This window comes from Apus apus, chromosome 1 (genome assembly GCF_020740795.1).
Source record: "Apus apus isolate bApuApu2 chromosome 1, bApuApu2.pri.cur, whole genome shotgun sequence".
In the NCBI taxonomy this organism is placed as follows: domain Eukaryota; kingdom Metazoa; phylum Chordata; class Aves; order Apodiformes; family Apodidae; genus Apus; species Apus apus.
This window is the reverse complement of record NC_067282.1, coordinates 64673218-64745006: the sequence shown is the minus strand read 5'-3', so window position 1 is coordinate 64745006 and position 71789 is coordinate 64673218. Positions and strand designations below refer to the sequence as shown.

Below are 71789 nucleotides of genomic sequence, written 5' to 3'. Positions count from 1 at the left end.
TTGTGTAACTTGCTAAGCTGTATTCCTTCAAAAAGCTCCAAAACCTGATTTTATTTGTTTATTTTTTTTTCCCATAGCAATGGAATACAAAATGTCACAATTCAAAAGTGGACCTTGAATGTACTTGAAAGAAATAGAAGCAGCTGTTTCAATGAAAATCATTTAACTACAGAAATTAAAAATGCTGGAACCGGTTATTCACTGAAATGCAGTGATTTGTCTGTCAATGAAAATGACAGCGTAACATGGTACAAGGTAATTCCTGAAACAGTGTCACTCAAATCAAATGGATAGGGCCATAGGTGGATAAGTTTTCTTCATTAAAGGACCATACCACAGACTGTTGTCTGTTGTGGCTGAGTATACTGATGACTAGTATTTCAATCATAATATGGTATGAGACAGATGAAGCAGCCATTCTTGGGCCTAAATATCCTTTGGCATTTGATTGGGTGAGAATTTTTCAAGCCTTCCTGTCATGCCCTAAGCTGAGATAGATAAAACAGGGATCGTCGCACATGCCTTTTGTATAAGAGCCAGGTAGTAAGCATCTGTATCCAGGAAATATCCATTCCCTGCAGAGTTTCCAACAGTGATAATTTCCCTTCTTGATCTGAGGTAGTTCAGAACAGAACCAAATATTGATGTGTTTTCACAAAATTTTTCACTTAGCTTGTATGATGACTTAAAAACAACCAAAAGCAAACCAGAGTTTGTTTTTTGGGATAGGGAGGGTATATGAATGCGAGCCCGACCTTGTGTCCCTCTGAGATCATCACTTTCTCTACTGTTGAGGCATCTTGCTTTAACCTGAAAGCTCCTTCAAAGTCTTGACAACTTTTGGCCAGGAGCAGGTGACACGTACAGACCCAAGCTAGCATTTTGAAATAAATAGATGAGTGCATTTACATTTCTAATACAGCATTTTTATATTCAGACAATTGGAATTGCAGTGCTGTCAACTTTGAATGAGTTAAATGTTCCAATGCTGCATTGAAGAGACCGTGACTGAAAGCTGCACCCTCACCTATTTGGAGTCAGATAAATGTCATTGAGATAGTGCAAGAACGATGGTGACACTTCATTTCAAAAATTGTTTTTGACTTCTTTAAGGTTTTAAATGTGTTTTTGCTGCAAAATAGTATTTTCTGTCTTTATTGATGCAGGACTGTAAGAGTTATGAAAATGAAACAGAGCGGGAACTAGATTTTAAAACCTTAACAGTACAGCACTCTGGGATCTATACCTGTAAAATTCTAATCAGTCGTGAAGGAAAGACATACCACAGCACAAATACAATTAAGCTGGTAGTAGAAGAAGGTAAGAAAGCTTTCTAAAATTCTGAAGCATACTTTTTAGGTTCTCTTTACTGTGGAGATTTTTAATTACAGTTCTCAGTATATACAAGGAGGATAAGTCTGCTATTCTGAAGTATTCACAATAATTTCAAAAATAAAAAAAGCATCAGAAGTATGTGTAATGTGTAAGCAATTTTGTAAAGTTTAAGTAACATGTTTTCTTTGCAGTTCTATTTTGTTCAAAATTAGCTGCTGTGTCATACAAACTTACTAAGAGTTTCAGGGAAGAAGCTTTCCAACCACTGTAGATCATGCACTGTATATATATGCCTGTGAAAAAAATTCAACAGGATATACTCTGTTTTAAACTACTGAACAGTGCAAGAGTCCAGATACTGCTTTTTAAAATTAAATAGAATGCATGTGATTAGTTTTGGAGATAAAACAAATGTGTAATTTTTACTGTGGATGTAAGTAAGCTATTCCTTCAATAGCAATACTTCTTTCTATTTTAGATGCACCAGAGGCTGTAACTTTGGAGATAGTTGGACGTGATGAAGAAATTGAAACAGAAATAGGTATCAAACCAGTACAAGAATCTTTGTGGTAGCTACTGCATATATGTGGTTTTATTCTGGTCTCTTTATGGTTGATGTACTGGTTAAGTGTAATCAAACTAAGAATTGTCTGTGCATCCTTCTGGGTCTGATGTATTCGCACATCTGGTTATGTTTTGCTTAGAGTATTCCATGACTGATATGCAAGTTCACAGACTGTACCCTTTTACAGAGGCTGGAGCTGATGCTATGACCAGAAAAAGGTGGTGATGATAAACCATCTCTCCATGGCTTTCTTTTGTAGATAGCAAACCCCACAGAGCAATGTGTGAACGACATCCAGTTTGTGCAGAGAAGAGTGGTAATAAGCAATCCCCATAATACCTGGTGCAGTTGATGATGTCATTCTGCAGGGAAATGAGAAGTGTGAGGTCTGACAGTCCTGGCAGTGCAAGCATGCAGATCTGTTGTCCAACTCCCTTTAGTTTTCTAAAGCCTGAGATTCACTGACCTATGTAAACTCTTCTGTCTGTGATAGTTTATCTGAGACAGAGCAGTGGATGACTGTCACTCTGCAACAAGGTGCAACAGAGCGCTGTGCATGTCTGCTGAAGCCACCACCAGTGCAGGTGAAACACATGAAATATTGTGCAGGGTCTACAATGTCCAGAAAAAGGAGCACATGGAATATGTTGCTTAGAAAGCTGACATTTTACTGCACTGTGAGCATGAATGCTACTTCTAACTAGATCTTGTCATGTTATGCTTTGTTTAGGTAAAGACGAGATACTCAATTGCACAAGTTTCTTGGGTTATTATATGAGAGAAGATGCCTACCTCTACTGGATAATTAATCAAATGTTTCCAGAAAAATGCACAGGTGTCCCTGAGAATGAACCTTCAATATGTGAAGAAGAGTTAAAAAAAATACAGTAGGTTTCCTGAAAATACTGTACGTTTGTTTGCGTGTGATAATGTTCTGCACTTTGTGGAACTGCAAATCCAGTAAAACCTCAGTCTGAGGTTGTTTTAGATCCTTTTCCTCAGCTGGTTGTACGTTTCTGTACAGATAGTGTTGCTAAGACCATTCCTTGTTGCAGGTTGGAAAACAAGTTCTATGTCACAAGGCTACTAAGGATTAAAAAAGTAACAGATGACGACATGCATCAGAATTTCACCTGCATGTTGCAAGCTGATGAAAGAACACAAATAAAAATAGTGAAACTGAAGAAAGGTATGGTATATTCTATAAATCATACTCCTTGTACGTAATAATAAATCATGCCAGCCTTCCCAATCCTGAGAGTGGCATACTGATCTCAGAGCATCTCTCCAAATATGCCTGTGTGCTTATGGAGGCCCTGGTCTATCTGCTGCTGGATGTAACAAGCCCCTGGGTAATTCCTCCTGCTCTGAGACAGAGTTTGCTGCCGTTGTGTCTAGAGCAGTTGTGTGAAGGCTCCAGAGTTCAACCACTGCTGCCATGGACACATCTGGGGAAGGCTGAGCTATGCTCTGCTGACAGATCCGTGGGTGGCACTTTGTTAGATCCCATAACAGAGCTTGATCTGTGTTCTTCTACTCATCAGATTTCTGGGATCTTGGGGGTTAGCTACCCAAAGTTTGGTGCAGCCCAGAGTCTGCTCTTTGGATCACTTTATTTATTAGGCAGCTCTTCTAAAATTAAAATACGAGGTTTTGGTTGTTTTTTGTGTTTTGGTTTTGTTTATTTTGCAGTTCATTGTTCCCCCACCCCACACCCCCACCCCGAAAAGGTCAATATTTTATATTCCTGATAATGCCTGGAGTGCTCCAGTTGGTGGTTTTTCTCTTATCAGGGACTCTATCCTGCTAGCCATGGAAAGCTGATCTCTACCATATAGTAGTACTTAATATTTATACTCCTGACAGCCTGGAGATTCATGACAAATGGACATTCCCTTCTAATTTGCCATCCCTCTCTGACCTTTCCAAGCTTAAGTGGGAGGAAATCTGTGAAAATAGACTAGTCAAAAGAGGATGACCATAATAAAGCAAATAAAATACAGACTACAATTAGCATGGCTTGACAGTGCCTTCATAAAGACTTCACAAAGGTTTAAGAGTTAAAAATCTGTATTTGGAACTGAAAAGAAAAAATAATAATTAAGAGAGAAAAAAATAAAAAAGAAAGAGTGGAAGGGACTAGAGACAGAAGGAGAAAATGTATCTCAGCCGAAGAGATTAAAGGGGACATTAAGAACTGTTATGGATGGACTGAGAGAAGGGTGAAAGTTAGAGAATAACAGAAAGTTAGAGAATAAAATAATAAAGAACAAAAAAACCCCTAATCCTAAAAGTGGATGACTATCAGCTGGGGATGCTGTACATCTATGAGGACCAGTAGTGTCAGCTTTGAACCCACATACAGTTTATTTATGTGAATGGAGGGTGTACAAATGTGTGCAAGATTGTGTCTCCAGCTTTTAGAGTAATCGATGTTCTGTAGTTGTTCTTCATCTTAGGACAAATGGCATGCATATATGCTTGAAGCAGGGAAGGATTCACATCAATACTGTAATTTTTTGGGGTGATTTTAAGATGCCATCATTACTGAATAGAGTGATCTTGTCACATAATACTCTCTGTTAAGGCTATAATTTCCTGGGTTTCTGTTTTACAGGGAACACCCAAGATCTGCCTGTGCACATATTTACAACTGGAATGGTCCTGGCTGTACTATTTCCATGTGTTGCTGTGGCTGCACTGTTTGTCTGTGTGATGTTTAGAGTTGACTTAGTTCTATTTTACAGGAACATATGCAGAAAAGATGATACTGCTGAAGGTATGACCTGACTATTGCTGATGCTGAAATAAGAGTAATGTTTAAGAAATAGTTTCTGGTAGGTTCTGTAAAACAATAATCTTTGAGGAAGATGCAAAATAAAAACCAGGCATTCTGTGGGTAGAATATGTAAAAGAGAACTTGATGGTCAGGTGCTAAAAAGAATTTGTTATACACTTGGGGCAGTAACAACAGATTAACACAGTGAAGAAGTTGCCTCTGGAGCAGGTAGTGGAAGAGCCATGTCTAGGTGGTGTTCAGATGCACTCTGCTCTGCCATACTATTAATCACAAAAGTTGATGAAGGTGGAAAAGTTTACAATTATCTATCTGCAAATAGGATGAGCACTATGGACTTGTCAGGCAAATTTTCATAAATTTATTTTCACTTCACTTATATCCTTCAGTGAGCTGAATGTTAAAATACTTCCTTGATTTTGGAGACCATTGCAATATTTATAAGTTTGTCACTAAATCCACTAGAAGACAGCAGGAGAGCACACTGCCAGTATCTTAGTAGGTAGCATCACTGTGACCTTTATTTAAGGAGCAAGTCTGACAGTTACCCAGTTCTGGGTATAATTTTTCTGAAAATTATGGTGAAAAAAATTGCTGTATATAAGTACCTTATTTTCTTAGCCCTCCTTAGGCTCCAAATCAGCTTGAATTGCGCTTGAATAAAAGGCAGTGGTTGGAGATTTCTCAGTGATGAGTGGATCTAAGTCATGCCTGCCAGCATCGTTTATCTACCTGTTGATGTTAGCTATCAGAGGTGCCCCTGCTCATAGCAGGGAGGTTGAAACCTAATGGTCTTTAAGGTTCCTTCCAATCTTAACCATTCTATGATTCTATGATCACTGTGTACACTGGCTTACAGGTAAGATCTCCAAGAACCTGGACTAGGCCACCCTGGAGGAACTGTCTGATATGAGGCAATGGATTTCCTACTCCTAGAGCTCTTGAATGTGTAGGGTTTCATGGGCTTTAGTTTTTGCTCACTTTTTATGATCTACATGTAGTAAAACATATAGAAAGGGAAGCAAAAAACCACAGTTTAAGATGCAAAGCTCTGTGTGCCACTGTATCAATCCAGACAGTTGTTCTGTAGCAAGGTTCAGTTCCATATTGCTCAGTGTTGCTGAGTTGGCCTCTAAATTTGTCTAAATTTTGTGTTTCTAAATTACTGCCCAAAGCATGACCAGACATAGTATAATCTTGTAATGAAAATAATAATTTGGTTTATTCTCCTTTGCCACTACTCATTCTACAGGACCACTTTATATTCTTAGACAAAGACTAAAATAAACGTAGAAATCTGGGTTATCACTTGAATAGCATTCTCAACAGCTTACAGACATATTTTTTGCTTCCCTTAATTTTCTTGATTATCACAGATGTGACTAACTGATTAAATTAATCTGATTTTATTTAAAAACAGCTCAGTGTACAAAGGTTATGTTATTTTCAGACACTTTCTGCATGCAATCAGAAACTTTTGTTTCAAATTTAAATATTTTTTTTTTCTTTGAAGACTGTTTGGGTACTAAAGGAAAGAGCAGCAGTTTCTTGATGCTTTGCTACAGAGACAGTAACTTTGAAAACCAGAATGGTAAATCAGATTGTATATTTCTAATGATTGCTAACAAGGCGACAATTGGTGATTTCTTTCCAGATGGAAAAGAATATGATGCATTTGTGTCTTACCTGAAAGACTGCATTTCTCCTACTGAAGAAGAGAGAGAATTTGCCTTGAAGATATTGCCCTCGATATTAGAAGAAAACTTTGGGTACAAGTTATGTATATTTGAGAGGGATGTGTCCCCTGGCGGTGGTAAGTGCATTGAATATTCTTGTCATTAAATAGGCACCTCATTTTCACACAAAGCTAAAAGTCCGTCATTAGAAAGAATTCTATCAATTGTGTAGTGCAATGAAATGCTACATTTGTCATTTAACCTAGACCATATATTCAAAGTTCACATGCACACGTTTTACATATTTTATAGCTATATTTATGAATTCATATACACCCACACATGCACACACATACGTATCTTTAATTACACAGGACCAAGATGAAGAGATGAAAAAGCTAGCATAGAAAAAGTAAAGTTGAGAACACAGATATTTCACAGTAATAAAGCTCTTGCTCTGCTTTTGCTGAGATCAGGTGCCTAAGAATGAACTCATATTTGCTGCACAGAGCAGGTGGTGTCTCTGGTACTAGTTATTCTCAGGTAAATTTTACATTTGCTGTACCTTCAGTGTGGTGGTTGAAGCCATTTAGTGAATGTAATGGGTGCCATAACAAAATAGAAATGAAAACATGGAATTTTGTTTCTCTAAATGATCTATGGATAGATGGCCTTTTGCAGATCCTTGGAAAAAAGATACTGGGGGGGTTACAGTTAGTCCGAAGATCTAGCTGACAAATGAGATTTCATTGTTAAAAGCACAGAACAATAAGGTCAATCAGCCTCCTTCACAAGGCAAGATCTTGTCTCTTTGTATTCATACTTAACATTTTTCTAATCTGAGAGATGCCACAGCTCTCCCAAGCCACTTCCCCCCAGTTGTTCTCTTTCCTTAAGTATTAAGAAAAGTCTTTCTGAAGTGTTCAGTCTTATTCTTTTAATAGTTTTAGGTTGTTTCCTGCTCTCTGGTCTGATCCAGTGTGAATATGGAAAATTGAGTATTTCCTTCTAATTTACAGGAGCCTTTCGTGTATTGTAATACCCTTGTTAGCCTCCTGCTCTCAGTTTTCTCTTCTTTGTGTTACTCCTGCAGTTTGGCTTGACTTTCCCTACAAGGCATGTTTTTTAGATCTTTGGTCTCTCTAGATCTTGTTCTGTGGTGCTGAAGCAAGCACAGGGAGTTGTGCATAAGAATTCAATTTGTTGCATGGGTGTTTGAAACGTATCAGTTTGATTTCCTTCATTGCTTCTCATGACAAAAGTTACGGATCTAAACCAGCTGAATCTCATTCTAGTGTCGCATGCTAGTCTTCTCAACCTTGGGTTACTGGCAATAGATGTGGGTATTTGGTGATATAAAGGAAGAAGTAGTCTGAGGGTTACTCAGCATTTGGAGAGAGGTTGCTGTTGGTGACTTTCTATGGAGTTACTCCGATGTATCTATTATAAAAGAGCAACAAGATGTCTGGTTGGAGGAAAAATTAATGTTGCTGTCACCTTCTAACTGTGTGACTACTGACAAATGTCTAGGGTAGCTGGAGATTGTATGTTGGCTTTTGTGTGCTACAGAGAAAAACTTTGGGCGCACCTGAGCTCATTTTCACAGACTTTCAATCTGTAATGCAAACTAACATCCTCATAGGGACAGAATACTTACATACTGTCATTTTATAAGGGGAACATTTTTGGTACATTTGATTGTTAAAGGATAAGTTGATTCCATATCCTTTCAATTTAGTTTAATAACACTTTTATCTTTAATTTGCAGCAGTTGTTGATGATATCCATTCATTCATTGACAAAAGCCGAAGATTAATCATTATACTGAGCCAAAACTACATTTCTGACAGAGCCATATATGAACTTGAGAGTGGACTGCATAAAGTCCTCGTTGAAAAAAAAACTAAGATCATATTAATTGAATATATGCCTATTAGTGACTACAATTTCTTGCCAGAATCACTGTCTCTTTTGACACCAAAGAAGGTTGTAAAGTGGAAAAAGGATAAATCTCTCCCTGTGAATTCCAGATTTTGGAAGAACCTTCGGTACCTGATGCCAGCAAAGCCTAATAAGATAAAGACCAAAGGGCACTATCATAATCTTGAGCCCTCAGAAGGGGCTCAACCACGGACTGAGGGCAGTGACTTCAATGCCATGATATAACAACTCTGGAGACAGAAGATGCTGTAGAAAGCTGCATTTTTGCTAACTACTAGAAAACACAAACTGCACACTTCTTTGGGAAGACAGAGTTCATGAGAGGCCAAGTCTTGGATCTGAGCAGGATGGTTAAATTGTTACTGTGGCTAGGATGACGTTAACCCTAATGCTGAATCCCAGAGAGTGTTTCCTCAGCGATCTGCACAAGGACCAGAAATTTGTTTCTGCTTAGGACTTACCACATGGCACGAAGCACAATGCAAAACCTTTTAATCTCACATTTCCCTGTAATGTAGAACATGCATACTTTTTGAAGCCTCTCCATAAATATATCAGGATTTGCAAAGTATTGTTAGTTAGATGCTCTTGGGTTTGTATTTTGGTATTTCCTAAGGATCCTGCCTGGGAGTAGACCCAAATAGCTCCTGCCCTAGAGAGCTTGGCATGCAGCCTTTGGGCAATGTCAAGCAGAAAAATAAAGCGGAAACAGAGAAAAGGGAAGTTGGAGAGAGCAGAGCAGATTTGGACTAAATGTATTCATTACTGACTTGTACATGGTCTAGACAAGCTGAGTGGGAGTGATTTGGAGGAATGCTGAAGACTGTTACCATCCTCCTATTTCACTTAGAATATAATAAATTATAATTTTGGCAGAGAAAGGGCAGGATGGAATAATAATAATAGTGTTTTGTTCATTGACACCAATATCTACTTTACTCCCTGACCTGCCTTCAGGGATGTGGGGGAATTATGTGAAAATGTACATATATTCCTAACCTTTTGGAACATTTGTATCTAGTATTATTTTTTAAAAACAAACTTAGTAACACCATTCAAAATCATAGCAATCTTCTTTTATTATTAGCTGCCTGGCAGAAGATACCTATCTGACATAAATTCCTGGATAAAATGGAACCATATTTCCTCCTAGTACCAATGGAGATAAATCAATGTAGAATCATTCTGGAAGACCTTTTTGTCAGTTTGCTAGGAGACCATCAAGTCCATTCTCACCATTGTCTTGCATTCAATAAATGCTAGTTCTGAGGAGACATCTCTTTGACAGTGACAATTCATGCTGCTGCAGTGGAAGAGCTCTGTTACCTTCTCATATCGCTTGGTAACAAGTGAATTGGAATGTTGTAATGTTCCAAGTGAATTGGAACAATTGGAATGCTTGATGACATGGTAATACATCAAGATTCGTGAGGATGGAATACCTTGTTATTCATCAAATATCCTGTAATTAAGCATAGTTCCTGACAGAAGTTCAGATAAAAGTAAAGGCTAAATGTGGATTCACAAAAAGAAGAGGACGCAGTTGCTAGGTTAACATGCAGACGTAAAGGAACAATGGAATAAAGCACACATCTGTTGTGTCCTTCAGATCAGCTGCAAGAGGTCTCCCTCTTTCTGTCAGGCAACTAAAGAACTATTGAAATGTGGTGCTTAGGCAAAATCAGTTCTCTGGTTGAAGCTTTTGCTGAAGAGGACTTCTGCTTTATATATATGTGTTTCTTTACATTTCCAAATCTTTTTCAAGGTTCAGTTCTTCTGTACTGATGTTTCCTGTGACTTGTAATCACAGATCAGTTTTAACATTATCTTGCAGAACTAATGATTGCCCCTACTTCAGAAATGTCGTCAGACATACTAGGCACATCCATTTCTTGGCCAAACAGCTGACAGAAAAGTTAGTAACTTTCCTGATACTTAACTGAGGTGTTAAACTTGCTCCTCAGCCACATGTTATTTCATATGCTGTCATCAATGTGTTGCCTAACATAATAAACTGTCAAATGTGTTATGTGACGTGTGAATACAGATAGTGTACATGGTCTGTTAAAAGCTCTGGACTGAGCCTACGCTCTGTGAGAATCATCTACTATAAACTGAGATTGAATTTGCCATGAATGCCCCCTCATCTCAGCTTGGAGAGATGCTGTGACTGCATATACCTGCTACACCTTATGAAACTGTACTCTGAAGGTTGTGAGACCACACAGAGTTTGACTGAACTGAGGTTTTGTATAGAGGCCTATACACAGGGAAGACTAAAAGCTAAAGGGCATTAACTCCGAAGTTGTTTAAGTGCCAGCCAAGCAGACATTCAAATGTAGTACAGTGAACTACTCTGTATCTGTAAAAGAATGCACAGAATGGTATAATGGCACTATCAATTACCCTCTATCACTGATCATCACTGCCTATGCTGTGATAAAGGGAGACATGGGAAATGAAGGATATGCATCCTCATATTAACACCAGATATTGTTGTTATTGATATTATATACTGAATTACTGGCTTTAATTGGGGTTTAATAATGCCTGCTGTCTGTTTACCAGTCCCTAGAGAAAAGGAACTGCTAATATGACTTTTATAGATTATATTTTTGTTGATTTGCCTGATCATGTATAGGTCAATTTATAAGTGAATTCACATGATGGTTGGTTTGAGGTAATGAGTCATTTCAGTGTTATATATTAGATTTTTTTATTCCACTTCTTCACTTAATAAAACTTTATTTCCCCCTCTCCACACCTGTTCCTTCCATTTTTGCTGCAGTTAGACAGCAGTGTCAGTGTCAACAATCAAACTTCCAGTAAGAAGAAAAAATGCAAGAAAAAGCAAGAGTGTGGTTTCACTTGCTCTTCACAAGCAATAAATATCTCGTTTGTACTGTAGAACAATTTGAACAAAACCAAATCCAAACAAGCAATTGGAATATGTAGTTTCCAAGAGGAGGATGCAGATAGGATCAGTGAGGAGACAGCTGTTTTAAGTCACCAGTCTTGAAGATTTTTGTGTGACTTTCATGTACTACACCATAGTACTGACTGTGAGAGCACAGCCTGTGTCTGTGTTTTTTAGTGTTCTTGGTCAACTGCTTCTACCACACTCGGTGCAGGCTGGAAGAAAAAGAGTATTAAAGAGGAGTTCTCATCTATTGATAATTTGAACATAAATGTTGGGAAGAGTTGGGACTATTATATATAGTATCAGTACTATAGTGTAGTACTGTATAAGGGCCTGAAGAGGTAGAAGGTTTGTGAATTATAGTTGTCCATATGCCCTGTCCCATGTGTCCACCTTCAGTATCTGCACCAATTCTGAAGAGGGTCTTTGAGTGAAGGGGCCCCTGAAAAAGGACACCATGCCTAGTTCCATATCCATAATTCTTACTGTAAGAACTTCATTTCCTTTATTACCATCTGCATTTTTTGCAGAAATTTGAGGAGAAGTAGAACTTGTTAAACAGAAGTTAGTGCCCACCTCCCCCACCCTGAGCAGCTGTGTCACTCTATATCCAAGCTTAAGATCAAATGCTACCTCTCACCAAGCTCCAGATTGTAAAGAAAGCAGGAGGGCTGGACAAGGGAGAGAACTGCAAGAGTTGCTGGTTATGTTGCAGAGCAACTGAAGATGTGTGGAGAAGCAAGTTGTTGGTAGCATTTTGACTGGACAGGAATTTAAACATAATTGTTGCAGTCAGCCCAAAAAGGAGCACTCCGATAGGGATGGCACCTTGGGCACATATCTACTGAGTGTGCAGAGCAAGGTTAGTGCATGCTGGATATATCAGACCTAAAGGAATTATGTAGTTCAATTGTGCAAGATGGTCCAGAATTCTGTGTGTCACATTCAGAAATCACTCGATTGATGCCTCAGAGCATTAAAGGATGATAAAAATGGTAAGAGAAGGAAGATTAGCAGTTATAAAGATAGATTTGTGAGTCTGGCTTGAAAGGTTACTCTAGAACTGTGGTTTAACGTTGTCCTTTTCAATCTTGATTTCTCAGAGAAAGAAAAAAAAAAAAGGAAAAAAAGCTTTCTGTTTAGAGATGACTGGTCTGGCTTGCACGGAACTGTCAGCTTTTATATTGTTAAATCCTATATGTAGTTAATAAAATGTTTGATACGTCACCTTTCCTAATGAGATGCTTGAGATGTAGTTCAAAAGTATTCAGTGTCTGGAAAGTGTGACTGCATTTTTGAGAAATAGTTTTCTGCTTTAGTAGCTGTAATTAGATAAAGTGCCCCAGAGAAACAGTAGTTGCCAAGCTTCCAGTAACAGCCACAAGTTATGTAAAATAGAGAATGGAAAACAGGCTCCACAAGAATCTATTCCAGTTTTGATCAACTCATGAAAGCTTCCCGTGGTTCAACAATCTGTATTTCCTGAACTTCCTTGAAAGCAGCTCTGGGTAGACCACAAGAATTTCATTTTTTATTTTTGCTGTCAGCTAAGTATATAAACAATTAATCACAGGGATTTGTCTCTTATATTGCATAGTTTGATCTTCCATCTGGCCTTTATTGGGGAGATACAGTATGCACATCTATACCACAGTCAAGTGTAATATGTTTATTGCTTATTACCTATGAAATAAGAAAATAATAGAGCTCAGTACAGTGGTAGCTTCAGGTATTTCTGAAATAGATTTGAAGCTTATTGCTCTAGTTCTGGAGCCCCCAACATAAGAAGGACACAGACCATCTGGATAGAGTCCAGAGGAAGGCCATGAAGATGATCAGGGGGCTGGAGCACCCCTGCTATGAAGACAGCCTAAGAGAGTTGGGGTTGTTCAGCCTGGAGAAGAGAAGGCTCCAGGGACACCTCATAGCTGCCTTCCAGTACCTGAAGGGGCTACAGGAAAGCTGGGGAGGACTTTTTACAAGGGCTTGTAGTGATAGGTCAAGGGATAATGGATTAAAACTGGAGGAGGGGAGATTTAGGTTAGATGTTAGAAGAAAATTCTTTAGTGTGAGGGTCATGAAACACTGGCACAGATTGCCCCAGGAAGTTATGGATGCCCCATCCCTGGAAGTGTGGAAGTGCAGTTTGGATGGGTCTTTGAGCAATATGATCTAGAGGGAGGTGTCCCTGCTCATGCAGGGGGATTGAAACTATTTGATCTTTCATTCAAGGTCAGGCTTGATGGGGCTGTTGAGCAATCTGTTCTAGTTGGAGATGTCCCTGCATATTGCAGGGAGGTTGCACTAGATGACATTTAGAGGTCCCTTCCAACCCAGGAATTTCTATGGTTCTATGATCTTTAAGGTCTCTTCCAACTCAGACCATTCAATGATTCTATGATCCATAGTTAAGCCAATTTCAGTCATATGCTGGAGACTTCATGTTGACAAAACCATTTAATACGCATTGCAGGAAAATCGTAGCTGTAGTTTTTTTGACAGTGGTGGAGGAATGCTGTTCCATTAGAGGTTCCAAAATTATCTGGAATGCTGTAGGCATCTGATATTTTAGAAACAATTGGGCAAATTCAGAAGTGACTGTGTCTGTTTGTGAAGAGCTGTCAGTATATACTAGGAATAATCTGAATATCCTTAGCAAAGAGATCTCTTGAGAGACTTCATGATGGGATACACCTCATTTCTGAATGTAAGCATTCAGCTGGAGACTCAAGCCTAAGCTCAGCTGTGATAGCAATGTTTCTATCTGTGTATAGTGGCTTAATATGTAATATAATAAGCATATTTATGTAGTACTTAAGGAAGATACTGCCTTTGGAGTCTAGCAGCAAAAATTCAGCTACAAGGAAGGAACTCATACTTTGGAAATAAAAACTTGTGAGAACCTCAGGATTGTTGCCAGCTGCCAGCATGCTGAAGGGAAGTCAAACCATACAGTGCAAATACCAGTGAAGTGCTGTCAGTGAAGTGAGACCTTGGGACCTTCAAGGCAGAGTCATGAGGATCACCTGGGGTGATCCTAGAAGAGTTTAAACTATTTAGGCTGATAACATGAACAGGTAAAAAAAAAAAAAAACAAAGGTGCACTGTCAACAAATGCATACAGGAAAAGAAAAAAAATAAAAACACAGGAAAGAAGAGCTGTGTAAGGTAAGGAGTAATATTCACACAAGGGCACATGGCCAGGAACAGATTTACAATGGGCATTGGAGCCATTAGAACAGAATGCTCTTCTATGGGAGTAATGGAGAAACTATTCTGATGTAGTTTTGTGCTCAAGCACAGTATGTTTCCAAAAGAAAACCCGTAATACAACAATGACCATCCTTGTCAATTTTATGTTTCTTGGCTTGCAGTAAGCAGGGTGGACAATCAAGGAAGGCAAGAAGGGATAGCCATGGAATTTTAAGGTGCTAGATATTCTTTTCTAGTTCACCACCAAAGATTGTGAGACTGAAAAGATTTTAAGGGGCCTGGGTCATGAGTATTTGCTTTGCTCTTTCTCTGTTGACAAGTGAACTTTTCAGTTATTAGCACATCCAAAGAACTTCTAGGGCACTGGCCATATCACCTCCTGATGCCCAAGGCAGAATGTACTGTAGTGCAACAAATTTGTATTTAATAAAACCACCTTCCTTTATTTCACAGAAGAGTAATAGATGTGTTACCCCACTGCTCCATAAGCTGCCCTTGACTATATGCCATTTCAGTGACTGTATAACCTAGTACAAAATGTACAGAGTTTTGTGTTTAGATCTTGTTCAGACACCTCCTGTGACAGCAGAACCAACACCACTGACTCAGTGTAGAAGATAGTCGGAGTGGAAAATTTCTTACCCACTCAGTGTTAACCATAGCTGGGCAGAGGAAGGAGTGATGTGTGAATGTGTCAAGCCAGAACAGCATCAGAATACTAAAGAGATGTAATTGTCCCAGCACTGTAAGACTACACTACATAAGCACTGAGACAGTGGATTTCCCCCCGTGCTTCTGGCTGGCAAAATGCTTGAGCGTAAGTGGGAAAGACAAGGTAAGATATTGACCCTTACCTTGACTTTCCACAGAAGTGGGGTATTTCCTGGAGCAATAGCATAAAATATGCTAAATGGGAGAGTGGGAGGGTGAGTGAGTGAGAAGAGAGGGAGGGAAGAGGGAGGAAGCAGGGAGGATATTCTGGAGAGGTTCTTTACTCTCCCCTTTATAAGCTTGCTGTAGCAGCAAAGGACAAACGTGAATCTGGGAAGTATTGGTGTGTGAGGCTGCTTTTTTAGGATATCCATTACTTTTACAAAAGAGGAAGGGGTGACTTGGAACAGAGGCTCAGCTGAATATTTGGTACTGTTGGACAAGATTTTAATCCAGTGTAGTAGCCACCATGACACTCTACTCAGCCTCCCAGCAATGTGGCTTTCAAAACAATATATGAATACTGCTTCTATTCTGTTTATAGGCTCTGTTCTTAACAGCTGGTCTCCTCTACTTACTTTTTAAATGTAATAAATCTGCTACTTGAAGAATACAATAATAAGTACCTAAAATGAATGAGGTATGAAAAAAACATCTTCTCTTTCTGATAGTCTGAGTAATGGCTTGAAAGCAGCATGGGCTTAACTTGATCTGTGTTGCACTCTATAGTTCCTTCAAGGGCAGAGGAAAGTAAAATGCTTTTTTTTTCAAGTCAGAAAGGACACCTTCAAAAAGCATCACATTTTTTGTATTGAAATCCACAGAGACACATTGGAGCTTTTTGTAACTTATAAACCAGTCATCTATTTTTTACTGGGGCAAAATACTGAAAATATTTTGGGAGACAATCACCAAGACTGAATGTCAGTGGGATCCATTCTGAAAAAAAGCAGAGAGCTAAACATGTGATGAAGGCTGAAAACACAAATCCTGTATCTCTAAATGATTAGAACCCAACAGAATCAAGCATTAATACTGGTCATTGCATAAATAACTGTGTGTATATATGCAGAGGCAACACTGAAATCCCCTGTTATACAAAAAAAACCCCCTTTTTTAGCCTCTTGTTGTGGAAATAGAGTAATTGACCTAATCCACTGTAAAAAGCATGAACTTCTCACAAGAAAAGAAGATACAAGTCGTACCACTCTTGAAATAAATCGGGTACAAACTGATGGGCCTATATATTTACATAACCTCTGTAGTGAGATAGCGAGATACCAGGGTCTGAATTGATGGCAAGGTGCTCTCAGATGCTTTTGTGTCATTTGAGTCATGGTGCAGCCTGTCTTTATTGGTTTCACATCCATACTGGAAGCCTGGAAAAGGAGCTGGACCATGAGGGACTGTATAGCTGGAGCACAGGAGGTTCAAGCTAAACATAAGGAAAAACTTATTTACCATGAGGGTAACAAAGCACTGGAACAGGCTGCCCTGAGAGGCTGTGGAATCTCCTTCTCTGGAGACATTCAAAACCCATGTGTTCCTGTGTGATGGATATACTGCAGGTGATCTTGCTCTAAAAGGGTGTTGGACTAGATGATCTTCTGAGGTCACTTCCAGCCATGACCCCTCTATGACTCTGTGATTCTGTGTTTCTGAGTATATGCTGAAGTGCTCTGCCTGCCCAGCAGGTCCAAGGGGCAAGTCACAGATAGCACAGATTCATCAAGGCTTTTCTTCTGCCAAAGCTGTGTTTGGGTAACCAAGAAGGCTTAACTGGGAGGATACAAGATAGAAAGTAATAGTGTGTCATTGTCTCATTATAGTTCCCACTTGCAGTGGGTGTGGGGGGTAGCTGAGGAGGCTAAGAGTAAGGGGAACTCAGCTTTAGAGTGAATATTTTTCAGTTTTGGGAAGAAGTGTGGTTCACTTGTAAGTTTCAGGTATAACACACGCTTTTGAATGATCTAGTAGCAGCATTTGGGCAGAAAAGAAATGAACTTCTACCCTTACTCCTCTTAAATTAAGCAAACTAAAAAGCCCAAGGCATTTTAGCACACAATGCAAATAGAAGATTTTAGAATCCAAAAGGCTTCGATCTTCTACTAGGGACAAAGTTTTTCCCCTGTTCTTTTTACAAGAAAATTACCCATAAATTTTGAACCTAATGCAACTAAACTGAGAAAGGAAGGGATGATGACAGTGAGGTAGAGGAAATTCCTGTAAAGGAAACAGAACAGATAGTACGGCTAGAGCTAACCACAATTCTTATCATGTAATGTAGGAAGTGCAGGTAAGATTTTAAGACATTTTTTTTAATTATAGCTTTCAGCTTCAGATTTTAGCCCTCCCTATCCCATCTGCTTTACAGGTGAGTTGATTTTATTGTCTTTAAATGTGCATTTTAGAGCAAATTTGTTTTAATTGGTTGGTCAGACAAAACAGTAATCTCATAGTTAGTAGCTTAACTAGATTATTTTTTCTTTATAGTTATAGTGAAACTTTTTTCTTCTCCTTTGAGTTTATTACTAATCTTACTCCTAGAACCAGATTATGTTTGCCTTTCTATTGCTGTAGGTCTAATACAAGATGCAGGAACTGATAGCTCTGATGCTGAAGTGATTTAATCAGAATCAGAACACTGGATTGTAAAATTGTGGCATGCCATTCTACTAGACTTCAGAGATATAATGAAACTTGGTGCAGCTCTCAAGAAGCTGTCCTTTCTTTTGCTTATATTTTATGTAAATGCACACAAAATGCTATGAAATATATGTTTAGTGTTTTCTTGTGAGAGTCCTTTTGGAGCTGAAACATAGGCAAAATAATACAGTTCTTATTCTTCTCTATATTGCTGCCACATGAGTTTCCTTGGTATATAAATGACTTTCTAACTAAACATCATCCTAAGTCCCTAGATTAAAGATATGATAATATGAATGTGTACATGGCAGGAGAAGGCATAAAAACTCATGCTAGTATGTTCCCCCAAATAGAATACTTCCTTTTTCTGGCAGATACTGACAAAATAAAATGTGTCAATGGAAATACCAACTCACTGAATCACCTTGAGTTCCCCTGCAGTGCAAATACACCGGAATGATCAGTTTAAGATTATCCTGTTTCAGGTACCCATCTCCATTCATAATTGCTGATTGCTTCCGCTCTAAATTTCTCCCTTCCTGTCAATCACACTTGCAAGGCAACACTTCTTAATTTCTCACCATAACTTTTAGGCTGAATAAAAATGGAAAGTTTCTGAAGTTCTCTAATGAAAGTGTTATCAATTAGAAAAAAAAAATAATAAAAAATGTAGTGATGTATTTTTCCCACAGCTAGCAAAAGACAACAGAATATTAATCAAATTTCTAACCATAGATATATAGCATCCATTATTAACCCTCCCCTCGCTTCTTCTCCATTTGTGTTGACTTTCTGAGCTTGAAGAGGATGTTGTTAGCATGGCAGTAAACTGGAGAGCAGGGATATTTACACATCACTAGCATTAATAAATGCTATGCAAATGGTTACTTGATGTGGTTGCACTACATGTAGCCTCAGTGTCCCCGATTACAAACTGGCAGCTGGGAAGGAAATGCTTGTGCTCCTTCTCTTGTGCCAGGTCAGGCACCCCTCAGGGAGCTTCTGATGCCTTAACAGATTTAATGAGTTCCAGAAAGGAATAGAGGTGTCACAGGAGAGGGGCTGAAGCCTTTGCCTGGGCACAAGGGAGAGGAAAATACATCCACAGGTGCTGAGGGAACTGGTGGAGGTCATTGCTAGGCCACTCTCCATCATCTTTGGTAAGTCGTGGGCAACAGGAGAGGTGCCTAAGGACTGGAGGATAGCAAATTTCACTCCAATCTACAAGAAGGGCAAGAAGGAGGACCCGGATAACTATAGACTCACCTCCATCCCTGGAAAGGTGATGGAACAATTTTGTTCTTGACACTATCTCTAGGCATATCAAGGATGAGGGGGTCATTAAGAGCAGTCAACATGGTTTTACCAAGGGAAAGTCATGTTTAACCAACATTATAGCCTTCTATGAGGAAGCAACTAGGTGGATAGATGATGGTAGGGCAGTGGATGTGTTTTATCTTGATTTCAGTAAAGCATTTGACACTGTCTTCCACAACATCCTAGTAGATATACTGAAGAAGTGTGGTCTCTATGGTCAGGTAGTGAGGTGGATTATGAACTGGTTGAAAGGAAGAAGTCAGAGAGTTGTGATCAATAGGACAGAATTTAGTTGGAGGTCTGTGACTAGTGGAGTCCCTCAGGGGTCAGTACTGGGACTGGTACTGTTCAATATTTTCATCAACAACCTGGATGAGGGAACAGAGTGTGCCCTCAGCAAGTTTGCTGATGACACTAAACTGGGAGGAGTGGCTGACACACCAGAAGGCTGTGCTGCCATTCAGAGAGACCTGGACAGGCTGGAGAATTGGGTGGGGAGAATCTTGATGAAATTCAACAAGGGCAAGTGTAGAGTCTTGTATCTGGGGAAGAACAACCCCATGTACCAGTACAGGTTGGGGGCTGACCTGCTGGAGAGCAGTGTAGGAGAAAGGGACCTGGGGGTCCTGGTGGACAGGAGGATGACCATGAGCCAGCAATGTGCCCTTGTAGCCAAGAAGGCCAAATGCATCCTGGGGTGCATTAGAAAGGGTGTGGTTAGTAGGTCAAGAGAGGTTCTCCTCCCCCTCTATTCTGCCTTGGTGAGGCCGCATCTGGAGTATTGTGTCCAGTTCTGGGCAAGAAGGACAGGAAACAGCTTGAAAGAGTCCAGCACAGAGCCACAAAGATGATGAAGGGAGTGGAACATCTCCCTGATGAGGAAAGGCTGAGGGAGCTGGGTCTCTTTAGCTTGGAGAAGAGGAGACTGAGGGGTGACCTCATTAAAGTTTACAAATATGTTAAGGGTGAGTGTCAGGAGGATTGAGGCAGGCTTTTTTCAGTGATATCCAGTGATAGAATAAGGGGCAATGGGTGCAAACTGGAACATAGGAGGTTCCACGGAAACATCAGAAAAAACTTCTTTACTGTGAGAGTGACAGAGCACTGGGACAGGCTGCCCAGAGAGGTTGTGGAGTCTCCCTCTCTGGAGACATTCAAAACCTGCCTGGACACGTTCCTCTGTGATGTGCTCTAGGTGATCCTGCTCTGGCAAGGGGGTTGGACTAAATGATCTTTTGAGGTCACGCCCAGCCCCTAAGATTCTGTGATTCTGTGAAATGGGGAGGACAGAGAAGTAGATGAGACCTTTTGACAACAGTGACCCATTACATCAGCTCTGACTTCAGCACTGAATCACACACAAGGCCCTTGAGTCCTGCTTGCTGATGGCACCAGCATGGTTTTTCCACATGAGCTGTTTGGTAACATAACTCAAAGCATCATCCTTTGTTTTACATAGTACTAGTAGGGCTAGAGAGGTAGCCTGAATGAATGCCGTGGGAGAGGTCTTCATGACTGACATAAATCCAAATTCAAGAGTCAGGATCCTTTTTGCAGTGGATAAGAAGTTGAGGAGGGTTTTTGCTCAGTGCTGGTAGGAAATTGTCTTTTGATTCAGACATACCTGGCTCAGAGTTTCAGGATGATTTTTAAAGATGTATGGGGCCATGACAGCTGGCAGTAGCCAGTCTGCAACATAGCACCGTAAGAGGTTAAGACAAATGAGTTAACCTATTCCATGCAACCTCAGAGCATAAAAATACATCATTCTGTTCACTTGCAAGGAAAAGAGACACGTTGAGAAGAATAATGACTAAAGTGCTCCTCTCTACACAGAATAGCTGCCTGTAAAAGTGAAGAGTAGGAGTTCTCTTCAGCTCTCTTGCTATCTTGGTGTGCACTGGATTCTCTCTTGCTGCCTGCCTGTATGAGTCGCATCTGATTTGCATGAGGTGCCTAAAGACAAGGAATTAGCCTTTGCCTGACCTTTATTTGCCTTGGGCTGACTCAGTGTCTCTCTGGCAGCTGTGCAAATGCAGAGTCACTTTGTGGCCAAACCAGCAAACAGAAAGGCTTCTTGAACTCTCAGTTGCACAGTGGGAACATTGACAAAGCACACGGCCTTTACTCACTGACTCCATACCTGTCAATCATAGGCATTGGGTGTGTTCTTACTAAATACACAAATCAAGCCATGGGTGTTGAATATGCATGATTGACAGCTTGCCTTCCCTCCAGCTCTGTGGCTGTGGGACACAGGTCAAACACCTTAGTAGGAGAGGAAAAACACTCCATACAATAGGGTTTGGGACTTCACCTTGGACAGGATGCTGTAATACAGGGGTCTAGGTGCAGCTGAGTGCTTTGTAGACCTGCTCCCAAATGCTCTGGGTTTTTCTGGTCTCAGCTCCCAGATGGCACACCACAGAGCTGATACTTCATGATGGTGTGTATGTTACCGTCCACAGCAGGTCTCTGGTAGGGTCATTCAAGCAGGGCAGCACAGCACTGTGGTGCTCAAGTGAGGCCTGATGCTGCACATACAGGCAATTCATGGAGGAGAAGAAGAAGGCTCTTTAGTTCCTCTTTTTAGGCTATGTCTGGTTTAGCTGGTGAAAAAGCATGGTAAGAGCATGTATTTTGGGTGAAAGAATTAGAACTGAAGACTTGGTGTTCACAGAGTGCATGCTTTGAGAGTTTAACTTCAGCATAGTTCTGGTCCAGTCCCATAGACTTAATACCATTTGAGGTTTAATTTAATACCAAAGAAATCCAGTTTACACACTCTGGGCCTGTTGGCCATCAAGGTACAACAGAGCTCCATGATTTTTGATACTAGCTATGTCTTTCTCAATCTGTTGCTGATACTTGTCATTACCTAAAGGCTGATTTTGTTATTTGATATTTCTCATATCAGAGGACATGTTCTTCTTTTAACAACAGTCACTGAAAGACCTGCATTTCCACTCCAGATGTGGAGTTCTGTATGTCTAGAGGTATAACTTGGAAATCCACATATAAGAAACTGTATGCAAGTTGTATTTGGGATGTTGCATATTCTTGAATATCATATATCCTGCATTTGTGTGCACTAGTATGAGCAGGTAGAGTGCTGCAAACCACATTTTTAAAAAGCACAATGTCTAGGAAATATTGTCTGCTAAGTTCTATAGAGCTACATAATAAAATACATCATTACCTGTCTAATTAGAGTATTATTTAAAAAAAAAATAAATATCTTCTCCTTTTTTACAGAAAGCAAGATGATTCTTGAAGAAAACATCTCAGAATATCAAACCAAATTTATACCAAAAATCATGCTCAGTTTGTGCTGGATCCTAGCAGTGTTTGTCAGTGGGGCAGAAGTAAGAGAGATTAACTTGCCAGGTAAGAGCCATCTTTGGTGAGATTTGGGGTTAGTGGTGCTTTCTGACAGCTGAAGAAAGTGGATCTGTATTTTGCCATGCCTTAATGAGTTTTTCCTACCTCTGTTCATGTTTGTGTCAGTCAACCAGCGGTTTCTAAGCCTTTTTTGCAAGTTTTTAAAATATTGGTAATACATATGATATGTATATATATGATTCAAAATACAGACTCCTAATGAAAATAAAAGGGAAAATGCAAAGGAGAATTTCTGAGAACAGAATGGGGCAAATTAATTGCTTCTACGAGTCCTTAAAGTCTGCAGCAGCTGGTCCAAGCCTGTCAGGAGGCAGAAAGAAAATAAAGGCAGGGTGAGACTGATATATCAAAATCTACCACCTGCACAATCTACCCAGAAGAGCTCTCTTAGCGGAGAGAAAATGAAACTGTGAAGAGTTTCCCAGGTGGGCAGGCAAGGAACTGAAGATTTCAGGCCCTCCCTTCTGCTGAAATGACATCTTGGCCTACTTTCAAGGGTTACCACATCCTGAGTGGCAGGAGGGGTTATACAGCTAGATTGGTTGGCCTTTTGAGAGTTCAGGGTTAGGATGGGTGGCTACAGCTCACAGACTCCAAAAATGTGTCTAATTTTAATTTTAGTAACTGAAAAACAAGAGGGGAAAGGTGTGAAAACAGTGAGACAACAATTCTTATCATATCCTGAATAGGGAGTGTGGTGGGCAGGCTCTGCTTCTTCAGGTTCATGTCAGTCCCTTCTCCATTTATATGAAGCAAGCTAGAAGAGCTTTTCTGTGGAGTTAAGGTCTAACAGGTTAGCACCCATCTGAAAAGCTTCAGCTCACTAAAACTTTTAAGCTATTTTCACATTAGGCTTTTGAAAACAGTATAACAAACCTTTGAATAAACTTTTGAGAGCAATAGCAAATTCTGTGTTTAAGGAAATCAATTCCCTATTAGCCGAGCACCTGATCACATTAAAAAATTACTTAACACAAAGAAAAGTTGTATTTTTGTAGTATTCTTTTTTTTTTTTTTTTTTTTTCCTAAACTATTATGACTGTGTTCTTTCAGGTGGTACTGATATCTTATTGTCCTGCTTTTCAGGATGTTCCTATGTTGACCCTCAAATATGGTATCATGCAATTAGTGATGAGGACTTTGTTTTACAATGTGCTTTACCAGATAGAATTGATACTCATATTTATGACAACTCAGTTCTAAAACAACATCAGGTGAAATGGTTCTGGCTCGAGAAAGACAAAGAGTCACCAAAGGCTATCAAGAAAAACTCTAACCCTGCTCTCCAAGGAAATGAACTTTGGTTTAAACCAGTAAGGGACAGTGCTTCTGGAATGTACATCTGTATGATAGGGTATGTAATAGAGCAAAAGTTTTATATTTCTATATATGAATTAATTGTTTTTGTTTGTGTATTAAATGTGTAATTATTTTTTTTTTCTGCATCACTCAGGGAAAAAATCCAGTGTCTCAAAATTTTTCTGGAGGTTCAAACAAAGAAGGCAGCCAAATGTTCAGGTTATGACTCAAATGTGCTTTATCTTCTTGCTGACAATGGGAATTCAATAACTTGTCCTGGGACAAAATGCTACAGCCATATGAAAAAGTCAGATGTAAAATGGTACAAGGTAAGAGTCACTCTCTTGAGCAGTTGAAAAAGCTCAGTAGAGGTACAGCTTTAGGTCCCTTTAATGTGCACATGCCACAGGTTTTTCAATGCTTCTTTCTCAGACAATGCAGCCTAAGAAATTCATCCCAAAAGTAGAATCGTGAATTGTGATCTATCGAGCTTGTAAGTAAGAGTTTTGATGAAGTTTTCCACACCCAAAATATTATTCCATGTAGTATAAGCCTGGAAATGCTTCTTCTCCAGCTAAGAAATTGAAGTAATTGAGAATAAAGAGAGATTCTTTAAAAAATTGACATATGTTTGAAATTTAAAATATTAAGTTTTATTTTGACATTTTAAGTTCTGAAAATATCAAATATGCCAGATAAATGTGGCTTTGTTAAAAGCAAAATTATTTTAAGTTTAATGTTTCAAATTGTTCTTTGCAAGACTCTTGTTTTTAATGAAACACTAGTCCACTGAAACATAATTTATTTACTCTTTCAAATGACTGCTGAAATACTTGCAAGCTGAAATTTTTTGCTATTGTGTTTGTAAGGACTGGAATATACTGCCTAAGTCTCTATAAATGAGCAAAGGAAAATGACCGAAATTTCAATTTTGCATTCTAATACCTGGTCTTATTTATGCTATTTATCCTAACAAGTAGAATTATTATCTAGTCAAAGTTTCTTTTCGTTTACTTTCTAACATCTACCTACTTCTTGATCAGAAACCCACTGAATTTAAGGAGATTCTTTCCATTTTTGTTAGTAGAATTTTTTCAGGAATTTGATTTATTGAAAATTTGTAGTGGTCTTTGAGGATATGAAATCACTAAACTGAAAACCAGGGGTGCTTTTCAAAAAATAGTCAGTTTTCATCCTTTTAAAAATAACAAAAATGTCATTTTCAGACAACCCAAACCCATTATTCTCATAAAAGAACATGAAAAAGTTTTCAAAATAATTTATTTACAAAATAAAAAATACTCAGTCCTTTTTATCGCTCTTTAGTAATAGGAGTTTAATATACACTAGATTCATGACTCCAAATTTCTTTTAGACACTATACATTTTAAATACTCTTTTAAAAAGACAATGGTATTCACATATTATAGACCACACATTTTTTATGTAACTGACAAACGTAGTCAGACCACTAGTAAATAGTTGGGGTATTTTTTAGCTTTTGTGTTAGGAGTTTAGGTTAGGCCTTATTGCCATGATAATCCTATCCAAATAGCTTAAAATATAACTTAATAGCAGCAACAACAGCAAAAAAGGACTTGTAATTCCTTGAGATTTTTTCTTTTCATTAGGATGGTCGTCAGATAAAGCGTAGAAAAACAAGACTAGGCCTAAAGCTTAGGCATAATGAAATCTACTTGAATCCAACCTATGGTGAAGATGCTGGAATATATGTGTGTGATTACACTTTCTATGACAACACCACCGAGTGGACAATGAGAACAGCAGTAACCGTAGAAGTCATTGGTGAGTAATACAAGAACTCAGAATAAAATAGTTGGTCCCTTTTTTGCAGGTGTTTTATGCATCTGGCACTAAGAAGTCGTGGGAAAAAAATACACAGCCCCATCAGGACAGGGGTTAGAAACCTTGTCTTACCAGCTTTTGAGACTTCTGTACACTGAGTTACAATGTCAGGTGCTCTTTCACTCTTCTCTCTAGCTATATTACCACAATATTTTCCAAGCAGGCATGGACTAGCTCTGCTTTTATTCTGGTCTGCCTGGACCTGAGATAATGCACTGTACTTCACAGTTATTTTCCCACACTTCACAACAGAGTCAGAAAAACACTTCAATGGTGTCATGTACAAATATAGTCCCTCTGAATTTTGCATACATTTCTCTGCTGTGACTTGCTAAAACAAAACAAAACAAAACAAAACTTGTGTGGCTTCATTTCCTGCAGTATGGGACTTTCCTAGAATATCAGAGCTGTGGGTTTTAGTCTCTTCAGGCTGGAGCTTGGTTGATTGTTTAGTAGATTGTACAAACTGTGGTTGTTATTATCTGTGCCCTTTAGCAGCCCTTGTTTTGAAAAAAAATATTAAAAATTGCTATTTTAATGCAAGTACCTGTGCTTGTGAATGGGGTGACTGTCCTGCACATGGGCTTACTGGGCATGGAACAGGTATTGCAGGGAGCTGGTGTGAGGGCTGCATTCTTTTGGGGGGTTTTGCAAAGGCGGGGGGCAGGGGGAGTTGGCTAATTTCTGAATCCTAAATAACCTGAAATGCAGGTTGGATGCTGAGCTCCTCAGCTCATGTAAGATGGCAATTCCTCAGAGTAACTGAGATAGCAGGTCTTTAAATAGCAACATAAGTTTTGTGGTCAAAACTCCCTTATCTGTACATTCTCAGATACCTCCACAACTGTAAACAATCCATTTGGACTAAGGTGTCTAAATCCCACCTGACCTTTTTAAAAAGAAAATTCTCAGAGATATTTTCTCTGCTCTTCTGCATTGATTATAGCATTATTGTTATTAACTGTATTCCTGTTGATTGCAGCAAAAAACACTATCCACCCACCAAACTTCTTGTATCCCAAAGGTGTTGTGATCCTCGAAGCAGAGCTCGGTAAGTTTCAATTCCAATCTGAATGTGAAAGAAAATGTTAAAATGAGATGCTGATAGTGATAATCTTAATAAAGCAAAACAGCTTTGCTCTCTAGGAGTATGAGAATTTTGTGTAAAATGCAGGGGTTTTTTATTGATATATATTTGAGGCTATTAAAGGAAGCATCATGTGTTATACAGATCCCAGGCTACTTAAAAGAAAAATATTCTGGTTGCCTTCATGCATGGTTTTCATGTGCTGATTTGTTCCAGGAAAGCCACTTGAATTGGAATGCCATGTACAGTTTGGGTATGAAAGAGGTTCTCCAAGGAGGGTAACATGGAAAAGAAACAACAAAGAAAGTATAAATGAGAACATGAACGAGGAAACACGGTAAGAAAAAGTGCAGTAGTCTGAAAAAGCCCAGACTACAGTCAACAACTGTAAAAATCTTTCTACAACAGCTTTACTGAATGCAATTTATTGAAAGAAGCTCAGAAGGCTCTGTCCTTCAACATATGAATGCATATGACCATGAGCATGTGACAGGCAAGTGCACTCCACATGCAAAAGCACAGATTGATGGCCCAAAAGTCAAGAATTCCGACTTTCTGCACAGCCTTAACTCTTCTTCCTAAAGCTTTAGGTCATGGACAGGTCCAACACAAATAGTGCTTGGCTGTCTGTGCCTGCATCAGCTCAAGTTTTCCCTCTGTTGTGCCTTGCTAGCAGCTCACACAATCTGTCATTGGAAGCTGTCTCCAAGTGGGAAATAAACCAGATCACTACAACAGTACTGCATACATTGCCAGGAGTTTGGGTGCCTCAGATGTTGGGGTGTGTTTATTGAGTCAGTCTGAGGACTTGCAGCACTGAATTTCAGAACACTGAATTTCAGGACTCTTCCCTGGCAAGAATTAACCAGTTACTGGCAGAGAAGCAAGATGTGGGGGAAAAGTTTCCTCAGACTTGGGGACAATCCAAATAGTGATCATGCTTTCCTTTCTTTCCTGAACTTCCCTGTCTCATTCACTTACGCAGTTTCCAACTTGGGCAAGAAACATAGTGGAGGCAACATGGGCAAGTGAGTCTTTCATTATTCAGTCTTTAGTCACCTTATTGGAAAGTACTTCTGTACATGTGGGGAAGCAAAAGCCCTGCTGTCACTGCTAAAATCAAGTTCTTAATAGGAGTCATATGGGAAAAAAATAACAAATGAGGATATCACATACATGCATTGACTCATGAGGTAGATTGGAAATTGGATTTTCCTAACTTTTGAATGTTTCGCTTTGTGATGTTTTTCTTGCCAAGTTTTTAGCTTTTTGTGGGCATGCTATTTCTGTTTGTTTATTTTTGAAAAACCCAAATGAATAAAACATTCCAAATAGATTTTCAGTCCAGGTTGAAGCGCAGCCCATGCTCAAGCCTATGTTTAGTTAGCAGGGACAGGGCCATGGTAGGCTCTCATTTTGCAGTGGCACGATGTGAGGTAGCTTTGGAACCACCCAGAGATGCCTGTACATGTGGCTTCCAAAGAGAAAGTCTGAGACTCAGAAACCCTGAGTGGTTGCAGAAGTCCTGAATGGTTGCACACACAGATCTGTTTCTCGCAACCCTCACTCAGCCCCAAAGGGATTCCTCGGTTTCCTCTTGATTTCCTATACTTCTGTCCCTTATATCCGTCTTACTCTGTTTGCCTAATCTGTCCTTTTATCTCTGTGCAAGTGGATGTGCTGCTCAGTCTTTTTGCCCAGCTAATTCTCTCTTCGGGTTCCTTTTGGAAGTTTCATTTCCCTGCAGTTCTGCTGAGAGAATTTGTTACTTCTTAGAAAAAACACAATCTTATAGAAGTCAAAAGGAGCTATATATTTAAAACTAGGCGACTAAGTAAGTATTTTGCTGAGCTGATGAATTAAGAAGAAACCTTTCAGTCTTCAGACTGTTAGCATTTTCTTTCAATGTAAAAAACAAACAAACGTTCTGAACCAGAATATTGCATCGCTGGTAAAAGTTCAGTCTGAATGTTAAGAAGTTGCAAGCTCTTCTTTCTTTGTATTTAAGATAATTAAGGATTGTGTGAATGAACAGCAAAGGCATCATGCAAACACTTTTTTTTTTTTTAATTTTTTTTTAGTGATTATCCAAAAGGTTTAAAGGGGCACACAGTTCTTTGTGTTGCAAAACTGGAAGAAGTCACTGAAAGGGACCTCAGAAGCAACTTCACATGCTTTGCTGAGAATTTGGTGGGGAATGCCACCTCTGTGATCCAGCTCAAAAGAAAGCAGAGAGGTAAAACTATCAATGGGTGACTATTTGCCCTTGAAGGCCCATTTTTATTTACTCACTGCTACCGATGCATTCCCAGTTGACACTGGCTTTTTAACCAGCTGCAGAAATAACTGGAAAAATTTGATTCGTCACATGTCTAGAAGGGCACACTATTCTGAAGGCTGCTCAGAAGGATGGGGATATATGGAGACTTGCTGCAGGCAGGTGGGCCAAGTGGAGGCTGGAGAGTAATTGGGAGGAAGTAGAGAAGAATAGCATCTCTGAACATTAATAGATAATCTACTAAACTGAAGCAGAGCGGCTGCTGAAAGCAATAGTATTCCTTAATTTTCATAGGACGTTTTTGTTTGTTTCCACAGTCACAGAATACTAGAATGTTAGGGGTTGGAAGGGACCTCTGCAGATTATTGAGTCCAACCCTCTTGCCAGAGCAGGACCCCCATCACAGCCCTTAGCATGCATAGTTCTGAGATGTTACCATAACTGATATGACTGTGGTAACATTTTCAGCAAAGGCCAAAATCCAAATCAGTGTGGAAACTTAACTGTTGAACTGTGGTTCACAGTGGAGATGCATCATTGGAGTAGCACAGGAAGTCTCCAGCAGGGCACTGTGTACAGCTATGCATGTTCTGATGTGACTTTTCCATCTCAAACAATGACAATTTTCAGCCCTGCTGAGTGTACTCCAGACTGTTTCACTGTGCCTTCCATCACAGTTTGGCTTTTCAGACCATCAAGGAGTTACCATTCAAAAAAAGTCCCTGATGGTGGATTGAAATTGTATCTCAAGGCTTGCAGATAAATGAATTCCTGACTTCCCTATAGTTTGCCAGTGGGCAAGAATGAAGGTTGTGAGATGGTTTGCCCTCTTTTCTGGACTGAGATTTTAAACTAAGTGTCAACATTATTTTGGAAACTTGAGTTCTGATAGACCCTTTTCTTTCTACAGGGTTTCTCTTATACGTACTATGCAGTGCTGTTTCTATTCTATTTGCATTCCTTTTGTGCACTGCTTTTATTTACCAGCACTGGATTGAAATAGTGCTGATGTACCGAAGTTATCTAGTCCAGAATGAAACTACAGGAGGTAAGAAACATTGTATAATACTAATTTCCTCTGGTTTTTCTATTGTCTTTTGCCATGTGGGTTAATGCAGTGCCAATTAACCATTTAATTAAATTCTCTTAAATACCCTGTAAAGCACCTGTAAAGACTGTCAAAGCTAGCAAGGTGCTCAGTGGATTCAGATGGATAAAAAGGCAGGCAGTGTGGAAAACTTGTCCCACCTGGCCTTTACGAAATCCCTAATTTACCCATGGAAGATTATAGTAGCATGTTTGATTTTAGCAGTCCCTTTGCAGGGAGTAATAGAGTATCTCCATCATTTTAACTTCATTCCTCTAAAGTGTTCAACAGAACCTGTGGACAAGAATCAAATGTCCTTGCAGAACTAAGTGAAGGACTCCAGATTTGATTGTATTTTTCACTTGAAGCCAAATAATTTATCAGAAGAATAAACAAAGGAGAGAAAAAAGATTATATAGGGCACCAACTGAGAAGTGTACATTTGGAGAATACTCATAATCCCTTTCTGAAGTTTATGTTGACCACCTTGACACTTACACCAGAGTGATCAGCTTTTGCGATTTCAGATCTCTGCAGCTGCATCCTCCCATCATCTCAGCTAAAATGGGCCTCCAGCATAGGAGGCAGTATAAAAATGTACCAGAAATGACAGTGTCTGCTTCAAAGAACTTAGCATATAACTTTCCTACATGGGTTGAAAGAAATCTGATAGTAAGTGGCCAAGGACATTTTTCTAAAAATTCTTGAATCTTATGCAGCCTGCGATACAGATGTCTGAGTCTGCTTTTGCATTTGCTTGTGTGTATGTAGATTATACATGAGTGCAAAATAAATGCATCTAGGTATCTATAAATATATATGCAATGAGAAAATTAACTGCCCTTTTGGAAAATATTTTTGTGAACCCTAAGGCAGCTGGCAAAACCAATTCGGGAAATCACTCAAAATTTCCCCTGTATTTGGTAACAAATCAATTTAAGAACCCCTGGGAAGTCCCCTTAGAGCTCACCCTGTATGTCAGTAGGACAGAAACAGACCTGCAAAGATTTTTGCATTGAAGTTGAAGACACCACTAGGTTCTGCAATGGCAGCTTCTGTCCCCCTCCTCAACTTGCCTGTACCTCTTTCACACAGCACCTTTTACAGCATGAGGGATGGAGCGCGCAGCCCAGTGTCTTCTTCTTTTAGTCCATCCCTCTTAGCCCAGAATCAGAGAATTGCAGAGTCCCAGAGTTGGAAGGGACCCCTGGGAGTTGTCTGATCACACACCCCGCTCAATGCAAAGCCAGACTAGGCCAGGTTGCTCAGGAAAGCAACTTTCCTTGTGGAAAGAGGATCCACAACCTCTATTGACAATGTACTCCAGTGTTTGACCCCTCTCACAGTGCAACCTTTTCACTAGCATCTTGTATTGCAACTTGTGTCTGTTGCCCCCTCTTCTATCACTGTATACATCACAGAAGAGACTTTCTCCATCATCTCTGTACCCTCCCATTTGGTAGTTGAGGACAGCACTAAGGTCACCTCTTTTCTAATTCTCCTCTTACCCCTCAGCTTCATCCTTAGCCTCTTCAGACATACCTTGCTTTCTTTCACTAGGAGAAAGACACAATACAGAAGCTGTGATACTAACATTTATAGACGATGTATGCAGTCACTTTGCTTAACTTGGATATTCCTAATTTCCTACAGTTTGGGTGTCTTAAATGTTTGTGCCAGAAGTTCCTCAGGTTGTAACTGTCCTTCTGTACAACCCTAGAAAAAAAAAAACAAAACAAAAAACCCAGTGGTGCTTAATGTCTATTTGTTTTTAACTTGCTATTGTAATATTAATATTATAAAGGAAAACGGTGATGTATTTATTAATTGTCATTGTCTAATATGATTACAGTGACCTCTGTGGGTGGAATGAGGAATATCTGGCTTGTAGTCAAGTTTATTGTAACTTAAAAACTATTTTCAAAGGAGCTTCAGTTCAAGATGTAGCTGAATTGAAATTCAGCTAAACCAATCTAGTGACCCCCTGCCTCACCTTCAATTTCCACGCTAGTCTTGAGTGCCTGCTGTTGGTGATTCACTCTTATAGGCCTAAATTGGCTTGACTTGACAGAAAAATAACTCAGAAAAAGACAGTGAGTAGCTAGCAAAGTGAATCAGCTTCCTCTGTTACCACACAAGCTTCAGCACCACTAGAAGGAAGTGGTGGAAATGTGTGGCCAGGAGCAGAGGGAAGGAGCGTAGAGGCAACATGCTGTCTAGTCACACCCTGGGCCTTCAAACCTAATCTGCATAACTGTGTTTTGTTTTGATGACATACTTTCTGCTACATGCTGGTTCTGAATGTACATGTTCAACCTCAGCTTGTGCATGTCATTAATTTTCCATGTGTATTCCCTTTGCTCCCTGGAATCCATATGGGCTCTTTTAGGTCCTGTGGGAACCTAATGGCTCTAGCTCAAGTTTATGATCTTAATCTGACATGTAGAGATAGAAATCAGGAAATTAACACTGAGGCATGGGGTGATACTCAACACCACTACTTAGGTGTCTCAGTTGCCATGCAATGAAGATGTAGTCAGTTTGGTGAAATCCAGAGAGCTTCTCAGCTTGCTCTGGACCAGCACCCTGCAGTATGACCCTGCACTAAATGGTTGAATTTCTTTCTGGTTTCTATTAACTGTATTGGCATACAATACAACTCAGCTGATTTAACATATGTGTCTGATGTCATCTGGGATGCATGAGAGTGTCCTGTTATTTCAAAAGATTTGAGTCTTCAGTAATTCCCTTGTCTAATTTGGCAGTCCCTTCAACACCTTAAATGGCACCAAGCCATAATAATAATGGAACTGAGTCCATTGTGCCTTTTGCTTTCGTCAGAAATTCTTTTTGTTTCCCTTCCTCCTCCCTCAAGTGTAGTTCAAATTTTATTAAGCAAGTAGGTTCAGGGCCAGGTTGGATGGGGCTTTGAGCAACTTGAGTTAGTGGGAGGTGTTCCTGCCCATGGCAGGGGAGGGTTGGAACTAGAATATCTTTAAGGTCCCTTCCAACCCACACTATTATGTGGTCCGTGATCCGTCAATAAAAAAAAAAGATTTGCTTTTGCCTTGTAGTTAAAAATAGGCCTAACTCAGGTCATAGGTACCAGGGTGTTTTAAAGCTCAGAAAAGTTCTTCACGTATTTTTCATCTGCACCTCACAAACATACTATTTCAATGAGAATGAAACAGAGTTCAGGAACTGGTGAGCACTTGATGTCTGAGCTGATACTTTTATCAGACTTAGGCTTTGCCACTTCCACAAATCTCTTGGATTAGAAACATCACAGTGTATGAAAATGTACTTTGCAAGCAGCTAATATTTAAGAACATTGTTCCTTTAAAAGTCACTATATTTTCAAAGTAGGCTTGGCACTGACAAATAGTTTTGGAATCAGTGTTTCAGTAAATGAGAGAAAAGATTGGGAAACATGGATTTTGCCTGGAAGGGGTCAGATCTTCCACTGCTGAAAACTAGACCATGCTTGTGTAAAAGCAGAAAACGGCCTGGTTTAATCTTTCTTGCACCAGTCATCTGTAACTTCCTCATTTGCTTAGGTAGTGTATGTCTACAAAATTTGCAATATGGTGATGAATAAGGGTTGGCTTTGGGTAACTGGAAGGCTGTATTTCATGAACAGGTGAAAATTTTATGTTTGTGTTGTGCCTACTTAAATAGATATAAAGGAAAACAGCCCTAAGAAGAAAGCTGAATACTTCAGACAGACTTAATGTATACAGTGTTACTTATTTATTATTTCAGATGGCAAAGAATTTGATGCATTTGTGTCCTATGCAAAACTAGATTCTTCTGAAAGTGACTCTACTTTAATTAGTGAGGAGCAATTTGCCCTGGAGCTTCTTCCAGATATACTGGAAAATAAATGTGGATACAAGTTATGCATTCTTGAAAGAGATATTCTTCCAGGAGGAGGTAAGATCCTTATGGTTGATAGTAAATCTTCAGTTCTTTGTAAAACTGTTTTTCACTTTCCAAAAAACCTTATGCATCAGATCAGCAAATGGTATATTTTGATACTGGAGTTTCTACTTAAATCTCAGCAAGTTTTGATTTTCATATCTGGCCCCTACACCTGAAGCATACTTACATTTAAGTGTGGTCACTGGGAGCTACTAGACTGAGACAAAGCTTCTTATCCAAGAATTTCCTTGCAAGCAGACTCCATTTCCTGGAAAGAAGACCCCAAATATTTCAGTAGTTACTTTTTGAGCAACTTTATTCAGTACTACCTGCAGTATTTAGAAAGGCCTCAGTACCTGTCCCTGGGAGAGACAAAGATAAGTCCAAGTGTCCCTCGAGGCCCTGTTTGTGTAGCAACAAAGTGTATTGAGGCCTCAGCTGAGTCCTCCACCTAAGCAGCAAGCTGTGCTCTGCTACTTAAGAATAGCTGTAATACCCTCTGGTAGCAAACACATTTGTAGGGGCTAAGTTATTTCTAGGGCCACAAAAATAATCAAAAGGATGGAACACCTCTCCTACAAGAAAAGACTGAGAGAGCTGAGATTGTTCAGCCTGGAAAAGAGAAGACTCTGGGGACACCTGATAGTGGTCTCCCAGTACCTGAAGGAGGCCTATGAAAAAGATGGGGAAAAACTTTTAGGCAGGGCCTCTAGTGATAGGACAAGGAATAATGGTTTAGAAGAGGATAAGCTCAGACTAGATATAAAGAAGACATTTTTTTAATATTGAGGATGGTGAAACAGGTGTCCCAGAGAAGTGCTAGAAGCACCATCCCTGGGAAACTTCAAGATCAGCTTGTACGGGGCTCTGATCAACATGATCTAGTTGTCCCTGCTAATTGCAGGGAGAGTTGGACTAGGTGATCTTTAAAGACCCCTTCCAACCCAAATCATTTTATGATTCTATGTTTGCTTGGCATCCCTATTTTTTGGTTTTCTTATTTCTGGGTTTTACCTGTTGGTAAAGGAACTGATAAGACAAAAAATCCATTATAGAATGGAGTAATGGCCTCTATTTCTTCTTCAGCTTACACAGATGAAGTTGTTACAGCTATTAAACGAAGCAGACGAGCAATAATTATTTTGAGCCCAGCCTATGTCAGTGGACCAAGCATCTTTGAACTGCAGGCAGCAGTGAACTGTGCATTGGAAGACAAAAAGATCAAACTGGTATTAATAAAGTTCCAGGCTTTCCAAGAGCCAGACACTTTGCCTCTAGTAGTGAAGAAAGCTCTTCGGATTTTACCAGTCATTACCTGGAAGTCTTCTATTTCTGCTCCTCCAAACAAGAAGTTCTGGAAATATATGCATTATCACATGCCAGTGAAGACTACTAAGATGTTGGGAAATTGCAGCCTAAAGGAATTTTTCCATAGGTTATTCAGCCTAGTATATCGGTAGCAGAAATTTCACAGAGGAACGATAGCAGGTTTAGGAATGGTGATGTGATTGTAAAAGACCTCATCTCCTTTGGCTGACCACTGCGGACTGTTGCTGCAGTCAGCAATAGCTCACTCTGAATCAGTGAGAAGGGCTGCCAGCATGACAGTGTTGCAGCCCCACAGTAAAACTCAGTGGCACTACACACAGCTGTAAATGGGAGCTATCTTTCATAAATTATTATTATTTTCTGATATTTATTATAAACTTTTGCTGTGATGTTCAGGCATACATGTCAATGTTTTGTACTTTGCACTATATTTCTTATGGATTACTTTTGTACTTTTTTTCTAGAAAAATATTAAAAGAGGGAACTCCAGAGGAAGCTTGCAGTTTAATTTTCCTGTGCAGTCCAGTAAGACAAACCCAAACTCATTTAAAACAAGTTACTTCCTCCTGTGGAAGCACTGAGAAAGTATCACGGGAGGGTGCTACAATAGGGTGTTGCTAAAGGGGTTGAAAAAAGGAGGAGCATTGTGTCAGAGCTGATCCCAGGCATGTCCATCCTTCCTGCCATGGGCAGAAGCACTCCTATCAGTCATGAAACATTTCACACTTGGAGACATCTGCACATTGCTGATTCTGTTTGGTGGTGGTTGCTCATGGGTCTCACTGAATCTGTTGGTATTATGGGTGTGTTGCAGTTGTAAATCAAAATCCTGGTTGTCAGATCTTCCAGGGACTCTGAATTTTTCCCTTGCAGTCCTCTGGCTGCTAACTTTCTGGGGTTCAGATATCAAGGCATCATGCATTCAGTGTGTGTATGGCTGTAGCTAAGTGAAATGCAAAGAATGGTTAATGTAAAGAAAATCTGAGTAGGAGAGCCATTAATGTGGTGTTTTGCTGACTTAATTTGGCCTTCAAATAACAAATTAAGTTAATTATGGAAAGGAATGTCAAGAAATACTGCTGTTAACAAGACAACTATACTGAAAAAAGAACAACTCTCTGGCAAGCAGGCTGAGCATTATGTATCTAATTTCGTACGGGTTTCAAAGCCTTCAGTGGGAGGTCTGGTGGTGGTGCTGTGGGGCAGAAACAGAAGATTATGCCTTATGTTTAAAAAGAACATTGTACCTGTCCATGCAGAGGGTTTGAACTAGATGATCTTTAAGGTCCCTTCCAACCCAAACCATTCTATGATTCTATGATTACAGGCTGTACCACAGAAAACTTAGATGCTGCAACTGCACCTGTACTGGGGATACAGTTCAGATCATTATAAGCTTTTGAAGCAAATTTCCCAGTTGTCACCACTTGCTGCCTTTTGCTTTGCACTACGGAGCATCACAGTTGCTCATACTGGATCCCTTTTTCACAGAAATTTGAGTGGAAGCTCTTCTCCATCCATGAAAGGACCGTCAGTGTCTCTGGGACCACCTGGCTTGAAGGAGTCCCCTCCCAAACATATTCAGTTGCGATGTGCAGTCTTCAGCACTAGCTGTTTTGGGATATATCTTTGTTCTCATTTGTCTGCACTGTTTTCCAACATAACCAAATCAGTGGACAATTTGAACAATTTGTCAGTAAACTAAATTTACTCGCTTTAAATGTATGTAACATGGGCTTTAGCAGCTTCTAAGCAACATTACTATATTTGTACACTATGTTATACTAGCAATAGTTTACTAGTTTTTAAGGAGGAGAGGAGAGGCTGGCCTTTAAAAAAAAACCTTCCATAAAGATGAATGTCATGTTGGAAGAGGATAACGTGGTTGTAAACACCTTGCTAGCATGAGTAAAACGAATGTTAAATGCAGGACAACTCAAAATTCAGTTCCAGGCATGTCATGTGACTCAGACCTTCCTCTTTCTGTTGTTATAATATACTAAGTTACATACATGAATTTAAGAGAACACATTTCTAAACGAGAAGGTAATTGGCGTGGTCCTCCACCAGGTGTCCCTACTGTAAACCCTGCAGAGTCTATTTATTTACACACCAAGTAGTTTTGTTACCAGGCGAGGCAGGACTAGTGAGCAGTGCCAAGTGTGGTACCTGAGGTGCCAGTGCGCTGGGCAGGCAGACGGGGAGTGAGGGCAGGAGAGGAAGGTATGGAGCAGGTTCCCCTGCCTGCCCCAGGTGCCATCGTCTTTCCCACCTGATGCTATTTACCTGTGCTGCGCTTGCTGCCAGAATGGTGTGCGTTGCACCCCTGTTTTTTAAACTTAATTTTATTTTTTGATAATGGGAAAGAAATCAGAGCATCTGGATAAATAATGTAGTTTGAAAGGGCTTTTTATTCCTTAGCAGGGTGATGCTGTGGCCAAGGTTTATCTGGGTTGGAGAAACCTGCAGAACCGGTATCTTCATACATCTCTGGGTTTGTCTGTAACACAAGGAAGAGGACAGGCACATTAAGGCTTTTAAAATGACCTCTAGTAGGCAAACGAAGCAGCCCTGAGCAAGAAGTGGCTGTGGCTACAAGCAGCGCAAGCCGACAGGAGCAAGAGTTGCATACCTTCACGCACCCACTATATGCTATATCTGTAATAAAACAGTCACAGCCCCAGACATGGGCTCTGTGGCTCTTGCACATGCAAAGATTTTGAAGCGGTTGCTGTTGCTGTCAAGTCTGGTCTGCTGTTCTGCTGCTGCTTACGTGGAGGAGCCGAACCTGGGCAAGAGTTTCCATGACCCTGACCATGGAGGTGCTGATGCCTCTTCTGAAGATACGAGGCTACATGTTTTCACAGTGGACTATGACTCTGTGAAAATTCCCTATGAAGTTACTCTTTGGATACTCCTTGCCTCTTTTGCAAAAATAGGTAAGTAGAAAATGGGATCTTGGGTCCTTCTGCCTCAGTTAGAAGTTAAAAATGTGCCATGTTACCAAGTATCTTCCATGCACTTTTGTAGCTGGGATTGTTTTTACAGCTTCTGTCCTCAGAAGAACAGATTTATTCCTTACCATGACTTGAAAAAATTCCACCTCTTAATGCTTCCTGCTTACTTAACCAAGTATATGACCTCTAAGCATCATATCTCTTGGGTTGTCCATACCAGTAAGTAGCAATGGAGCTCCCCTACGTAGTGTTGTCCATCCCTTTTTCTACTCTTTAAAAATTACAAGATACCTGAATTTACAAATTGCCACAGCTGTGGAAATCAGTTACACTAGACTGAGACTTCAAGAGTATTGAATCTGGGGGAGAAAAATGGGAAGAATTTTTTAATTGTGCAAATAATAGGAAACATTTCCCTATGAGCCTTTACGTGTTTGCTGTTTAAAGTAGTAGGGACTGAGAGTCTAAGAGAGTGTAGGTCATCAGATATGTTGGATGAATGCCTTTTGAATACATACCAACACATCTAGAGCTCCATGTAGGTATCTGAATGAAGACAACTCATACAGAAGTAGGGACTGCAATTAAAATAGCAAAAATGGCTCACCATGTTTCTTATGCATTTGCATGGCTGGGCTCAAATTATTTTGGCCATTTATAATGAATACAGTGATATCAAATAAATAAAGAAGATGGTAATAATGTGAAGTGCCGCCCACATGCGATGTCCCTCTTCTTTTGATCTTTACATGCGATTTTAAAGCATTACTATGAAGCAGGCTGGTAGGAGGGATTGGTGGTTCTATGGAGGTGGCCTGAACATAAATATTTTTCATACAATAGTCACACAATTGAAAAAATCATAACCATTGACCATGATTTTCCAGTTTCAAATAGCTGATGATCTCAATTGAATCCCTAAGAACAAATGTCTCATTGTTAAAATAATACTAAAAAATTTCACAAATCAAATTTGTTGTTGTGACATCAGCAGAGTATGACAGCAGTGAGCATATTGATCCATTTCTTTATTCATCACCCATAAAAAGCACAGGACTTGCCATATGGCACATCTACTCAATATTCTTGTTTTCAGCAAGAAACAGATACTTTAAAAAAACTTTGTCATGTCTCCCAGGCAGACCATTTTCTTAGCTGGGGATTTTCCAGTAACATTATTTTTGATGAAAAGTGTTAGCCTGAATAATCCAGTTACCCAGGGAAGATTTCCAAACTGTCAACAATTTTCAGTGCTTTATCCAGTTATTATCTTATTCTGGTTTTCATGATAACAGTGTGGGAAATATTTCTAGATGGCAAAACAATCCCCTTATTCTGTAAAGCTGAAGGAAGACTTGAACATGATATCTTGAATTTAAAAAAGAGATGAGTATAGTTACGAGCTTAATATACATTTGGTAAAAACAATCTCCTAAATAAATTATTGAAAATTTCATAAAAATATTTTTTCCTTTAGTTTTGAACATTGATAACTCAAGAGTCAAAGAAATGTAGTTATGTTTCTCTCATTAGCTGCTAGAATTATGAGATGAAGGTTGACCAGCTTCAGGAGTCACAGCCATTGGATTTATCGGATTCTTTGTCTGTCTCATTCTTGTAATACAGGTCCTGGTATAGCGACTAGATGAACCGCTGCGAGACAGGATTTTGGTGTTGGTATCGGTAGTCGTGTCAAATGGAAAGAGTTAAGTGAATACAGCAGTACTACCAAAGGCTGGGTAGGAGGAGATTCACACTCACAACATTTATATGTAAGCGTAGCCCTGTCTCTATAAAAGAAGCTTGGCTACAACTATCTTGTAAACTAACTCACTTCCCTGTAAGGAAGCTGTGTGTGACTGTCCATATCATGTCAATGCTGGTATGCTCCTCCTCAGCTCTGGCCTGTGTTGACAAGCTTCTTTCCAGGTGGTGCCCAGCCAGACTGTGGGCCAGGGTCTGTTGCCACAGGCAGTTTGGACTTGACAGCTTCGTGCTGGGGCAGGGAAGACAATTTAACTGTATGGACACAAGCTTTATTGTAGTGAGAAGGGAAAAAAACAACCCTCAGGATGCATTAGTTTCTCAGATATTTGATGGCTGCTGGTAGTTCTTTCAGCTCTGCTGGAATGACTGGTTTTGTTTCAGTAAACTAACTCATAAGGTTCCTTAAAAGGTGCTGTTTGCCTTAGGTAGGAACAGTAGTTTTCCCAGAAAAGCACAGTTAATCAGCTTGTACAAAGCCTTATCGTACTGTGGCTTGGTTCGTGCTGGTACCTGAGATGCTTTGGACATTTTGGTGTTTGTGAGTACTCAGTCCCTCAGCCTGTGGATGACCTGGAGTCCGTGCAGTGCTTCAGGGGAGCGCTGGAAGTGAAGGGAGCTGAGCAGACTGTGGCATCTGAGCTGCTCCCCTAACCCTTGGGCTTCTCCAGGTTCCTGGTCAGCCCAAGTCTAGCAGGAGTTCTGCAGCCAGGGACCTCAGCATTGTGGGGAGCTGCCTCAAACCCACAGCCACTAAGGGATCTCTTTGAGGCAGAGGGACACAGCTGTGCCTAAGTGGTTTGGCAGCAGCATTTGGACAGCAAGGGTTCTTGAAGAATGTGTTCTTTACAAATTGCGGAATACCTTTTCAAAGAGATTTCTGCATTCCTATAAGTGGAACTTAGACTCAGGCACACTTGCTCAGAAATTGAGAGCTGAGGAACAGGAAGAGAAGAGGCTCATGGCCAAACACTTTCCCTGCTGTAGTGATACAAGTCTGGGAATATTTCATTTTGAAGGGAATAGTACTGCTTGTATATTTATTTTCATAAACCTAAAAGCAAAACCTGGCTGCCTGAAGACAAATTATTCAAAGGCAGGCAAAACCTCTGTCTGACATCAGTTAATTTCAGTTAGATTAATACTGCAATGTTTTATTCAAGCTTTCCATCTCTATCACCGATTACCAAGACTCATGCCTGAAAGCTGCATCCTGATTGCCATTGGAGCCCTAGTAGGAGCGATCATCTTTGCTTCAGATTACAAATCTCCACCAGTGATGACTACAAGCATTTATTTCTTGTATCTCCTTCCACCTATTGTCCTGGAGGAGGGTTATTTCATGCCAACTCGCCCATTTTTTGAAAACTTTGGGTCCATCCTGTGGTGGTCTGTGCTGGGATCTCTGCTAAACTCATTTGGGATTGGCCTCTCCCTCTATGGAGTCTGCCAGATTGAAGCCTTTGGCCTGACTGACTTGAACCTGCTGCAGAACCTGCTCTTTGGCAGCATGGTTTCAGCTGTGGATCCTGTGGCAGCTCTGGTTGTTTTTGAAGAAGCTTCTGTTAATGAGCAGCTTTACATGATGATCTTTGGAGAGTCATTGCTAAATGATGGCATAACTGTGGTGAGTTTCCACTCCTTGTCTTCCTCTCCTTAGGCTCTTGTGGCTTGTTGGGTTACTGGGCACAGGGCAAGAGCAGCTGTAAGGAGATCCTAGACACATGATTAATATTATGGAAGCTCCATTACATGTAAGTAATTTTAATGCATCTAAAGATCACATCTTACATTAAATCTTTTAAAAACACATTGTTTTAGAGCTGCTGGAAGAGGGAAGCATAAACACACATACACATAGACATTCCATCTTGCTCTTGCATTCACTGAAGTGAACGGATAAGCTACAGCTGATTTAGGATCAGTGTAAGACATAGGAATGCTCTTGACATGAAAAAAAATAAATAGAAAATTGTGCTCATGTAGACTGAAGGCAGCAGGGGTAGCAATACAGGAGACCCTGCTTTATCATGTGCTTTAGAGAGCCCCCTGCAAAAAAAGAAAAAAACCTGCCAGATTTGGACAACCTCTGGAGGCTGCACTCCTTCCTCCAGTCCCACCTAGGAAGTTTGTCAGAGGCCTTAGACAGGAATTCCAAAAGCTATTAATAACTTTGCATAACTCTGCTTCTATCAGTACAAAAAATGACATCTGATAAAAGTTCAGCCTTTTTGGCTGTCCTACCTCAAGTATCCAGAAACAATGCTTCTGTAATAAGAGACATTGTGGGGTTTTGGTGGTTTTTTGTTTGTTTGTTTGTTTTGTAGTTTTGCTTGTTTGTTTCTTTATTTATTTTATTTTACTCCTTTTTAAATAGGAAAAGAGTGTTTTTAAAGAGCTACTAATACTTTTCTCCTTTTCTCATTAGTTCAACTAAAACTTGGAGCAACCTGGAATTTTAGTTTACAGTTGACAAAAACTGTTAGAATATATATAACTTTCAAGGAAGACATTTTAAGCAGGAAATTCATTGCTCAGAAACCAACATGACTACTCATGAGCTGAAAGTTAACTGCAGGTTAAGGAGCTTTGATAGATAAGATCTTTACTGAATTTAGATCACAGGAATCTAAAATACATAAAAACTATTCTGATACCATTGTATGTGGGTACAGCACAACTTGGACGTGTAAAATCTGTACAGAGTTCGTTGCTGAAAGGCTTCATGGGAGAAGCACATTTTATGAGCAAAGTGAAAAGGAAAACGAATTAAGTAATTTCTTGCAGCCACAGCCCATGGATCATAAATCCTTCCTCTTGGTGAATCAGAGATGTAGAACTAAGGGACAAGAATTACTTAATTTTACATGCAAACTGCTAATTTGTTATAGCTGTAACAAAAAAAAAAAACACAACAGTGCATCTATAATTTCCACTTGTCCTTTTGGTTCCTTCAAGTGCAGACCTCAAAAAGTAACACCCATGCCTCGCTCTGGAAGTTTTGTCCTTTTTTTGACTGGCTCTCTACCCTGCCTTCCCTCTGCTCTCACCTGTATTTATGATGTGTGTCCAACATTGTATGACAGTATTTACATGAGCTTTCAGTCAAGATCCTCTTGCAGCATAAATGTATATTGACAGAAAGCTTTTAAAAACAGTTGTATTTACACATTCCTCAGCAGCACTAGGTGTGTTAGCAAAAGAGATGTTAGGGCTGTACATGGGCAGTGACAACTGCAGCACTGTCAGTTCCCCTTGCAGCACATGCCCTCATTTTTGGGGCTCTTCTCACAGCAGCTGTGTTACAATCCATTTGTCAGCTCCTGCTGATGAATCTCTGCATCACCCACCTCTCACCCATTTTCTGGGCATTCAGATCTATATGTGGCTTCATATTTGAGAAGACGGAACTACTTGCTGCCTGGATTGAGCCCAATGGGTGGCTTTCTCTTCTATGGTACCCCATTTGCTTTTTAAATGCCTTTAAAACTGTTTACCTCAGGTGTCTTATCTTACAGTTTCCTCCTCATTTCTCTCTTAACAGTTTCCTTGGAGTTAACTCTATGTATGTAAAAAGATAATATCACCAAGACATATTAAGCATAGATATTTTTCTATTGTTGAAATACAAATATCCCCCAGTTCTCTCCAGCCTGCTTATCAGCTTGAACATTTTTTTCTCCAGCAGGAAAAACTGGTATGAATTCTGCTGAACTTGTACATTATATTTGAGGCAACAATAGCTCCCTCTCCTGTATTTAGTTCAATACTGTGGTATAAAACATTTGCAAAATAACAGACTGTGAAATTAGAAAGGTAATTTAGGAGTTATGCCGTTGCATCAAGAGACTGGGGCAAAAGTGGATGATTTACCCTTTTTACCCATTTATACCTTTTCCCATTCTCCTCAGTAAAGGGGCCCTGCTCAGGCCCTGTTAATTGCTTCTTCTCCCAGTTGTTTCTGAGCAGCCTGTTAGAATCGGAAAAGCACAGAAAACAACAGGACTGGTCCTAGCATTTGTCATATGTTAGTGGAGCTTCACAGCCCTGTTTGAAACAATGATGTTGGTCAATCCTGTGCAGATTTCATTAAAAGCTGAACACAGGTGGAGGACCCTGATTTTGCTGCAAAGTGTTTCAGGTATCAGAAGCTCAGCTCTTGTATATACACACCATTTCTGTCTCAACAAGACCTGAGCATCTGTGAACATCTGGAAACAGAATGCTTCCCCTGCCTACTTCATCTCTGAGGCTTGATTTTTAGAAGCACTGAGAACACTTATACATCATGCTGTACTCAAAATGAAGCACCAGTGACAGTTTTCTATAATGGTGCCCTCTCTTTGCATGCAGTAGCAAAGCAGTTAAAAAAATCTATGGCATGATGGAGACCCAAGCAAAATTAATTTCTTTATTTGAAGGAATTTAAATTTATGTCTCTGATGTTGCTGAGGAAGGCTTTGACCAGTGGGATGGATGGGAGCGAGGAAGGAGGATGGAGATATTTTCTGCTTCTGCTGTTGAAGTTGACCCACTGTGTTTAGAATAAAATTAAATGTGTGTGGTCAGAAAGAGTTATCAGGGTGGAAAGAAAGAATAACAAAGCTGCCCATGTTGGTGGTTAAGGCAATCACTCAAAAATCTTTTTTCCAGTGCTTCTGATGTGGATGGTATGTGCAAGGTTTGTATCACATAAACAGCTAGAGCAGGGACTTGTCCCTGGGGAGGTCCCCTGTGGGTAAGTGTCAAGCTCTCTCTTCCTCTCCCTGGCTCTGACAGCCACCCAGTGGTACACCACTACATGGTAACGTCCCCTCCAAAAAACCCAAAGCACGATATACTCAGAGTTGTTAAATGAGGGCAACTATCAACCCATCCATTATTTTTAATTGAACAAAGACATCCTAAACTGATTCAGACACATAAAGCAGAACACTACTCCATTTACTGGCATAAACAGTGCAATGTGACTTTGCCAAGCAGCAGCTACACGGATCCTTGCTTGTATGACACAGTGCAGGATGTTGTACAGAATGGTTTACTCTCACAAAGCCTGTGACTAAAAAAAAGGAAATTATATCACATTTCCATAATTTCAATTTTACTTCCAATTCAGTTATATCCTGAAGACACTTTGGGAACTAGAAAAAGAGAATAATTTAGTCACTTGCTGAGGATAATCTGCATTGTTCATAACTCAGCATAGATTCATTCCTTGGTATCATTATGAAGAATCACAAACCTTGGGAAGAGGTTGAAGTCTGCAAGAAAGGGGACAGAGACAAAACCGACTTTATAATTAAAAGCTATATGGTGAGTACAGTAAGGTTTACTTACTGTGGAGTCATGAACCCTCTTTTCCTTATCTGTACTGACGAGCTTAATTTCATACCTAGTAATGAGCTAAAAAGCAGCTGTGGGTATTTTCTCACATGAAACATTTTGTTTTGCTTTGTCGCCCGGAAATACTAGCAATGAGTCTTCTGGAGAACAGGCTGTGTGACAGCTCAAGGTTATATGTTTCCAGCAGCAATTTAAGATTATAAAGTAGCTGGGGAAAAATTATTATCCTAATGAGCTTGACTCTTCTACCTGCAAATTTCTGCTTTAATCTTCTTAATAGCCTTCTGGAATTTACTATATGAAGAAGAAAGACCAAAGAAAACCATAGAAGACAATTTATTTTGGTCCAATTTGTGTTTTTGAACTAATGCTTTGGTGCAACAGCTTCAGAGGCCTGGTGTTTTTAGATGTTCTCCAAAATCTCTTGAAAACTGAAAGGTGACTTTCATGTGCTATATACACTTCTGTAAGCAGATCTGATAGGACTTAATGTTAACCACCTGTCACCAACCACTAAGTCCTTTTTATTACTGCACCACTCATGACTGTGGAAACTTTCTATTAGTTTCTAAAAGATGGATCAGAAGTGGAATATATTGATTTTTCACCATGAATTTCTACAGAAAAGAAACTCTTGATAATAGAAGTATGGTAAACTTATCTGCTCTAAACTACATGAAATAATATTTACAGACCAAATTATATAATGTATCAAATTCAATCTTCTACGCTGACACTGTTTTCTTTTTATTTTTGTAATTTCAAGCTTTATAGTCAAATTATATGGGTGAAGCATCTTTAGGTGGTTTGAATGTCACAGCTTTTGGTTCGCACTTCGAGGTTAAATGAAGAGAAGGTTAAATGGCATGAAACCCAAAACGTGAGGATAGAGAGGCTGTATTTATCTACCTAGAGACAACATGAAACTGAGGATACCATTTCCCTCCCCTCCTTCCTTTCCCTTTCCCAGTGATGTTTAATGATTCGTATACATCAAGTACTACTGAAAAGCATTTAACACTCCAGAGTCCGTCTATTGATTGTACAGACAACCTAAGCGGGATTTAAATCAAAAGTGTGGTTCTTAGTTGCTCCCCTGCCCCATCCTGAGTCAGCAAGAGAAGGTGGAGGGGAGAGCCTGGGTTGGTAAGGTACTTAACTGGGCTTTTAACATCTGCTGCAATAAGAGCAATAATTTAGTTTATCTCCAGAAAACAAACAAAAAAAAGAGTAGTTTTTTGTTACTTAAATTGAATTTGACCCCCTAGAGTTTTACTCTTATTGCATAATTACATTCCTCTCTGTTTTGTTGTTTTTGTTTTTGATTTTTTTTTTTTTTTTGGATACTGGACAGACCCTTAATTCTGGGATTTGCTAAGAACCAGCTGAAATTTCAACTGTTACTTTGCTGAGCTGTCTAAAGCAAGGCATACACACACCCACCCACACACACACCCCCCTATTAAATGAGTAAACTTGCTATGTTCAGAAAGATGCCTGACTGCTGTCTTCTTATTTTCACATGTAGGTTTTATACAACATCTTCATTGCCTTCACCCAGATGCACAAGTACGAAGAAATTGAATCCATTGATGTTTTTGCTGGCTTTGCTCGCTTCTTTGTAGTGGGGCTGGGTGGAGTGGTGTTTGGCGTCGCCTTTGGATTTGTTTCAGCTCTCATGACTCGTTTCACCCACAATGTTTCTGCTATTGAACCCCTGCTGGTCTTCATGTTTAGCTACCTGTCATATTTGTCTGCTGAAACCCTTTACATCTCGGGGATTTTGGCGTGAGTATCCCTTACAGCTTTTGGGAAGGTCTTTTAAGGGAAGAGGCATTGTTTCAAGGAGGTGATTCACTCAAGGCTGGTACAATATGGGTATTTTCAGTCTCTGACCTGGAGATCTGCAATGAATGGTTTCTAGAGGGTCTGTAAAATGTGGTATTAACTAGGAAAACAAAACCCAAAGCTATTGTAGGCATAGATACTGAGGAGTGAATATCTGCTCTGAAATTTTTTTGGGTATTGCCCATTGGAAAAAAAATATTGCAGTGGGTAAAATGGCAAGTGCTGCCACCATCTGGTTACTGCCTCTGGTAATATCAGCAGGATGAGAGAATTATTTGATAGTAGACCATAAGTCTGTATTTATAAGCTGTATTTATCTATTATTTATAAGCAGCATCCTCATGAGATTGCGAGAGATGAAAAGCAGAAAAAATAAGATAAGAATGTCCATGTTCTTGCTTTTGCATACAGCGATGAACATCAGCTTTAAGGTGGTTTAGTGAAATGACATTGAGTGTGAACAGCATTGCTGGAACTGAAACTGAGCAAAACCCAACATCAAGCATATATGCACATATAATGCACGTACTTATATACAACATAGACCCATGTACATAAATATAGAAGATAATATTTGGATGTGATCAAGACAGCTTGTCACTGTTTTCTGAAAGCACTGTGGTGGTGTGTGTGCCTGCTGAAGAGAGGAAGCTGGCATATCTATCAAAGACAGCAAAAGTGGAGAGGGTGAGTAAGGGAGTATTGTGGGAAGGAGAAAGAACAGCAGCAGAAAAGGAGTCAGAAGAGTAAGGAAGGAATAGGGGTGAAAGTGAGACTTTATGATAAAGCTGCTGGTAGGTAAATTTGAAATATACCACACAAAAAAACAACCCATGCTGTGAGGCAGCAGGGTCTTGAGGGCCCTGGTGCTGCAGAAATGAGTTCCCTTTATTGAGGACAAACTGATTTAAACCTAGCAAATATAAATGTGTGGTTGTTGATATCCAGACAAGTGCATTTACCCACCTCTACTTGTCAAACCCTGATTTGTTTAGCTTTAGAGCAGAATTAGCTTTGTAAAAGCAACCTTTGCAGGACTGCCCTGGGAAGTAATATTTGAATATTTTACCATATTAAATAAGTACTTAGACAGCACATATATATATATTTCTGAGCAATCAGACAAAGGAGACAAATCTTGCACTGTTTTACATATCCAAGATATTTGATCTGATTAAGGAGACTAGCAATTTTAGTTGAGCATGGTTTAGTTGAGCACAGAGACCTACTATGTAGTTTGCATTAATACCATATCAACTCTTCCCTAACTGCACTGCCCAAAATTTCTTTAGCATCTTATTTTCATTAGAGTGTTGAAATGATTAGTAATAAAAGAATGATAATATAATTGCGATTTATTATTCTTATTGCTTCATTAAGGAAATTATTGCTTGTTTTAGGGATAGGAACTTATTGTCACCCTTCTGAATTATTGAGGAATTCATTCATTTTTCACTTGAATCATGAAAATCTATTATGCATGTGTCTCTGAAAGTCAACAGTATTAAACATTAATGCCTAATGGCTTTGTCTAAGTGTCCTTGGACTCACTAAATGTCTCAGCTCCACTGGAATGCCCTTGAGATTTCTTCAGCAGAAATTAAACAAGCAGAAACTAGATGAAGGGTTATTTAATGAACATTAAGCATTATCTGAATTCACAAATTTGCAAAAACATCATTACAAGATACCCCCCAAGGTTAAAATAATAGTAGTAGAAACTAGATAGATGATGGAACGTGTTACTAGTGTAGCACTTTATTCATCTATAACTGTTGGAAATGAAGGTGGAGAGGGGAAACCCCCTCTGTAAGGGGGTAGCTCGAAGACTACTGCTACATGTGACTTGTCAGCATCTGTGCTGGGTGGCTGGTGATGCCTCTGAAGCCTGCTTTATTAAGTCTTCATTAACAGTAAGGAGAAGGAAAACATCCTTTTGCTTCCTTAGGCACATTCCCCACACCCTGGCTAACTAAAAGAGGGTAAGGAGATTTCTGTAGGATAATACAGTTTCCCTCTGCTGTAGAGCAATGGGCTGCTGTAGGTGGACAGTCACTGAAGCTTACCCTGGCCCTGCCAATTTGCCAGCCAGCTGGCAGGGAGCCACTGGGAGCTTTGGCCCTGGCACTGGACTGCCTCCATGTTCCTCTACAACCACTTCAAATAAGATCACTGAGAGTCAGGTTGTGTCCCTCTAACCAGTCTGGCCATGGGCTGGTACAAAATTGACTTGCTCTCTGTTTGAGGCTCAAATATTTGGTGCTTGGTGGCTGTGTTAGGCATTCAGAATAAAATGGACTTTGAGCTGGAATATGATACCCTCACTTCCTCATCAGGAACACTGACTGGTTTACATCCTTTTTTTGTGTATGCAAAATGGCTTTGTAAAGGTGAATGAAGATGCTCTTTTAGCTAATGAAATAGCTAATGTTATTAAAGAAATAAAATGCTTCTTGGTATTAGGGAGGTCAGAGGCTGATGGAGAGTTCAGGTAATGAGGGCTGAGGTTGTTTTTAGATTAAAAGAAAGACAGGTTGTGGCTGATCTCTGCTGTTTTGCCTGGTACAGGATGACAGCATGTGCAGTGACAATGAAAAAATATGTTGAGGAGAATGTTTCCCAGAATTCCTATACCACAATAAAATATTTCATGAAGATGCTGAGCAGCGTCAGTGAGACCCTGATTTTCGTGTTCATGGGAGTGTCTACAGTGGGGAAAAACCATGAGTGGAACTGGGCCTTCATTTGCTTCACTCTGCTCTTCTGCCTCATTTGGCGGACACTGAGTAAGTCATCTTTTGCAGGCAACATTCTCTGCAACTCTGAGAGAAACTCTTTGGTGAAAAGGTATGTTAGAAGCATCTGTACAGACTGGCATAACCGGTTTACTAAAGAATTTATTAGACTTATGTCACTGACAAGCTAATTTCACAAATTTACACATGAAGAAAAAAGGAGGGAAATCCCCCCCAAAATCTGAATGCCAGTCTCCAAGCACAGACTATGATTAGGTGAGAATAGAATATTGTAAAAAAAATTAAAATCTTGTGCCTATATAGATGCTTATATCTTACTTAAGTATATGTTGTTGGGTAAGTGGGCTCCACAATGGTTTCATCACACACTGTAATTAACTTACTAGTCAGAAAATGTACATCACCACACTTGTGGTGCTATAACACTGCAGGTCTTGGGCCAGAAGAGCCAGAGGCATTAAAAAAGAGGGAAGATGAAAATTAACACTAATGGATAACAGAACAGGGACTCTTCCTTCCTTCGTTTTACCACATAGAGGCCAGCCATACTATGCTATTGCTCCTCAGAAGTAAATTCTGAAGTTTTAAACTGCTAGAAAAAAGTGCCTGTTTGAAATTACTCAACTACACACAGTATCTCCAATTCCTGCAAAAGTCTCTTAGTCCCAGATCTGTGAGACTGAGATCATGGGCAAGGCAGTTCATAGATTATGTATTTCTCATTTTCTCCTAATGTCAGGATGGGTTGACAGTAATGTTGAAAAAGGAGAAGCAATAAGAAGGCTGGTGGTGGTCTGATGGTGGCAGCAGTCCTGTAGACTTCTTGTACAAGCTGCTCTTGTGCCTGTTAGCCAATTGACTGGAACTGTGGAAGCAAAGAGGCAACACATTGACATCTTCTCCCTCATCTTCTAGTACCATCCAGCCAAACACTCAAGGTGACATAAGAAGGAACGACCTACTGGTTCAGACCAACCATCCAGTGATGTCAACAGAGCCTTCAGGAGGTGCTATTTAGGAAAGGCTTGCAAGCCTTACCAATTTCTGAGCTCTGTTCATCTCCTACTTCCTCAGCATCCAGCAGTCTTTGTGTTAGGGAAACAAAAGGGTACACTTCTTGCCTATGCTACACAACGGTCTGTTTTGGACCTGTTGCCCATGTGATCCTTTTTTTGAAACTGAATATTCTGTTCTGCACCAGATTGAGTTACAACTGCTGCAACAGAAAGCAAATGCATTTACTCCTGCAGGGATGATGAATTATGGAACACACCCTACTCAGCCACTGTAATTTATCACTTAAATTCAGTTAAAAATATGAGTGAACAATGCTTTTGTAATAAAAGATGTTTTAGAAGTAGCACACATGAGAGGGCTAAAAATACAATTTTACTAACAACCTTATTTCTGACTTTTTTTAAACTTCTGAGTTTCTGAATCGGCCATCTGAATAGCTTTCTTTTTTAAAATCAGTAGGATTTTTCAGAGTAATTTGTGATTTTATGATAAATCCAAATGTTCCATCAGGTGGGCTTTAAGGAGATATTCTGAGCACTGAAATTTAGGCACCTACTTTGGTTAACTAAGTTAGTAGCTTAGTTCCCCCTGCTTCGTTTATAATCACAGGAGGCCCCTCTGAAGCATCTACACCAGGCACCTGTCACCACCTCCTCCAGTCTTCATCCCTGGTCTATATTCCCTTTACATACAGGGCCCAGGCTTGAGCTCTGGGCATCGATCCTGCATCATCTGCTACGGTATTGAGGAGGAAGAAGATTTGTTGAGTGATTCATCAGGGCTAGCTGTGCTGTGAAGAGGAAGGCAAAAAGGGTTTAGACAAAAGTGCAAGTTGGTGAATCAACTGGAGAATAACTTTGTCTTCTCTGCCATTCAAAAAGAAAGAAGTAGCTGAAGATGTGAAATTTGAGGTTAGCATTAACTGCAGAGACCATGAGACTGCAGCTGCTGAGATCCTGAGGGGAGTGAGCAAGTTGACAAACAGTAGAATGACAACCCTGGACTTCAAAGGGCAGACTTGGCCCAGTTGAAGCGGTTGATAATATGGGAAGGGGACAGGCTGGACCACTGGGATAAAAATTCTGGTCTAGCTTATGACTAATGGCATCCATCCCTAAGGTCTTAGTTAAGGGACCAATACTGTTTCAATGTCTTTATTAAGGACCTGGAGGATGAAATGTAGTGCACACTGAACAAGTTTGTAACTTAAACCAGACTGTGGGAGAAGTCAATATTCTGGGTGACTTCCATTCAAAGGGATGTGCTCAAGCTGGAGAAATGGGCTGACAGAAAACTCATTAAGTTAAAGAAGGTCACATGCAAGGACTTAAATGTGGGTTGGAATAACTCCATGCACCAGTATAGACTTGGAATCTAGTAAGCAGCTCTGCAGAAAAGGACCTGTCCTGGTAAACAACAGGTTGAACACAATCCAGAATTATGTCTTTGTGACAAAATGGCCAACCATGTCCTGGGCTACATTGGCAAGTGTTCAGCCAGAAGGTCGAGTGGTTTCTTCCCCTCTCTTCAGCACTTGTGGAATTGTGCTCTCTCCAGAGTCCTCTCTCCAGTTCTCGAGTCCCTAGTATAGGAAGGACATGGAAATTCTGGATCAAGTGCAATAGAGGCTACCAACCTGATTTGAGGCTGGAGCACTGGAAGTACAGGAGTCAGAGAAAGCTGAGTCTATGCAGACTGAGAAAGATATGACACACGTGAGGCTTTATTACTTTTTACAAGTACCCAATCAGAGGAGAGACAGAAGATAGAGCCAGACATCTCTCAGAGATGCAAAGCGATAGGACAAGAGGCAACAGACACAAGGTAGAAAATGGGAAATTCTCATTAGAGAGTAGGAAGTAATTTCTTAACCTGAGGGTGATCCAATATTGTACCGGTGACACAGCTCCCCACTCTTAAGGGTATTCAAAACTTGACTGGAGCTTTGAACAACCTGAGCTAACAAGCTCTGGTTTGAGTAGGAACTTAGACTATATGACCTCTAAAGGTCCTTTCCAGCTACAATACTCTTAACATTTGAGATCAGCTAAGTGTTGCCATCAGACATCTGAGATTAAGGTGCTGTTTCTTAAATCTCTCAGGTGGTTTATGCCACAGTCAACAAGAATACTAGAGAAGGAAGAAGATGTTGGCTTGACCCTCAAAGCCCATACACATTTCAAGACCTTTGACTTTTAAGCCTGGGAGCCCGGGAGGAAGACATTTAGCCAGAGGAAAAAGAAGTAAAGGGAAACCTGTGAAGGTTCAAGTATGTGCATCTGAACAGCTGTATTATATAGCGGTGGCACAAGTACTCAACAGTAGCAGTGATATGATTCTTGTGGGTTGAGAGCAAAAAAAAGTAATCAAATATTTTCTTGCTAATCCTGGACCAGCCATGGCCTCTAAGTTTTTAAAGGCTTGTTTTTGGAGTCTGTATCAGAATATCCTTCGAATCAAGACAGAAAAAGTACTCTCCTGATGCAAAAGCTATTTTGCTGCTACATGTCCATCCTGCTCTCAAACACCAAGGGGAGTGCTAGAGCTTTCCAGAGGAAGGCCAAATTGTTTTCCACTAAATTTGTTTGCTAAAATGATTGCATCATTTTATCTCAAGCTTGAATAAAATAAAGAGAATTGGCCTGAGGGTGATACCTCACATAAGCAGTTTCAGTCTGAGTAGCTTATGTCTAGCATAGTCATAAGCAGCTAAAAAAAGATCTTCTATACAGTTGTATCCAGCAACCTACATAACACAATACTGCTACTGTCCTTAACTACAATAATCCACTGAGTTTATCAGTGACAGCTGGGTAGAATAACACCAGTAATTATCAGCATTTGCCAGCTTTTAGTGATTCAACAGTTTCACAGAAAACATAGGATACGTTTCTTGGGGAAGATGAAGCACATTGTTAAATGTACTTTAGAAAGAAAAGCTGCAGTCCTTACACAGCCACAGGCTGTCTCATTAATTTTAACTTGTATTAAAAGCAAAATGGAATTTGAGAAAGAAACAGTGACTTTGAGACACAATATGCCAGAGAATTAAAAATTAAAATGCTATTACTCTTTGACTTTCAGTGAATCTGTGCATAGGACTTGACAGTAAAGCACTGTGCAAACACTTTGGGCAGATACTGTGCAGAAAGCAGGAAACATCGAAAGGGAAGGCACAGGAAAACTGTCATCCAGTGGTTTGTCTTGTTTCCAGAACACTTTGGAGAAGAACTGAAGAACTGTGCAACATAAATATAGAAATCTTTTCCCTTAATCTCACTTCTAAACTATATAAGTGAATTTAAATCCTGAAGCAGTTAGGAATTATGGTCTTTTCTAAGAGATTATTTAACAAAAAGCAGATTCATCAGTTGGTCAAAAAGAAGCTATCATAACCCAAAAATGGAAAAGAAAGGTCTGTCAACAGCTGCCTGAGCCAAGGTGTTGTTTTCTTGAAATATTTTCCTTTTCTCCTTGACTACTAATAGTTGTGGTGTTTTCTATTTTGTTTGGCTTAGTTTTTTGTTTTGTTGTATGTTGTGGTTTTTTTCCTAGGTGTATTTGCTCTCTTCTACATCACTAACAAGTTCCGAACATATCCCTTCACTGTCAAGGACCAGCTTATTATTTCCTACAGTGGCCTTCGAGGAGCCAGCAGCTTCTCTCTTGCATTCTTGCTTCCAGAGAATCTCTTCCCAAGAAAAAAATTGTTCATTACAGCTACTCTTGTAGTTATATATTTCACTGTCTTCATCCAAGTAAGTATATTTCTTAATTGAATGCTTTCATGTAAGCTTCATAGTGAAGATGTCATCGAATTTGTTCTTTATAAAGACAAATGATAGTATTCTCTGGCTGGATTTAGCTCTGCACTGTGTAATTACCGTTCCAGGGCTTTTTAGGTATTATTAAATACCTTTTTCAGAAAGTCTGTATTAAGTGCTTGTGTCTTCTAAAATATTCAGAGAAAAGGGCACTTTGTGTCCAAGATCTCATGTGTTCTTTCCAGGTGCTCTTCCTAATGTTTGAAAATAGTGAAACATTTTAACTTTACACTTCAGAACATAATCTACTAGTGGTGTATTCTCTACTAGTGGTGTATCTCAAACTGAACAGAAAAGAATATACTTCTATGGCAGATTTTGAGTTTTTTACTTTTATTTTTATTCATCTTGGAGACTAAATGAGAACATTTTGAAATCCTTTGTAAAGGAATATTAAAGAAAACCAAAGAGAATAATTCAGATTTGTTAGAATAGGTGTCTGCCTCACATGTTTGGGTTACTCCACTTGTCTTACACTGCTGTACCTGGAAGAACTGTGTCTTCTGGAGGTCTAGCATCCCATGTTCTGTATTTTCCCATATCAATTATCTCAGACACTCCAGAGTACCAATGGGGCACTATGCACTTGTGTTTATGCACTTAGATTCCACCAGAATGTTTAAGAAAAAATATTTCTTTTCAATTTTTCCTCTTTAAATGCTATCTTGTGGCAGTGCAGTAAAGAATTGGGAACAGCTGTGTCCTGGTTTGAACTGAGAAGCTGAAAATTGTTTCTCAGTGAAAAAAAACCCAACAAAATATTTAATTCAGAAAATGTTGAGGTAAGAGGTTTCAAGATTGTAAGAACCTCACAAAGATATTTTCTTTCAAGTGAGTGCAGTTTGGAAGACTGTTGGCAATGAGTCAGTCACGTTACATAGTTAAAACTTGTCAATAAATATAATCTCTTCTGTAGCTCTTCATACAAGTAATAAATCATTATTGTGTATAAGACACAGCATTCCTAATTGATTCAAATTAAATCCTTCTGCTTTCTGTTGTTTTTTGACATTTCAACTCAATATTCCAAATGCAGGGGATCACAATTGGACCATTGGTCAGATATTTAGATGTTAAAAAGACGAACAAAAAGGAGTCTATCAATGAAGAAATCCATGTGCGAGTAAGTTTTTTTGGTTCAGTAGCTGGTATCCTAAAGAGAAGAGAAAGGGTATTCCAAAAGAGCTGGATAAGGGGATGCATTTGGCAGCACTAGCATTTGGTGGATTTGGAATGCTTTTAACAACATTTTGAGGAAAACCAAGGCACAATTTTCTAAAATAGGGTATCTCATTTATATTCAGTGACTACTATATTATAATATTGTACCATGATTGTCTTGGTGTAGCGTGCCCTTGCCTCTTGATACTGGTGACCATGGGTGGACAGAAACATAAAGGTAGCATTTACAAAATGAACTCATTATCCTTCCCTGCTAGATTTGTCAGATACCATTGCTGCCATCTTTTGGGTAGTACTAGTCACACTGACACCTTAAAAGTCTTTATTTTAAGTTTAATTGAACTTTTTTTAATCATGTTTTATTGAATTGAAAGAAGTCAAACCATTGGTCTGGAAATTTAGTTTGACGTTATTCTGAGTAATGATCTTCTCCACGCTTAAACATTTGCTTTAGCTCTCAAATTACCATCATATAAAATAACAGAAAGCTGTTTGAACTAACTTAACAGCACTATACAAAATATATGTACATACTTTCATTTTCTCAGTAGGGAGTGTATTTGAAATTAACAGAATCACTGTGCCTTAAAATTAAGCACATGCAGAGACATTAGGAAAATTAAAGCATCTCAGATGATTTGAATTTAAAGTGCATTTAATTCTTACTATTTAACCTTTAAACTTAACCTTGAAAGGAGTTTACATAGAATCATAGAACAGTTTGCATTGGAAGGGACCTTAAAGATCATTTAGTTTCAATCTCCCTGCCATGGGCAGCGTCACTTCCCACTAGATCATGTTGCTCAAAGCCCCATCCAACCTGGCCTTGAACACTTCCAGCACTTAAAAGTACCACATATACATATGTAAGATTTGGCCATTTTTCTGTCTGTTTCCATAATGGTAGAAACACACGAAAGATGACTGAAAATTCTGGAAGTCAGCAGTGATGTTACCAATTACCAGTTTCATGAAAATTTGCAAAATCCTCAGAGGATTTGCTTGTCAAGGCAAAGATTAAGATGTGGGGTACCTGGTCTTGAGTTTCTCTCAAGGAGGGAAATTTGGTGAACAGAACCAAGAATTTAAGTTTTTGTCTCAGTAGACAAAGAGGACCAGGCAATTTGGATGCTCAGTATCATCTTCCAGTGGACATAGTCCTTTACTTGGACCTAAATATTGCTGGGTGATGGTGAGATGATAGCAGGCTGACAGACTTATTGCCTCCATCAAAATATTGCCACTTCAGCCAAGAATAGGAACTGCCACAGTGAGATCTTTGGTAGATGCTTGCAGAATTAACTCTCACCCTCCAATTACAAAATCTCAAAATCCTGTCAACAATTGCATATTTGTGGTGACTTTACTTTCTCATAATTGCCGCTCAAAATTTTTCCATATTTGCTTCTCTAGTTGATGGACCACTTGAAGGCTGGTATTGAAGACATATGTGGACATTGGAGTCATTATCAATTGAGAGATAAGTAAGCATTTCTTATTGCAGCCTATTATAATAAAATAATCTGTCTATTACATGAAATACAATAGGTAAATAAAATAAGAAATCAATGTTGTGTCCCATAGAGATAAAATAGCATGAAAATATTGGGGACGTGTGTAATGCCTCTTTTTAAAGTCAACTGAGTAATCATTATCTCGTGGGAGTGCAGTGCTTGGATATTGCCTGCTTAATTGCTTCTGCACAAACAAGCAGAAAATAAGCCTTCTGAAAGAAAAACATAGCATGAAAACTCAGTGCTGCAGACATTTGCCTGTGCACACAGTTTTTGGCATAAATCTTAGATCCATGGCAGTGCTCCTCTAGGTCTGGATTTAGAACAGAAGCTACATGAGGTACCAGTGTTTCAGTGACTTCTGCAGGAAGCATCCACAAGTATCACCCCTTATTGGTGAGTACAGATTCAATAATAATTAGTGACCTGTTTTTAAAGGTCTGTGCATTCAGTAATATTTAAAATAATAGTTCCGAAGGTAATGGTTGAATTTTAATATCCAATAGCATAAGCAGATACTTTTAAGCTAGTCTTCTCTTAGAAACACAGGGCATACATTGTGTCTTCCATAAGCAGGATGAGGCAGATTTATGAAGCTTTATGGCTCTTCCAGGCACTGCCTAGAAGACATTGATCTACCATTCTGAGCTGGTGTTCCCTTTCGCTTTTCCCTAAGTGACCCCTGTGATCGTGTTGGCCACCATGGCAGCATGTGAAGGGAAGTATGGGGAGAAAGCAATCTTCCTTTCCCACTAAGGTCTTATTATGATGCTGTGGGCTAAAAGTTATCCCTAGTTATCCTAACTATGCCTAGACTTCTGTGCTGGCAGCCTCTGTCTCATCTTTTACCACTGGACTCCAGTAATCCAGCCAGGGGGACTGTCAGAACATGTGGCAACTCCTTCCATGACTGGGTTTCTCCCTGTGGAAGTTATTAATTCAGAATGGGTAGAAGGCAGCTGGTTTGCCACCAGTTCTTGTCCCAGTCAGGAATAATGATGAAATACGCTAGGGCACATACCTGGACCCAGAAGCTATGTCCTCTTGATTCTCACAGTACAGAGATAGCTTTAGGACATCCACCAGGGTTTGTGCAGTCAACAAGCTAAAAAACAAAATCTGGAGTAGTAATTCCATTGAAATACCTGCATTTACACTTATCTCACAACTACCCAACAGCTATGAAATGAAAATTTTGTCTAAACTAGCCATAAATGTAGTGTTTCAGTTCAAGGGCAGGTTAAAAAAAACCCCAACACCTGTATGTGAAGACATTTAATTTAAGGTGATTGTATTAAAATGTAATCCCTAGACTTTTCTATGCAAATTTAAAGACAGTTAGCATTTGTTTATCAGAATTAATTACCTAAATGATGACACTCAAGGAGGCTTTCAATTGCATAGGAGAACATAAAGAGTTTTAATCTCAGTGGAAACATATGTGTAACTATCTGTGCTATGAATAGTCTTTGGTAAGAAAAAATGTACAAACTCTGTACTGCTTTTGCTAGCATTGTGGAGCACATTACCTTGCTGCTGAAAACAGTTCTTCAAAAGAAACTGCTGTTGTTCTGCTGAACATCTGCCTGAAAGCACATACCTGTTCCAAAGTGCACACCCACATTCACATTCAAATTATGCCACACATTAGCCATATTTTACAATCTGCAGCACATAGTGTTTTGTGATCCATTCAAATTCTCTGTTATTCAGACTACAAAGAAATGTATTTTCTCTGCTCTAATTGTCAGGGTTCAAAATTATCAGCAACATAATGGGTCCAAACTACTGTAACTGCTGGGCCATTTAGAGCCTCATTGGTTGCTGGCTGAATAGGCCAGGATTACTGTAAGAGCAGCTGCTGCTGTTATGCCCTGCTAGAATACAACATTTGTACAAAAGCATGGAGACTGGTCATATTCTCTTCTGATAAATGTGGTGGTGTTATATGCAAACACACACCCAGCCTGCTTTTTTGCTCTGATTGCAGCTTGTTTCTTTCTTTTGTCTGGTGAGCTTTGCAATCTCTGTGGAGCAGCAGACCATGCCAAATGTCCCTCTAAAGGTCTCTCCACTCACTAGGCCTTCAGGAGTTCACAGGTGCCTCCAGTTTGGGTTCCGTTTCCACCACAGAATTATAAGTGTGTGCATTTGAATGAAGATCAGCTTGTGCCACAGAAGTAAAAACCTTTTTTTTTTTTTTTAATTTTTTTTTTACATCTCTTTGGCAGATTGAAGAAGTTTGACAATAAGTATGTGAAGAAAATCTTAATTCGGGAACACCAGCCCAAATCCAGCATTGTGTCATTGTACAAAAAGATGGAGATAAAACTGGCCATTGAGATGGCTGAAAGTGGCATGAAGATTTCAAAACCATCCACAGCTTCTTTACAGTGAGTACTGAGCTTCTGACCCTTTGCAGGGTACAGACATGAAGGAAAGGGGAAAAAATTAGAAAATATAGAAGAGATTTCATGACTTCAATAGAAATGCAAGGAAAAAAAAAAAAAAGACAGTTACGAGAAGTTGTTTGTGTTGACAATTTGGTGCTTATCATATTTGCACTTTGACTCTTTGTTCACAGAATGAAAATTAAAACAAGGGAAAATTTCTCTGTTTCTCTTCAGTGATGGGCAGTTTTGAAGAGGAATTGTGAGTCAAGTGCAGAAGCCACTCCAAGTGCTTTAAATCACAGCAGTGGTTTGAGGGGGTTCTGCTCTTCTCTTAGCTGGCTGGTGGGTTTTGATTATCACTGCTAGGTGCTGAGAGACCTGAAAGAGAGCTTAGAGCACAGGTCCCGACTCCATTATTCCAGTCAGAAATCTTTGGTGAGAGCAGATTTCCTTGTAAGATTTGCAATTTTTTGCTATTTAAGTTTGAGTCCCTCAAACTGTCTTGACATATTTTTGTACTACGGTACCAAATTAATAAAATTAAACATTAAAAGTAGCCCTGCAGAGGACTTGGGGGTACTGGTGTATGAACTGCTGGACATGAGCCAGGAATGTGCGCTTGCAGCCCAGAAAGCCAACTGTATTCTGGGCTGCATCAAAAGAGGCATGGCTGGCAGGTCAAAGGAGGAGATTCTACCTCACTTGTATTGTGTCCCGCTCTGGAGTCCTCAGCACAGGAAAAAACATGGAGCTGGAGGAGCGAGTTCAGAGGAGGGCCACAAAATTGATCAGGGGGATGGAGCACCTCTCCTATGAAGACAGACTGAAAGAGCTGGGGTTGTTTAGCCTGGAGAAGAGAACAGTCCAGGAAGACCTTACTATGGCCTTTGAATACTTACAAGGGGTTTTATACAAAGGATAGGGACTGACTTTTTAATAGGTCCTGTAGTAATAGGACAAAGGGAAACTGCTTTAAACTAAAAAATGGTAGACTCAGATTAGATATAAGGAAGAACTTTTTTTCCTGTGAGGGTGGTGAGACGCTAGAACAGGTTGCCCTGAGAGGTAGAAGCCTGATCCCTGTAAAAATTAAAGGTCAGGTTGGATGGGACTTTGAGCAACCTGATCTATTTGAAGACATGCCTGCTTATTGCAGGGGTCTTGTACTGGATGATCTTTAAAGGTCTTTTCCAATCCAAACCTCTCTGTGATTCTATGAAACTGTAATGCAACTTGACATCAGACAGACCAGGGGAGAAAACTGGTGGGATCTCAAGAGCCATCACTGAGGGAATGATGCTCTAGGAGAGAGTTTGCATGTATCTTCAGTCCTGCATACTTCTTCTGCTGTGCATGTATTCATTCTTACCTTGCAACACACTGTCTAGGGTGCAGGTATTGCTGATGGCACTTGCCACCACAAATTCTTTCCTGGGCTCTCACTGGCCCCAGTTGCTGCTACTGCCTGCTCTCTGCTGCTGCATCCTTCAACCCATCTCCATTTTGCAGCAACCTCTGACAGGGCCCAGCAAATTTTCTCTTTTGAATGATCATCTCAACCTACACCAGAAAATTCAAATACTATCTGGATGTTAAGTTAAAATCTCTCCTGAATCTTTGTCTTAATCATGTCCAGATTAATCTGATTTCTTGAAATTGATGCAGTGTAAGACCTAGCCCTTTTCTTTTTAAATTACTCATTGCTGAATGGATGATATTAAAAAAGATTCTGTGTCTGTTAGGCTCCTTTCTGTCTTCTGTATTCCCTTAACTCTTCCTAGCCAAGAGAAAATGTGCATGGTTAGTAGACAATCTATGGCAATCAAACCACATTCCTCTGCTTTTCTTGAGGAAAAGAGAATATAAATCCCTTCAGAGAAGTTCACAAATTCTCTCCTGAGCCAAGAATTTAGACAGAAAAGTATTATATGAAAAACAGCTGATATGATGGATTAATTTTTTCCAGCTCTACTCTGGCTGTAATTGAATTTTTCTGTGCATAAAACTCTGATGCATAGGTTCTCCTGAAAAAAGCCTTTTTAAAAATAAAGTGTCAACATCAAAACCAAAGTGCAGCCTGTAGCTCAGAAAAATTCTGATTCTTGGATGCTGTTTCAAGGAAAATGCACTTTTTCATTAGTCCACTGTTGAGCACTGAAGGAGACAGGATAGAGTGCTTAATCTTTGGTCTGAGCCAATGCAGCATTCTCCTGAGCAATTAAGTGAACCTGCTTAAGACTAAAATATTTTAAACATATTTGTAAATGGTTTGATTGTTATAATTGAGATGCCTTTTACCTAAAGTCTCTGCCTTCAAGTGAAGATACAAAAACTGACCATGAGCAAGGAAAGATTTGAAATTAAATTCTAATTTACGGCATGTGAAGCAATAGTTGCAGTGTCAGAGTAGTGAGGAAACTCACTAGGATTTTGGTCAGTTCTGCAGTCTTTAGGCACATGGGGGAAATACTCTATAACAATCAAAGCAGATTTCCACTGCTGTGAATTAGCATTATCTGGATAAACCCCATCCACTCTGGTGTGATTCCTACAGGTGGAATGGATGTCTAATATGCAGTATTTCCAGTGCAGATTTGAGAAACCTGCCCATGGACTGTGTAACAAAGAATCCACATTTGGATGAAACTAGAGCATTTTGTTATGATGTTTTGGAGAATATAAACCTTAGAAACAAGGATAGGAATGCAAAAGCAGTGCCAAGCAGATACCAAAACTGTGTTCGTAGGGCTGCTTTTTGGAAGAAATATGCCCATTAGAGAGAAGTGGTTTGATGCCAAGCTTGCTTAATGGTGGCTTAATATTACTGCAATACTGACTTTGGTAAGAGTAAATCTTAGAATGTATCAATACATTACAGATCAGAATCAAGTGCTTTGTTGTCACTTCTAGTGGTGCAGTCATGCAAGAGCTGTGCCTGATGTTTGTTACTTCCTTTGCAGGACTAGTGTCAGAGGAGAGTTCACAAGGTTCAACATTTTAGATATAATAAATAAAAAATAATTTTTCAAGGTTTACAGAGGGCATTTTATTTCCTCCATGTATCAACTATCTCCATGTCTAATGAAGAAAGAGATACTGTCGTGGTACTCATTACACGGAGACAGGGCATATTACAGTTTCAGTGTTTTCTTCAGAAATGTATCTCTCGTGCTCTGCTTTGTTGCAACATGCTGGAAGTATGAATAGCAACAAAGAAATACTTTCAATAACGATGTTTTTATGGGTTTGGTAACATAGCAAACTGGTTTGGGGTTTTTTTGAAAGTTTTGTTGTTGTTTTTTAATGCATCGTCTATTGCAAAATGCAATAGCAATCTGTTCCTTATTTCCATACCTGTGCATTGTTATCAGCTGGGTAGGTTAATATTTAATCCCATTAAAATAATACACTCCTTTTATTTGTGCTCTAGAACAATATAGGCTATCTTAATTCTGTTTGTTTTCTTGCTATCCCAGCTCCACGGAAACACCGGAAATGTAATTGATTCAATGTAAGTCACTTTAGGAGCAACCGACAACACTTTAAGGACATCACTTAGCTGAGAACAAAGATTTGCAATTATTATTATTGGGGTTTTGTTGTTGTTTTTTTGTTTTTGAGACAGCACAGCAAAATGGAGAAAAGAAAAAACAGAACAGAAACAACAAACTGAACTCAGACTGATTCATCCTGAATGGTCGCTATCTATTTCCCTTTCTTTTCTTGGGAATTCAGCTTAACACTAACTCTCACATAGATTGACCTGTTTGGCAAAAGCAGTTAAGGTTTCACAGCAGCCCTCCTCCATTGTTTTGCTAGTAAAAAAGCCAGGCAGCTTACAAGTGATTGTGGGCTTCTTGTCAGTTTGTTAAAAATACTAAGATGACTATCTTTTAGGTAACTCTTTAATTTTAAATGGAGAAACAGGCTCAGTAGCACAGAAACCCTGTATGTTTTTCTCACCACAGGGCAGGTCTTTTGGACTCCTTAACTGGCAGGTGCTTTATTTTGCTGCACTTTCCTTTCTCGAAGGAGTTAAAAGCAGCAGGACTGCAAGGCCCATATTGCTAGATCATGCTTGTCAGACAGGGAAGGAAACTTGCAGTGCTTTCCTGAACACGCAGCTAGTTGTTGCTCAGTCTAATCCTTAAGTATGGACTTCATTATGAAGCTTTGAGAGAGGAGAGTTTCTGCTGCCACCTGTATGGGAACTTAGGGCACGTTCTGTTTACCCAGTATCTTGATAAAAAACAGGAAATAGCAAAATCTGACATTTTTTATTAATCTTTGGATGATTTAGTGGTGTCTCTGTTCAATGACAGGCTCTTCATACCCTCCTGTTCTAGTACGAAAAATAAATCATGCATTATTTCATGGAAATGGTATTTAAACAACTCACTAATACCATACTTAAACTTTTATTTATTTACAGGAGTGGTAGAAATCGGCGTGCTCACAAGCTCACCCCCGCAGAGGTGGAGTCCATGAGAGATGTCCTGGCCCATAATCTATACCAAGTGCGACAAAGGGTGTGTAACCCACCTGCTCTCACACGCACTGTTTGCAGGCTGAACGCTTGTGTTTGCCCTCCCCGCACCACAGCCGCGGCAGGTGGGAGCACTAGCGCGGGCCCTGGGGTCACGCTGCTGGAAAAGGGGGAAAGAGAGGAAGGAGCCCTAGGTCGGCGTTCGCTCCCAGGTGGAAAAAAGGACAGCAGTTTTTTTCCATCAGCTTTTCACCCAGGCGGCAGCACGAAAAGCCAGGAAAATCTGTGACTGAGCGGTAGAGGTCAGGCTTCCCGCGCTGCACGCAGGTCCCTCTGGCTCAGAAACCGCCTTCCCGAGGCTGCCACCCCCTCCGGGGGAGGCTGAGGAGCAGGTCCTCACCGCCGGGGTCACCACAGCCCGGGCGGTGGAGGCTGCCGGGGTGGGTGGCGCGGAGCAGCGGCGGGATGGAAGCTGGACGGATAGACGGCTGGCTGCCCGGCGGCAGCCGGGGAGGGAGACAGAATCATCACATCCAACCATTAACCCAGCATTGCCAAGACCACGTCCCTGAGCACCACATTTACACGGCCTTTAAATACCTCCAGTGACAGTGATTCCATCACGTCCCTGGGCAGCCTGTCCCAGTGCCTGACAACCCTTCAGTAAAGAAATTTTACCTAATATCCAATCTAAACCTCCCCTGACACAACTTGAGGTTATTTCCTCTTGTTTTATCACTTGTTACTAGGGAGAAGAGACCGACCAACACCCCACGACAATCCCCTTTCGGGTAGTTGTAGAGGGTGATAAGGTCTCCCCTCAGCTTCCTTTTCTCTGGAGCTGAACAACCCCAGTTCCCTCAGCCGCTCCTGGTAAAATGGATGCAGGGCTTTGTGGGAGGCAGCAGTCTGGCACGTCGCCAGCAGGAGTGAAACTCCTCTGCGGAGGTGGGCGGACCAGTGACAGTAAACATTGCTTAGCCCAAAGTCAGCTTAGAGTCGGGCGGGCTGGTAGATTCTCCGTCTGTGTGGGAGCAACAGTTTACCCTAACCACAGGAGGAGAAAGGAGGAAAAAAACCCAACCACCTCCTCTGGCTTTATTTTATAGGGTTTGGGGGTTGTTTGGTTTTGTTTGGGTTTGTTTTGGTTTACTGTTTCTACCTCCTACAATAGAGATGATAATACATCAGGAGGAATTTGTTTTGCAGAAGTTTGTCATGATTCTGATGCAGCTCGATGTATAATAGCTTGTTACTGAAGACTTGGACCCAGAATATACAACTGAGTGCTCTCGTATAGCAAGGACATAAAGGATATATTGCAATAACCTTGAAATTATGCAGATAAACAGGGCTAACTTGTGTAACACACATTTGCTAGAAAATGCTAGACGCTGCTCATTTAAATGTGTAATTATTAATATGATATTCATTCCTAACATTGTTTGATTTGTCATGGCCAATTATCCTTATGATATTAATTTCTTATCTTACCAGCAACAATTTGCATATATGGCTGTCTTTTAGATTACTGAAATGAACTCTCTGTCTTCAAAGTCAATTACAGTAATGACTATTCACATCAGTAGCTTCCTATGTGGTTTTGCAAACTGTGTTTTTGGAAATGAAAGATTGGAAGTAAAATAATACCATTTCTAATACTTCACATTCAACTCTGAAGGCCTGGTAATTCTCTGGCTCACCAGACCAACTTTACAAGGACTGCTGCAAGTGAAACTGAAAACAGCTTTCAGTTTTTAAGAGGGCTTATAACTTAGGTGATTTTTTTCTTTTTAAGACAGATAATTATTTCCATAATTTCACTTAGGTGTGCAATACAGGTGTGCAATAAATTAAAAAAAGCTTGTCCTAAAATATGCTCAGTTTTAGGGTAATATTCAGGTGTAGTTTGTCCAAGTATGGAAAGGAAACTCAACTGTGCATCTCACTATGGAGTTGTACTCTTCTTATCACGGTCTTTTGCCCCTGGACACATCTGCAACTTGCTCCTGGCTCAGTAATGTTGGTGACAAGGCTTAGAGGTGGGTTAACAGGCTACTCTTGGGACCTGTCCCAGATCTGTAGCTCCCAATTGTGTGATGAGAAGAGGGATGACAAATGGAGGACAGGCCCAGAGATGTTAAAAGCCTTGTGCAGGTGGGTATATTTTTATGGCACATTTTGAGCCAACAAAAGTCCATTAAAAATGGCACCAAAATACAGCCCCTGTGGTCCTTACAGTTGTGTTCACGAGAGGTTAGCGTGAGGCTGCATTTCTCCACGTGATCCCAAAGAGACCTGTTGTGAGTTGGTGGCAGAGCTGGGGCAGGTGTCCCCTTGGACCCGTGATCGACCAGGCTGCAAGTTTAGTCACATTACAAGCACAAAGAGAATCAGCTGGATGCATTTTCTGTTTCAGGCTCCAACGTACAACAGACACAACCTGCCTACCAACACCAATGAGAAAGAAGCTCAAGAAATCCTCATCCGTCGGCAGCACAGCCTGAGGCAGAGTTGCAGGAAGGGAAACAGCTTACCTTGGGGTGGACAGGTACCTGTTACATAAACTACTAGTAATGTAAAAAATTCCCCTTATTCTCTGTAAATGAGGAAAGATACACCCATTTTTTTATGGCTTTTGCTATAATTAAAATGCTTTCCTCAGTGTCCTCATGCAGCACCTAAGAAGAGAGAGCTTCCCTTAGCATGTGGACAGCAATTTTTACATCCTACTTTTATATTTTGGTCAGAAATCAGCTCCTATGGCTGTAAGTATTAAAATAATGTATCTTGCATTGTTTTGGCATGTGCAAAACATAGTATAGTTTTAGCTGAGTGAATCTGTGGATTCACAAAAGGCCTTTGACACCTTGCACTGGCAGTTTGGGCTCTCAGTTAGAGTAAGATTTGTCTGACCAAATGTAGGCATTGGATAGCATAGACATTTACAGCTGAGATGATCACAGCTAAGGAAAAGAAATAAGTTTTTGCTGGGTATATTATTTTTATTTAAAGTTGTTACCTGAAGTCAAAAAAGTCAGTCTTAGAAAAACATATTTTGTTCCACTAACTGCAGAAAACGCCTCGGTCATTATAGCAGACACGGATATTTTCGCTGGAGCTGACACTGAGTTCAACTCACCCAAGCCAAGCATTGATCTTACTCACACTTCTCTGAAATTTGGCTGTAAAGCTGCAGAGGCACAGTAGAAAAAGCACATAACCATCCCTTTTTACCATCCCACCAAGTAAGTGGAAATTACAGAGGCAATCATGGGCACTGAACATATTTCTGTCTCCACACACAGGCTAGCACCAAGGAAGTACGCTACCTGTCTTTGCCTCAGGGCCCCACTCAGCACACCAGACGAAAAGCCAGGCATGTTACTTTTACAGGTAATACAAGTGCTTTACTCTCTGTCCTACTCCATCACTGAAAGCTGCTCAGTGGATTTAATAGTAGTAAAAGAACACTCACATGAAAGTCCCTGGCCTCTTCAAATGAACTACACCCTTCTCTACTATCTTTTTTTATCTATGTTGTTTATGATCATTACTGCAGCAGTTTCTAACTCATTCCAGCACTGCCTAGTTTTCTCTTTTTCCTCTTGCACAAATAGTCCCATGATTCCTGCAGTGTTGCCTGGCCATGAGGGGAATCTGTGTAAGCCCAAGAAAGCAAATTACTTGTTCCCTGCAGCCCCACAGACACAATTGTACAAAGAATTTTCAGGAGTTGCTGAATCTGAGGCTGCTGCAGCTCCATGCCTCCAGGTCCAGCGGGTAGCAAGGCTGAGCAGGTATTCCCAATAGGCACCCCCCACACCATAATTCAGTGCACACATACACACGGATGGACACATAGAGCAGCATGGACAGGGAGCAGGCCTCATGCAAATGGCACTATAGCCTGTTAGGGGAAAACAATATATACATATATGTACCTGAATCTCCCAGAAGCTGGCCTTTGGAACACTCTCTGCCTAGTAGCAGGTCCTGGACCTTCCATCTCCTCAGTTGGTAGCACTTGGGCATGTGTGTCCCTGGGGACACAGATCCATGGCTGCTGTTGGTACTCAGACCTACACCTGTGTCAAAAAATCGGTCAATGAAGTTTGTTTCCTGCAGGTGCAAAATGTTTCTTTTTCCCTTTCTGTTTTACTGTGAAAGAGATGAAAGCAAAAGAGATCTGTGTAGGCAAACCATCCCTGTGGGGCTGGGCACTTACATCTGATGGAGGCAGAACAGAAACCCAGAGGATCTATTCAGAGGGGAAAATCAAAGTTACTCAAGGGGATTAATCTTATTTTCTTTCCCATACAGCTGATTCGTTTCTGTTTGTTTGTCAGGATGCCATGGCGGGGGATATATGTCTTTCTAAAAGCCTAAAAGTGTTCTACACAGCAGCTTCAGACATAAAACCATTTCAGACTCTCTCAAGGGACCAAGTCCTGCTATAGCAGACAGGCACATTATTGCAGTGGAGAGAGAAGTAAATCCTGAAGCAGCGAAGGCAGGTACCTTTTTACTGATAGCTAGGCCTGAATTTGGGCCCTGCCCTGTGATTAATGCAAATAATTAGATTTCTTGGTCTAGCTTCTGGCACCATCTGAGGTCCCTTCCCTAACCTTCACACCATTTTAAATATTTGCAGCAGGAGGAAGCTGCCTTAGACTCTTCTCACAGACTGTTCAGATGAGGTGAATTACACTTGGGAACTGCAAAGAGAAATATTCAGTATGTAGGAAATTAGAATGACAACCTCTTATATGCACATACATATTTACAGAGATAAATAGCACCTCTTTTTTTTTCTCTGCCTCCAAGTGCTCCTGGAACAAGCATCCTCCAGCAAGTTTGGTTCAGCTCTTAAAAATAGTGTGTGAGGAAGTTTAGTAACTAAGAGGTCAGGAATGACTACAAATAGACCTTTAAACCGCCTATTTGCTTTTCCTGCCACTCATACAAATTAATGATTTTGTCTTCCACTGGCTGTGTGGTATGCTCACATGGCCTAACAGAAGCAGGTTCTTTTCTTCTTCTTCTTCTTCTTCTTCTTCTTCTTCTTCTTCTTCTTCTTCTTCTTCTTCTTCTTCTTCTCCTTCTTCTTCACTTTTATTTTTTAAAAAAATTTCATTTATTTATTTATTTATTATCCTCCTGGTTGGACAGCTGGGCTCAGTGATCTTAGAGGTCTTTTCTAACTGTCATGATTCTGTCATTCTGTATTCTGCTGTTAAAGAAATCTGTGGCCCTGTTCACTGGAGGTAGTTGCTGGTGCATGTACTCTTATGTTGTGCAAACTGTGAAGTAATCGTTAGCTTAAAATAATTTAATAGTTATTAAGCTGCAGTAACCTGAAAAATTTTGATTGTGTGACTATACCTTATACACATGTGCTTTAAGTGCAGCAGGATACAGCCTAATTTTGTTATTCATGGACACTTGTGTTTATTTCCCAAAACCTCCTTGTTTGTTACAAGCTTTTTCTTAAATTTAACTTGTTATTGTGTAATCAGACTACAACTGGCTTTAAGAAATGTAAAAAAAATATATCCTGTAAACTCAACAGAGTGTGAGAGCCAGTTATTGGCCTATGGTGGGCAATTTTTTATTGTGTACTTGTGGCAAAGAAAGCTGGTAAGAGCAGGTCTGACACACCCAATGTAATCAAAGCACCCTAGAGTCAAACTCCTGGCTTCAGGTGAAACTGTTTTCTTCCCAGTGGTTAATCACAGGTGACTGGTAAACTTGATTTTTAGTGACACTGGAGTCTCCTCCTTGGTTGCGTTTTGTCCTCTGCTGCAGGTTTCACTAAGCTTTTCAACCATGGGACTAGAGAGGATTTTGAAATGTGTAGAAAAATTGAAAGCTACATAAAGGAACACTGAAAGCACTGAGCAGCTCTGCAAGGCACTAAAAGACAGCCGAATGTGCTTATTCACTGCGGTTTCAGGGTAGAGACAAGATCAATAAAATATTTTCAACTACAGATTTGGAGTGAAAATATTAAAATTAGGATTATTTTTAGTTCTTGACTAGTCTCTTTTTCTGTAGAAATTATTTAAGATGTTTCAGTTCAAAAGTTTAAAACTGTAACACTGTATTGTTCTGAATACCCTTTAACTGTTCTTGTCAATACCACGGTGTTTCTCTTTTCTTCACATTATCAATTTGTCTGTTTTCCTTCAGATCACTGCAGAAATGGCTCTGATGCTGCATTCCCAGTAACGTTCAGACCTCAGCCCCGACTACGCTCACGGGAAGCAAAACACAGACAGGAAGAGCTGCTTCCAATGGCTCACTTGGACAGACGAGCAGGCTCATCCAATCTGTCAGGTCAAAGAGGAAATTCAATCTGCCAGCATCATTCCACCAGAGCAGACAATCTAGCTCTAATGCCGAAGTCTCGACTCACTGTGGGAGACGGAGAGAGATATGAGTCAGAAGAAGAGACAGAAATGATGGCACCAGTCAAGTCATTTTACATATGAGGAGAAGAGCAATGTTTACATCTCTAGGGACCTTTGTGCACTGCTCCAGAGAAAATAACAAAGCTCTTATATGAATCAAACCACAATTTTCCTTTTGGGACCAGTGCACTTGTTCTAGTATCACTTTCAAATGCTGTATTAAGGTATTCAGTGAAGACTCAAGTTCTTACATATTTATATCAAGCTCTCTTTCCAGCAGAGCACTGCAAGAAAGAGGGGAACATGGTCTTTGTAGAGGTTTGGACATAGATTTGAATGACAATAGTTGTGCACACAAAATGCTATGGGTGAAAGGTTGCCCTCCTATCTTCTGCCCTAAGGCCTAAATCTGGAAGAAAGAAATACCAAAGGACAAGCTTGACACGAGTGCCCAGATTGATAACTTCAACCAACTGTCTAGAGCTTTCGACCTCAAAGTAGCTGAAATATTCCAGGAAAGAGTTAAAAGAAGAGAGGCATTTTTAGGGCACCTAAATGTCACTGAAGATACCTAAAGAGGTATTTAAGTCAAAAGGATTCTTTAGTGGATGATTTCAGCACTAGGGAATCTCTTGCATCTCAGGGGTTGTCTCTGCAAAAGTGCCTAAAGTCAATTGCTGTGATGTTCTGTAGCTGCTGCTACTTTAACCAGCTTCAGCATGTAGAGACCTATCATCCACCTCCAGCTCTTTTGGATTAATAAAGGAGGCATCCTGGTCTGTACAAATCCAGAGAGAACTCTTCAGGCAGGGGTGCTGTCAGGATGCCTTTTATTTGCCAAAGTGGGGTGGCAAGAATGTACACAATATTCTTATGGTTCAGCAAATGGAAGATTTCATTGT

General features: G+C 39.9%; 3 protein-coding genes across 3 annotated transcripts in view; all 3 read left to right on the top strand.

The window, feature by feature from the left end:
- IL18R1 (interleukin 18 receptor 1) overlaps positions 1-9196 on the top strand; it is a 16243-nt gene extending 7047 nt beyond the window's left edge. The window contains exons 3-10 of the mRNA XM_051626665.1: positions 78-255; positions 1167-1320; positions 1814-1876; positions 2631-2787; positions 2956-3089; positions 4518-4679; positions 6352-6510; positions 8142-9196. Of these exons, the coding sequence (XP_051482625.1) occupies positions 78-255; positions 1167-1320; positions 1814-1876; positions 2631-2787; positions 2956-3089; positions 4518-4679; positions 6352-6510; positions 8142-8539 (1405 nt within the window). The 3' untranslated portion in view covers positions 8540-9196. The remainder of the gene's footprint in view (positions 1-77; positions 256-1166; positions 1321-1813; positions 1877-2630; positions 2788-2955; positions 3090-4517; positions 4680-6351; positions 6511-8141) is intronic.
- Positions 9197-22384: 13188 nt separating this feature from the next.
- On the top strand, positions 22385-35521 carry IL18RAP (interleukin 18 receptor accessory protein). Its single transcript, XM_051642396.1, has 10 exons — positions 22385-22508; positions 23610-23877; positions 23977-24151; positions 25454-25628; positions 26671-26739; positions 26992-27112; positions 28857-29011; positions 29964-30101; positions 33903-34073; positions 35148-35521. Exons 1-10 carry the CDS (start codon positions 22385-22387, stop codon positions 35519-35521), a joined length of 1770 nt encoding a protein of 589 aa, XP_051498356.1.
- A 2485-nt stretch (positions 35522-38006) lies between these two features.
- SLC9A4 (solute carrier family 9 member A4) lies at positions 38007-70968 on the top strand. Its single transcript, XM_051610623.1, has 12 exons — positions 38007-38329; positions 41275-41738; positions 46983-47242; positions 49871-50088; positions 54631-54833; positions 55936-56022; positions 57495-57565; positions 59827-59988; positions 64421-64517; positions 66894-67025; positions 67783-67870; positions 70667-70968. The coding sequence occupies exons 1-12, from the start codon at positions 38077-38079 to the stop codon at positions 70966-70968; spliced, it is 2337 nt and encodes a 778-aa protein (XP_051466583.1). The 5' UTR covers positions 38007-38076.
- Positions 70969-71789: the final 821 nt, after the last annotated feature.

Bases quoted from the DNA above. Each gene is read 5' to 3' on its own strand.
- IL18RAP (XM_051642396.1), top strand. From the start codon at position 22,385: ATGATTCTTGAAGAAAACATCTCAGAATATCAAACCAAATTTATACCA. The intron at 25,629-26,670 runs GTGAGTAATACA...TGTTGATTGCAG, and splicing joins AGTAACCGTAGAAGTCATTG to CAAAAAACACTATCCACCCA. The intron at 34,074-35,147 runs GTAAGATCCTTA...TTTCTTCTTCAG, and splicing joins AGATATTCTTCCAGGAGGAG to CTTACACAGATGAAGTTGTT.
- SLC9A4 (XM_051610623.1), top strand. From the start codon at position 38,077: ATGGGCTCTGTGGCTCTTGCACATGCAAAGATTTTGAAGCGGTTGCTG. The intron at 56,023-57,494 runs GTAAGTTTTTTT...TTGCTTCTCTAG, and splicing joins ATGAAGAAATCCATGTGCGA to TTGATGGACCACTTGAAGGC. The intron at 64,518-66,893 runs GTGTGTAACCCA...TTTCTGTTTCAG, and splicing joins TATACCAAGTGCGACAAAGG to GCTCCAACGTACAACAGACA.